This window comes from Cavia porcellus, unplaced genomic scaffold (assembly GCF_034190915.1).
Source record: "Cavia porcellus strain 051 isolate PalLab524CR breed Dunkin Hartley unplaced genomic scaffold, mCavPor4.1 scaffold_17, whole genome shotgun sequence".
In the NCBI taxonomy this organism is placed as follows: domain Eukaryota; kingdom Metazoa; phylum Chordata; class Mammalia; order Rodentia; family Caviidae; genus Cavia; species Cavia porcellus.
In genome coordinates, this window is record NW_026947500.1 from 15977473 (window position 1) to 16048394 (window position 70922).

Sequence of the window (70922 nt, forward strand, 5' to 3'; positions counted from 1 at the left end):
TTCTTCCTACTCACCCTAGCCTTGACCTTCCTACCACAGGATAGGAAGTCCCCAGTGAACTTGCCTGAGCCAAACCTGTCTAGCAATGTATAACCAAACAATATGTAACCAACCATAGAAAATCTTGTTTTCAGCCTTCTTAGTACTTCCTGCTAGGTTTTGTTTTTTGTATTTTCTGTTAACAACATATATAAGTTTTATTATTGCCAAGACAGGGCTGAGGATTTGGAACTGAGATTCCCATCAGTTTGCCACCGTAATAAAGCTGTTTGCCTTGCAGTCCCTTGGTACTAAGTGTCTTCCACTTGGCCCAGTCCACTTTTCCACAACAGCACCACACATGCTCAATCCAGCCAGCTCAAAGGACCCGCTTGGGAGACCATGAGTCTCTGAGGGGGAAGACTTCTAGATACAAGTCCTAACGTGGGTATTCTTTCTCATTCTTAGGAGAGGTGCAGGTCTGTGAGCACGGACCTATGGCATGCATGCTGCAGTGGGCTTGCAGAGAATTCTCTGCTGTCATGTAAGCCATGTTACCACGCTGTTTTTGCTGAACTAAAACCTCAGCATTCAGGTTTAATTGCAGGGTTGGCACTTTGCAATAAATAAGTGGGTTTTGGGTTGTAGTTTGTGCACTCTGTGTCTGAAAGGTTTGCCATCACTAAGCTGGATCAAAAACCTAGATTTAAATTTTTAATATACCATTTCATGTTCAGAATAGCAGTGCACCAAAGTTCTGTTACTCTTTTCATCAACACTTCAATGGGCTGGTGTTTTTAATTTTGGACATTCTATCAGGTGTATGGTGGTATCTCAGTGTGATTATCACTTTCATTTCCTCGAGGTTAATGATTCCAAGCATCCTTTCATGATCTTGTTTATCATCCTTCTTTGGTGAATAGTGGTTAACGTTTTTCTTGCCTGTGATTCATTTGAGTGTTCACTTTCTTTTTATTGACTTTATTAACTTTCTTGGTGGTTAATTATGAATTTATGCATGTTAATTCAGATAAATCTACTATATTCCTTATGCAGTTTCTCTTAATGGCAAAAATCTTGCATGACTACAATATAACTGGGAAATTAATGTAAATATAATAAAGCAATCATATTCATTTTATGCTTACTCAAGTCAATAAATTTTATCCTAAGTATAGATTTATATGACCATAGGTGCCTTTATGATGCAGAACAGGTCCCTAATGAGGGTCTCTCTTGATACTTTTCATATGCATAGCTACCCCTTATATCCCTCCCTAATCTACCACAGTCCATGGTGGGCAGAAGGAAGCCAGGGGGCTGTGTCTGCAGGTAAGATTTTGGTCCCAACACTTCTTCCTTGAAATCTCTTTAGCATATGTTTTCCTTCCTTCCTCTTTTTTTTTTTTTTTTTAGCACCAGGCATTGAACTCATAACCTCACCCTCGCCAGGCAGCTGCTTATGCTGCTCTGCTGTATCCCCAGTCCCATGTGTTTCCATTTCTGACATGGAATTTTGCTGTGTAGACCACATGCAACTCTCAAGCCTTCTGTTGCAAGCAGGTTTTGGTTGCTTTTGCTCTTCCCTGGCTCTCAGGGAAGTGACTGGAGATCTTGGAGAGGAGGGAGATGAATCAGAAGCTTAGCCCTCTCTGGTGACAGCATCAGTCTCTCTGATGTTTCAGAGGGAATAAATGCAGCGGGGAGAAAATCTTTTTCTGCATATACAGAGGTAGAAAAGATCTAACAAAGAGAAGTAGCCTAGGCCCGTCAAAAGATGAACAGATAACAAAGAAAATGTGGACCATACACAATGGAGTCCCACTCAACCATAACAAAGGATAACTCTGAGTCATTTATAGGAAAATAGATGTACCTTGGGAACATAATGCTAAGTGGAAAAAAAAAACAGACAACAAAGGTTAAATATTGCCTGGTTTCTCTTATACAAGAAATGCAAAATATATTTTGAAGAGCAAAATAAAGATTGATAATAGGAAAGAGGGAAGTAAAGTTTGTGGAGATGGGAAGGGGAAGGAAATAGATTCAGGCATGATGTGATGTGACGTGGGGTACTGGTCTCCAAGATGAGTGTAATGCTCAGGTACTGCAAACACACTAGGAAGCAAAGCTCTAAAGGGGGGCTCTAAGAGGGAGGTGTGTGACTCGGGGGAAACAGGTGCTGCAATCTCAGCCTGCTGACAGACAGACACGGCTCTGGGAGGCAGACGTGGATGCTGGAGACCAGGATGACAGTGTGACTTGGAGGGAGGGACACTGATGCCTGGGGGTAGCAGGGGTGGCACAGCACAAGGTCAGCTGGGTAGGGAGGTGTGGAAATAGGAGGACAGACATAGGGTGATGTTCGGGTGGCACTGGGTCCGGGAGGAGGAGGAGGCCACCAAACCCAAAGGGAAGGCAGATGATGACAGGACACAGGGAGGCGTGTGGCATGGTCCAGAAGGAAGCAGGTTCTGCATCGGGGAGGGAAAGATGTGGCTGAGAAACCATCATGCATGAGGAAGAAGCTGATTGCTGCTGGAGTTCTTCAGGGAATCCAGGACCTGGAGGGCTGGCCACTTCTGATCAGAGCACGAGTTCGGTGCACACTTCCTGTGAGAAGCTTTGATTTAGGGGGTTTCTACGAATAAGGGAATCATTGCTGAGGACACCACCATGCAGGCTGCGAGTGGGGGCAGTGGATGGCAGCCGCATGGATGCATGCTACAGGCACAGTTTGCTCATGTTTTGAGTGGACCCTGAGAAGTAGGTCAACCTTATATAAGGCAGTGATGAGAAACTCTGAGATTACAGGGAACAGATGTCAGCTTTGGCATCTGGGCAGCTTGGTCTGCTGAAAAGATTAAGAACAGAGAGTTAGCACGGTACCTCCTCCTCCACGGGGTATACCTGCTTTCAAAGAAAGAGAAGAGGAAGAGTGCTCCAACCTCCTTGGCCCTAAAAATTTCCATGCACTGGACAGATGCCAAGGGAATGATGAAAGTACAGGAGAAGGAGGATTAAAATCACTGGGGTAGCACAGACCACTGGTTTTCTGCAAGCCAACCTGCCCCTGAGGCTTCTATTTGCAGGACATTGCTGTGGGCCTCTGCAGATCATCCCCACTGCTGGTGAGGACTTGGGGTACACTGCACACCCATGGCTCAGGATCCAGGACCACTGCCTGTAGCAGAGTCTCTCAGCTGGCCTGGCAGGAGGGCACTGCTGAGGGCACAGGCAGGAAAGCCCCCGTGCAGAAAGCAGTGCAGGGTGCCTCCTCGTGGGCTGCCTCTGAAGGGCCAACCCAAAGTCACAAACTCATAGGTGACCTCAAAGGAAATTCCATTCTCCCTTCCCATTCAAGGGGCAGCCTTTCTGGACTCGGGCTTGGGCTTCCTTTTGCCCAGGTCTACAGGGCTTTGGTTGCTTGGGGCAGAGCTCTCAGCTGGCAAGGCCTGCCTGCTCTGGGACTAGGCAGAGCCCTCACGGGGCACAAACTTGGACACTGGAGCTGGAGACCAAGGGAGGCCTGGGCCAGCCTCAAGGGACCTCTGCACAGCTGACAAGGTGGGGGGAAGGGGGTGTCCTGTGGGGAGCAGAGTCCTGTGGTGGAACCTGATGAGGGATGGCAGCAGGGGTGGGGGACCCAGGACAGTGCTATCCTGGGAATCTGTGAGTCCTCACTACCAGAAGTACTGCTAGGCCTGGGTGCAGCCTCTTTCATGAGATACCTGTCAACGACCTATAGGGGCAACGTCCTCATGGCATTTGTCAAAAATAAAATTTAAAACTACGAATTGTAGTGCAGTGAGTTTCAGACCACACTCTGCCTCACACTTGCCCTGGCTGTTGGCCCAGATGCAGCTTGCTGGACTCCACCTTCAGGGCATCTTAGTCAGCAGTTCCAGCTCAGAGCTGCAACAATGTCTCTGATGACTTCTCCCAGGAGCCAGGCTTTGGCCCCAACCACTGCTGTAGAGAAGACAGGATGAAAGGAAAAGGAGGCCCTTGAAGAACACTGGGCAAAGGTGCATCGTTTCCTCACTGCTTATCTGCTAATTCAGGCCTCTCTGGATCTGGCTGTGGCTCTTGCTTGGTGATGACAGGTGTTCTGCAGATGCAAGCCGGATACTGAGGTGCTGATCCTCACAGGGAGGGAGGGAAGCAGGCTGCGTACTGTGCAGGTTGCAAAGTGCACGAAGGTGACTGTAGTGGCCACTGACTTTCCTTTATTGCCTTTATTTCTTGGAAGAAATGCATGGGGACTCCCTGGCGCACAGGGAGGAATGCATGGGGACTCCCTGGCGTGCCCCTGCCCTGTTGCATGCAGCAGGGTCTGCCCTTGCCTAAGTGGCCGCTGGACAAAGGGCCCCTGACCCTCACACCATGCCCTGTCTGGGTGTGGCGAGCGATTTTTGCCCACTTGGAATTTGGGCAAAGGCCAAGAGCAAGCCTGTGCAATCCGAACTGCAGAGACACAGTGAGCACCTGGTTGAAGGGGTCTTGTCCCATCTTCCCAGGTCTGGAGAAGTCCAGAAGAAGGGTTGGGCTTCCTCAGAGTGAAAGGCTGGGTTTGTAGCTGTTATGGTTGATGTACTGTGTCAACCTGAGAAGTTTAATTGAGAGACTCAGCAGGAAGCTAAGGTTCTTACTTTGTAAACATCCTCATCCTGTGCAAAAGGAGGGCTAGGAGATTTTGTGAGTGTGATACCTGCCCTAGAGGGTGGGTAAGGTCTGTGTACAATATAAGGAAGGTAAAGAGGCTTATTATTTCCCCTCTGGCTGCTGCCTTGAAAGGCTACCCCAGTGCCGTGCCACCCTGCCTTGGAGCCAGCTGAGTATGGACTGAAACCTCCACAAACTTGTGAGCTAAATAAACCTTTCCTTCCTTAACTTTGGGTGTTGGGTATTTTGTCCCAGCAGCAAAAGAAAAGTAACCAACACAGTGCCTGAGCCAGCTTTTTCTTTGCCTTAGAAAATGTGTATTTGCCTCAGCTGTGTTTCTTCCACCCAAGCACAGAGGGGCAGGCCATCACAGTTTGTTACAGTGCTTGTCCCACCTGAAACTGTAGGTCACAGATTGCCAGGGACTTCACCCCAGACCTACTGGATCAGAGAACAGGGGCATGGTCTGGCAGGCTGGGTTTTAACAAACTCTCACCATATAGAGGGTTCTGATAGGTGCAGCTTCTGAGTCTGTTTTTTTTTTTTTTTTTTTTTTTTGTTGTTGTTTTTTTAATTTGAAATGGTCTTGCTATGCAGTTCTGCTGGCCCCGAATTCACTGTGTAGCTCATAGTGATCATGGTGACTCTTGCTGATCCTCCTGCCTCAACCTCTGGAGGGAGTGCTGGGATTATAGGTGTATACCACCATGCCCAGTTTTCTGCCTGTTATTTTATCAAGTTGCTAGGTAACGTGGATGCTTCAGATCCACGGCCTACTATTGGAACCTTGTTGATCTTCCATCTTAGTCCAGGCTGCTATGAAAAAGATAGATCTTAGGCAAGCAGAAAGGGGGCCGAGTGAAGGAGGTAGAGGGGAGGGGACATAAGAAATGAGCTGGTCACACACATGTACCAGCCTTCCACCATAAAGGTATTGATGATGTACTGCAAACTTATAACAAAAATAAAAGAGAAGAGCTCCTTAGCCCGGGCAGCCAGCAGACACTGAGCACACAGTGCCAGGACCCTGGGGGACCCAAGAACCCTTAGGTGTGAACAGCAGTACCTGTTCAAGACCAAGTTGCCCCTAGTGCAGTGACTGCTGGAGAAGGGTTTCCAGGCCCATCTATGGTGCCTCTCACTGCATCCTCTCAGCCTGGTCCTTGACTCTTCCCTGGATTGTTGTCTCTCTCCTCTCTGAACCCCTCCCTTCTCAGCCCTTCTCAGAGCTGCACGGTGATGGGTAGGTTTCAATGTGTGAGCTCTGGAGAGAAACAGGTGCAGCCCGCAGAGACTCCATGGGCCATCCTATTAACCCATGGACCCTGGGGCTCGACCACCGAGGCCCTGGGCCACTGTGCTGGTTCTAGGCTTGGAGCTGAGACTTGCTAATCACTGGCTTGCTGCTCCTCTGATTGTTCAGGAAGAACAGAGCTCTGGAGCCTAGAGGGGGGGCAGGCTCTTGGAAGGACCTAAGTGAAGGGGATGCAGAAAGAGGGGCTGGAGAGCAATGGCCAGGATTGGGCTGCATCAGTGAACAAAATAAGTTTTAATTGTGAGGTAAAACACGTGTTGTGTGCTATCTAAAAACATTTCCTGGAACTGAATTTGAAGAAAACGATGCTGGTTGAAATTACATAGAAGTGAAGCTAAGTAATGTTCTATAATATTTACAGCAATGTGGAGTGCGAAAACACTAATGTGGCTCAATTTTAGCACAACTGCTCTTACAAAAGGGTGAGTGACACAATCAGCGGAAATCTCCTACACCCTTGCAGCTTAAATTTAATGTAGTTTCGAACATTTAAAAAAGGTTGACACTTACTAATCCTGCATCTGTTTTTTTGCTGATTCATCTATTTCAATGAATGCTTTCTTTGACAAAATTATTTACTGATGTCCGAAAATAAACGCGGCGATTTCCCTGCACCGCCTGGGGGCGCCCCTCGGCGAGCAGCGGTTCTGGCGGCCGGCGTCTCGCGTCCAGTCCCGCGGGCGGGCGGAGGAGATCCCTGGCCGGCTTCCCGAGCCTCCCGGGACCTCTGCAGTCGCCGCGGGGCTTCAGACAAAGAGACTGGCGCTGCCGCAGGGAAACCGTCCGTGTGCCGTTCGGAGCCTCCCCGCCTGCGCACGGGGAGAAAAGACAGCGGCCAGGGAGGCGGGACAGCGACCGAGGGGAGCGGGTGGGATTCCGGGTGTGGGGCGGGGATGTGGGCGGGACCTGAGTATGGGCGGAGGGGTTGGGGGCGGGCACAGGCTGCGGCAAGGGGCGGGAATAGGCGGGGCTCGGGGGCTGTGGGTGGGGTCATGGGTGGGGCAGGGCTCAGGCTGAGGCGAGTGGGCGGGACCTAGAATTGTGGGCGGGGTTATCGGCGAGACAAGGGCTCAGGCTGCGGCGCCGGCGGGGCTGGGGGCGGGCGCAAGCGGTGGGGCGGGGCGGGGCGGGGCGGTGCGGCGTCACGCCGGCAGGAGGAGCGCGCCCCAGTCAGGGAGCCGCGTCCCACGGCAGACGCGGTCCTGCGCGCGCGAGCCCAGCTGAGCTCAGACAAGCCGAGCGAGACGCGCGGTCTCTCCAGGTAACGATCGGTCTCCTGCGTGCGGGCCGGGGTGTCCGCGTCCGCATTCTCGCGGGTGGGCAGGTGGGCGCGGGCCAGCCTCGCGCGAAGGTGCGGGAGAAGACCTCGGCGCCTGGCTCGGGACTGGGCTCCCTTTCCCCCGGCAGCTGCGAGCAGCAAGCGGCGCGGCTCGGAGGGTCGGTGCCTCGGTGGACGTGGACATAGGTCTGCGGAGAGAGTCCGCAGTGCGCGGCGCCCCCCGCTCGCCCTCGGTCTCCAGGCGTCTCCGCCTCGCCGTGGGTTCGGGGCAGGGGCCGTGCCCGCTCTCCGCGCTCCTTACCCTTTCAGCTTGGATTCGCTTCTCGGGGCCCCAGCGGCTCCAGCTCGAAGCTAGACCGGCTGTGCGTCCCCGCGTGGAGGGCGCAGTGTGGCGCACCGCGGCGGGATCGGTCCGGCGCCGTGACACAGCCTGCGGCCCCGAGGAATTTCACACCGCGGCCCTGGATGTCTTTCCCGGCTGCTGCGAGGACCCAGCCTAGCACATTGGAACTTTTCTGGGTCAGCTTTAAACATCACTTTGATAACGTTATTATTGCTTAGGGATATTTTTTTAGGTAAGGATAAAAGCGTTCACACCCGAATCAGTCCCCATGCGCTTTTTTTCCTGCAGGGTTTGGGTTTGAAGAGGTGGAGTGGGAGGGAGAGACAAGAGGAAGATAAAATTAGAATCAAACAGATTTGTAAGGAAGTTATACTGGTTTTTTTGTTTTTGACTGAAATTGCAAATTCTGCACAATTCTAGCCACCCTGCTCCTTCTGGAGGTGGAGGGGTGCTTTGAGCCGGGCACAGGAAGACCTCGGCTCATCTCTGGGAAATGGAGGTGGGACCGCAGGAGATCTTTACGTCCCGTTTGTTTGGTAGATGGCATTGGCTGGGTTCTGGGGCCGCGTCCCCGCGGACGCAGGGTAGGGGTGGGAGCAGTGGGGCGATCGCTGCTCTCCACAGCGCAGAAGGCGCCCACTTGGCCCTGCACGCAGGAATTTTGTGCGGAGGATTCAAGCAGAAGCCTGCAGAATCCGTTCTTATTCCTGCTTTAATAGAGATGTTCCTAAAAAGAGACTCAGAAAACGCACAGGTGCGGCAGAGCCATTCCAGCCAGAGAAGGCGAGGGCAGCTCTCTTTCCCTCTGTGTGGTCTGATCCTGCCCTGCACGCCATGCAGACGCCTCTCTCCACTAGAAATGCATTAGTTCAGCGGTGCACGGCGCACATCTTACTCAACAGCAAAAATGTTGGAAAAATAATGGGGGTGTTTTGTCAGGAAGAAACTGTACCGCAATAATAAAAATACATTATTCATTCTCATTTTGGTGCTGTGGTTGAGATATTGAAAATTAGCCTACTGATTTTGAGGCAGAATCATCATTTCACAAAAATGAGTGCCGTGCATTTCTGCACCTAAGAATTTCTTTGTGGCAAAGAGGAGCAGTTAGTTGCCTGGGGGGAGGGATTGCCTGGTGGTTGTAGGGGAAAACAGTGGCCTGTGAGTTCCAGCTTAGCCAGGGTTTCCCACTGTCAGGAGGGAACTGGCTGTGTCCACCCATCATCCCTCTCTCTGATCGCAGTGTTGACTGTGGACAGATGTCTCTTTCAGGGTTGAACTGATTTCTGTGATATTAATTGGTTTTGACGATGATTTCTCCAGGAAAACAGCTGTTCTTAAAAGAGAAAATGATGGTTTTTGTGTTGTTAAATTGCTGATGTTCTCTCAGAAGTTAAATTTGATGAATGCATGCATATTTAAGCATGAGGTTACAATTATTTAATTGCTTTCAAATAACGTTTTTGTTTTAATCGTGAGACACACTAGCCTCTTCTCACTGACAAGGTATGAAATTTTTAAAGTGCTGGGGATAAATGCTCCCTTACTTGCCGTTCTGTCGCTGTTGTACATTCCGAAAAGAGCATCCTTGTGGCTCTGTCTTTAGTGCAAAGGAATACTCTCCTGTAGAGCAGCACTGTCCAGTGGAAGGAAAATGTGAGCCACATAAGAAAACTAAAAGGAAACAGGTGAGTTAAGTTTAAAGAATGTATAAACCCAATAAATGACCACAGAAGAGCACAAAGGTGGAGAGAAGCCAATAGGCATTGAAAGATGTAATCAGTACAAGCAGCAGTGGGCCACTTCCTGCTTTTTCCTGTGCCCTCTCATACTACCCATGGCTTTGCCCTGCCTCAAGTGCCCAGCAGCCCTTGTAGCTATTGGCTGTCATATTGGCCAACACAGTTAGAGATTGTCAGTCCACTGACAGTCAAAAAGCTAAAATGTTAGGCGCCACTGCCAACTAAGTATTGCCCAAAATAAATACACAGATAGTGTCAAGTTGATACGAGACATGCTCTCGCCTTCTTTGCCATTAACTAAATGCATAAACTTGAATGTGGTGTTTACCTTTTTATCAGCCAGCCAAAGGACGGAACCAAGTCCTTTCTGTGGCTACATGAAGAGTAAACTTGGAGCCAGTTTGCTTGCAGGCTGGAGCACTGTGATGGCAGGCATCAGGGACAGTGTGTCCTGGGCATCACCGTCCTACCCCTTACCAGTGCCTGGCGGTTGAGGTTAGCAGCAGAGCCCAACTCTCTCTGGACGTTTTCCTGAGAGGGAGCAGCAAACATACTGTAGACAGGCAAGCAGCTAGCGGGTCATGATTTGCCATGTGGTTGGATGTAGACCACAGGTCTTCAGTGATACCCTTTACGCTGCAGGTCTTTCAGTTTGTGTCTGTTTATGGTGATGCCACTATATAAAAGTTGGGCGAGGTGCCACGCTTGATCATCGCCCACGCAGGCTGCAGTGGTGAAACCCAGACCTTAATGAGTTTAATGAAAAGACGGCGGGAGAGAAGCGTGGAGCGGAGGGAACTGCTTCCATGGGGCAGTCTCAGGATGGACAGGGTGGGGGAGAATGGAAGGGATGGTGTTTTCACTGAAGAAATTTCAGACAGTATTTTTCTAAAGCTAATGACTGTCTGGAAAATAGTTACTTCTCTGAGGAAATGAGAGAATGCAAGGACTTCCCATTAGGACTTTCCACAATAAACACACACACTAACACACATACCATGCCAACACACTAGTACACGCACATACCCTGTATGCACCTCACGGCTGCCACACGCATCCTGCTTCAGGTGCCCCACACTGGCTCAAATGCCTGTTAGATCTCCAAGGGGGCCTTGGAGGTAGAGGAGGGGAGGTTTTACTTTCTTTGTCATCCTTAGGTTCTTTTTATTTTTTTAATGGGAGCAATCTGGTGACTTTTGAGTTCAGAGATTAAATTAGGTTGCTGGACAAAACTGAAACAAGAATTGAAAATGTAAATATGGGAGAATTTTTAATGATCTCAGAGAATACGCACATACCACTCACTTCTAACACAGGGTCACCCAGATTAAGTAAATGCAGTTAAATCAGTAATGAGAAATAGAGGCTCAACTGGAAAGGATCAAAGAGTTTGATTATACCCTGCATGAGGCAAGATAAGAGGAAGTAACACTCATACCTCAGGGGTAGGTGGTGGAGAACCTGCTGGAGGTTTTGGAAATCAGTGGTCAAGCCATACAGAATTAAAGATGGATATGCCCTTTGATCCAGCAGTTCCAGTTATAGGAGCCTTTTTTCTACTTTAAAATGTGATGAAATAGTTCGCATAGGGCTGTGGGCAGAGCAAGATGTCACTCTGTGGAGTCCAGGCACCTGATAAGACGGTTGTACGGTTCTAAACACCCCAATGTAGACAGAGCTGTGTGGAAAAGAACTCTGCTGTGCTCCTGCGTCTCCATCTCTCTGACTCGATAGCTGTCCGTTGGTGCTTCGTCTGACCACCTACCATTGTCAGTGCCAGATCACCATGGTCGTTACCTGTGTCCACGTGTCTCATCTCTCACAGATTTGCTGTTTCATTACCAGCTTGTCTTTTTCAATGTGATCTGTGCTCTTGGCAAAGAATTCTTCATAGCAGTGGAGACGGTAATCATGCTGAGTAAGTTGCCATTTTGAATTAAAGTGAAATCCGGTGCCCATTATGTTACTGCATTGGAAAAATATTCAGCTTTGTTTTTTTAAATTTTTTTTTGTATTCTAAACCATGAAGTATTATTATTATTATTTTTTGGAACCGGGGATCGAACTCAGGATCTTGGGCTTGCAGTAATATTGTTTTTGCCTTGCTAACAGTTTTGTGATTTTCATTAACAGTGACATTTGGAGAATTTCTCCAGGAGATTTTCGTATCTGTCTGTTGTAGTTACTTTTCTTGTTGCTGAGACAAAATGTACAACATCCAGAATTAAGGGAGGAAAGGTTTATTTAGATCACAGTCAGTAGAGGTTTTAGTCCATAGTCAGCTGGCTCCAAGGCAGAGTGGCACGGCAGAGGGCATTGCAGAGGAGAATCAGTTCATGGTGGGCAGAAGGTAGCGAAGCAAACAAGGGGTGACCACAGCAAGGGGTGACCTCATTTCTTATCCAGGCTATTTGCACCCTTCATCCTAGTGCCCTTGATCCTAGCAGTGCACCATGAATCCGTTCCAGTATCACACAGTCTGCCTCTGAAAAAGCCCTGCCTACGCCTGCGTGAGGCTTTGGGAGGCATTGAGACACAGCCATAACACTGTCCTTTAGGGCAGTCCCAGGTCCCATTGGCGCTGTTACCTTGTGGAAACATGAACTGTGTTTGGAGCACAGGTGTCTTGCACCACCAGCCTGAGTGAGCCAATAAGATCCAAGCATCTTCATTGTGAGACTCGTACTAATTAGGTGCTGTACTTACCAGGAACTCTCTCTTCTTATTTTTATACCGTACATACATCCCACCCATGCTCCACACAGAGGTGGATGCTGCTCCACACGCACAAACACAAACCTCCCTATGGGACCTTTTCAGAGCTGAGGTCAAGGAAGCCCTTGGAGGGTAAAGCTCTGCTTCCTCCGCCTTCTTCCTGTTAGGAAGACAGAGCACCACATTACCACCTTGCTGCTTTCTCCTGAGACCTTCAAAGGCCGATACAACGGAGTTCTGGGTCTGACCTTCATCTCTACCCCTCCAGAGGCACTGAGGGCAGCAGGAGGTGGAAACTGCACCTTGGACTTCGTGGCCCTTGAGGCATTGTTCTCCCCTTTCCTGTTTATGAGAGTAAACCTCAGGTTCCCTCCTGCACTGAGCAAATTCTTCATGCACACTTCCAATGGGCAGGCAGTGCTCAGGCTTCAAGGAGACAGTGATGCGTGCAGAGGGTAAAAAGCGTGTCTGGAGCTTTCATATAGTGGGAGGAAATAAGAGACCACCATGCTGGAGATTGAGGTCTTAACTTGAGATAGGTAGCCGAGCACGTGGTCGTTAAGAAAGTGGGTGAGCTGGACCTGTGGGAGGCTGGGCCAAGCCCTGGGGATGTGTATTTGTGGAGTGAACCAGGTAGAGGAACAGCTGGTGCAAAGGTACTGAGGCACAGGCATGGTGGGCATGTCCAGCACCTGGAAGTGCCACTTGTGGCTGGCATGAAGTGACAGAGGCCAGCATGGTGAGAGGTGGTGGTGTGGGCACAGGCCTTTACTTTAGTGCTTGCTCGCAGGTTGACAGAGGCCAGCATGGTGAGAGGTGGTGGTGTGGGCACAGGCCTTTACTTTAGTGCTTGCTCGCAGGTACAGTTCTGAAGCCCAGGGGTGAAGACGTCAAAGTGGCCGCGGGTGCTGCTGCAGGAGCCCAGGTGATGAAGGCGTCACTCTAAGGCCACCAGTGATAAGCATTGCACCCAGAAGATGTGAGATGGGCGGGCCACGGGCCCTGAGGTCTCCAGGGCTCTGGTCCTGGGAAGATGGAGCAGGGAGTGTGGGGACATGGTACATGGCTGTCTCCAAGGCATTGCTTTGGAGAGGGAAGAGGCTCAGCTTGGCTGCAATTGGGGTTGGAGCTGTGGGTGACGCTGATGGTGGAGGTGCTGGTGTCACCCTGGCTAGTGGAGGGTGTGGAGAGGGCAGAGCCAGGGTGGAGGAGAATCTTGTCCCTCAGGGCAGGCGGTGCTCCGCCCCTACCAGCGCAGGCACATGGTTCTTAGCGTGACCCTGGCCTCCTGCCCTTCCACTCCCAGTGGTCCCTCTTGTGAAGGGCCCAGCCTGTTGCCATCCTGCTCAGAACCCTCCAGTGACCTTTGGTCCTTCTCAGAGGTAAAGCTGAAGTTTTACTGGTGATTAAGGCTTTCCGGAAGCCATGTGGCCCTACCCGGCACTGCGCAGCTCTTTGGAGAGTGCCTTCCCACCTCCCTGTCCCCAAGCTACAGACATGTGTCATGACATTCTTGACACATTCATGTGTCTGGACCCTGGTCCTTTGAAGCCTTGCATTTGAAAAACGTTGATAATGATTTAGACGTGTGACTTTCAGTTATGCAGATTGGAAAAGGTGTTTCCTTCCTTGTTGGATTTGCACTCTGGGGAAAGGCAGGTGCTGCTGCCCCTTGGTATCCGAGGGTTGCTGGCTCCAGGGTTCCCAGGATACCCAAATCTCCAGGTTCCCAAACCCTTGTGCAAAATGGAGAACTGTATTTGTGCATAAACTATACACATCCATGCCTACACTTTATTTTTACCGTAATAGCTGTCCATACCATCAGATATAATAAAACCAAACAGAATAAGCCAATCAAAATAGCATGAAAGCATATTTTAAAGAGAACAAAATCAAACAAAAATAAAACAGAATAAAGCCAATCAAAACAAAACAGCAAAAGTGATACAGGATTTCAAAACAAGATAGTAGGAAATCCACAGTGGCTACTAAATCTTCAGAATTGCTGCTCATATCAGGCATAATAAAATCAAACAAAACAACAGAATAAAGCCAATCAAAATAGATTATTGAATAAAATGCAACAAAGAAAAACAGTGAGAACAATACTGGGTTTCAAACACAAGACAGAAGGAAATTCTCCATATTTGCTATATTGTAATCCTGTTAATAGATGCTCAGACTCCCAGCCTCAGGCCTGCAAAGTCAATCAGACAATACAAGCATTAAGTTGTTTTGGTGCGTCAATTGCTGTCAACTCAGCTTGTCCTCCGAATTAGCTGGTTGCTTGGGGCAGGTGGGTGTTCTTGTCTCCAGCCCACACACCAGTTGGGTCATAGGAAGGACCAGTCGGCTTCTTGTTTTTCCTTCAAGATGAGTATGGCGTCTTCTGACTCACAGGAAGGGCAAGTTGGTTTCTTGTTCCACTCCTGTACCTAAATGACTTCTGTATTTTCTATACCTAATAAAGGCAAACTTTGTGGGAATAGTTTATGGGACAATAACATGGAAGTGAAAATCTCAACATGTTCAAAATAAAGTGTTTTTCCCATAGAAAGTTCATCAAGGTTGGCCGAATCCATGGACTCTGATTTGCGGGGCCATTGAGGTGCAGGGCCAAGGCAGTGACATAATCAGCTTTAAGTATCTCTTCACAAAATGCTTTCTCCCTGGCTTGATTGGTTTTCCAAAGTAGGTAGTGTGTCTGTCGTGCTTAGAAATGTTACCTTGGTGTTACCAGGATGAAGGAATCCTATTCAGTTGTGGAAAATTACCTACCATCTGGCACGCTACCCAAAACCTCTTGTCAAATGGACTGTGCTGGCCCATGTGAGCAATGGTTCTTCCATAAAAGGGAGAAATGTGCGACTTGATTTAGTTCTTCAGCTCTTATTTCTGTGCTGCAAGATAACTGGGGAACCACCCTATGGTAGCATTTGCCTCACAGTTACTCCCATTTTTGTATTAAGCATTAGACAGATTATACTGTATCTTAAAGTTCTCCCTGTTATGTGTTAAAAATGAAACATCTCGGTGCATAATGCCCAGTAGCTCCTGCCTGCTCTTGGCTTCAGCTTCGCCACACTGCCCTGATAAGTGACAGTGACAGCTCATGTCTCACATTTGGTTCCTGTCTGTGAAGTTTTTTGTTGCCATTCTGCGAGTGGTTCCTTTTATGTAGCTATTTTTTTTTTTTTTTGTCTTTTTCCTTTTTATCGGTACCAGGGATTGAACTCACGACTGCCTGCTTACAAGGTAGGCACTTATGCCGCTGAGTTAAATCCCCAGCCCCGTAGCTATTTTTTTTTTTAAATGACTTTGTTTTCATATAGCTTCTTTACAGAATTCATTTGTTTTCCTCAGTATCACTTTCCACTGTTGGCTGACACACAAAAACACGTACTTCTGCAGCACACAATCCACGTGTGACGAGGGCTCTTGGGTTCCAGAGTGGACAGGAGGTGGGGCTGTGTGTGCAGAGACAAGGCTAGTGGTCCCTGCTTCCGGCATGGGTGCCTGAGTAAGGCAGAGTGAGACAGTGAATTAGTATGCGGATGGGTCCTGAGAGGAGGATACGTGTCCTAAGAAAATATTTCTTATAAATAAGAAATTTCTTTTTTTTTTCTTTTGGAACTGGGGATCAAACTCACAAACTTCAGGATTGCCAGGCAGGCACCAGCGCTGCTGAGATAAATCCCTGGCTTCAGAAATTTCATAAATAAGAAAATATTTTCTTATTTATTTCTGTCCTATAAGTCCTCCTATAGAACCTTAAGAAAGGAATATATTTTAGTCTGACTCCATGCATCCTACTATATTACTTATTATGTTTCACCACAGGAGGAAAATAAGTGTGTTTTCAGCGGTTTGTAGCCTTTTCCCTATCGATAAAAAACCTCAAGCGAGGATTCCAAGCATTTCCAGTCAGGCGCATGTAGTTAATTTTGTAGCACTTTGGATTAAGTGTTATGCTACTGAACTTTGTGGAAAAGCGCATACAGCTTTGCTTGGTGTTGAACAGTGTGGACAGGCGGTCCTACATGAGGAGAAAGCCCTTTTGTATTTTCTACTGAGTATGTTTAAACAAGTAAAAAGTCACAGATGAAATCAATTTAAACTGTGCACTTTAACCTGGATACAGTGCGCTATCATTGCAGCTTATAACCAGCATCAGAATCACAGGCGAGACGTGAAACGTTCTTTTGCAACGCGTGTTTTCATTGATTTGCTGCACTGAGGCCGGCGGCTGGTGGCTGCCAACAGCGATGGTTTCACAGGACCAGCAGGACAAGGGGTAGAGGTGCGCATCTTACGTGGGCTTGAAGCTTTAGGGTGTGGGGCCCGCAGAGATCAGAGTGGCTGTTTGCCGAGTTTGTGGCTGCAAAGGAGAAGGTCCAGCTGTGCAGACTGTGTACACACAGTGAGTCTTTGCTTTCCGCGAGGCGTCGTTGTTAGTGCTGGGAGTGTCTGCCCTGGAGGCAGCGGGTTTATCATGGGTGGTAAAATGTGCACAGCATTCACATCTTCCAGGGCAGAGTTCCCGGGCACCCAGCACTCTGAGGACAGCAGCCACCAGCACCCGACGTCTCTGCACCTCATCTGGAGAAGCGAAACTCCACACCCCTCATGAAACCACTCCCAGCACCCCCAGCCAGTCCTGGTCACCCACTCTGCCTCGTGTGTCTGTGGACTTGGTCACCACACTTGGTGCCTCGTGAAAGCGAAACAGGACAGTATTTGTCCTTTGATGGCTGACTACGTCACTTACCATACTGTTCTCAGGGTTGGGCCACACTGTCTGTCGCGTGTGTCACAGTGTTCTTTTAAGGCTTTGATACTCCTTCCTGTGTATGCACTGCGGTTTATTAATCTGCTTCTCTTTATGTGGACATCTGGGTCTCTTCTGCCTCTCTGCTGTCCCGCACCGTGCCACTGGGAACACTGGTGGACAGGTGTTAGGGTCTCTTCCTTCTTGGTTTGGGGTGTGCACCCAGAAGCGGAATTGCGGGAGCATAGGGTGGTTACGTTTTGCAGTGTTACCACAGAGGCTGCACCATTCTTGAGTCCCACTACATGCAGAAAGGATTCAGTTTCCGCACATCGTTGTCAGCATTTGCTGTTTCCTTTTTGTAAGTACTTACTCTCATACACGTGTTCACCATTTATGTATCTTCTTTGCAGAAATGTCAAAGTTCTTCATTCAGGTTTTAGTTGGTTTGTTTGTTCCTTTGTTGTTCAGTTGCATGAGTTCTTTCTGTGTTCTGTATGCTAGGTCCTATTAATGTATGTGTTTCCTTTTCTGTAGATTCTTGAAGAGTTTTCTCAATAGTATCCCTTTTATACAAATAGCTACTTACTTTGATGAAGTCTAGTTTATGTAGAATTATCATAGGCCATGAATAGCCAGACCAGTCTCTTAAAAATTTTTTTTTGAGAACTCATACTTCCTAATGTCAAAACCTACTACGAAGCCACATGGTACTGGCATGTACACAGACATGCAGATCCATGGAGTGGGATTAAGGATACAGAAATCCTTGGGTTACAGTTGATTGGTTTTTGGCAAAAGTCCCACTCCCCTCAGTTGGGAAAGACTTGCCTTCCTGGTGAACAGATGAGATGGGACGGCTGGATATTCTCCTGGGAAAGAATGCAGTGGACCCCTCCCTCACACTGCACATAAGAATTAACTCCATGTAAGAAATAAAATCGTACAGCTCTTAGAAGGCACAAAGGTAAATCTTCATGATCTTGGATTTGGTAATGGATTTTTAGATATGACACCCAAAACTGAGCAATAAAATAATCCCTTCCTAGTCAAAATTTTTTTCCTAGTCACTTGCCACTTCTGTACTGGTTTACTTGGCTGACACTGGAAACGGCCCCTGAAATGCACGTCTGGAGCCCTGTGTTCCATCAGCTCATGGTGGAGGAGGCCCTGGGCTGCACACGGCAGGTCAGCGAGCCCTCATAACCCGTGTGACGCTTCTCCCACGTGTGCAAAGCCCTGGCCTCTGTCTGTCTTTGTCTTCTGCGGTTCACTTCCCTGCAGGGACTAGCATGCCACACTGGGTATTGACCAGGGTGATGGAGTTGTTTATTGTCAACATAATTTTTCTTTTTATTTCCTTTACTGACCTGGAAAGAAAAGGAATAGAACAGAAATGGACTAAAATAAAGTCAAAATCTTGGCAGCTTTACAAGGGTCACTAACAGCCTTTTCTTTGCTCCCTGGCCTTCTTCTTTTTCCCATGTGAACCTGTTTCAGATAAATTCAGCAAACCTGTAGACTTATTTGTCACTTAAAGATGAAACTCCTAAACACACACCTGAGCCTTCCTGGCTGTGATTCTGCTGCTGCCTCTGTCCTGACCCTGCAGGGAGGGTGGCCCTACTGTGCTGTGAAGCAGAGTCCCTGAAGGAGGGAGCCATAGATGTTCCTTTCAAAGGCAGACATGCATTTCCACTATCCAAGGAATCTCTCAGATTGTCTGTTTCAATAAGAAGGTGCTGAAAGAAGCCTTTATTTGAACCAAGAGTCTGAAAATATATAAAAATACATGCAAATATATAAATATAGATGATATATATATCATCTATACTTACATCTATCTATATATATACACCTTACAAGTGTATCATTCTGGAGGATTTATGCTTAGTTGAAAGCTGTTTATGGATTTCTTTTTAAAGTATACTTAGGCATGTTGTAATATCAGAAATAGTTCCTAATTTTACTTACCTCATTCGGCTTGCATGATTAGTATGTTTAAATGGCCTGTCAAGCATGAACTTCAAATATAGAATTTATGCACAATGAAGAGAGGTTCAGTGTCACCATGAGGAGAGGACACTGTGGGAGCGAGGTGGCCAGGATCTGTCTACAACTTTCTCCTGTACAGTCCTGTGCGTGATGCTCAGTGGTAGGGCTTCTGGACACCTGCAGACAGAGCACAGAATATCAATGTTTATTTGAGACAGTGTCTTACATAGTAATATAGGCTGGCCTTGAACTCACAGTGATCTTCCTGCCTCAGCCTCTCAAGTGCTGGGATTATAGGTGTGCACTATCACCCCCAGCAGAATACTGATTTTAAACTTTAGAAGAAGTTGTAAATGTTATTATCTCAAGAACACAAATTTGGTGTATATTTTAAAATACAGTGTCATGGACAGAAGTCAGGAGTGGACTGCCCAGTACTCCCATGGGAAGCGCGCCAGGGTCCTGTGTTGGTGGCAGTGTGGGCACCCAGGGGCAGGAGGGGCGTTTAGCAGGGGGCCCCTGTGAATTCTGCTGTGGGAGCCCTGGTGTCCCAGCGCCAGCCGGGGCCTTGCCAGCCTCACCCTACACCCTGTTTCAGCCTCCAGAGCCCGAGCTGAGGAAAATGCATTCCCCATGGGTTCCCAGCTTGTGGATTTCACCCAAGTAACAGGCAGAGGCAGAGGCAGACCTGAGAGCTGAGTGATGTTCATGCCATGACCAGGTGTGGGCCTGGGTGCCAGGTCAGGACCTCAGTCCGTCACTCAGGCCTGAGTGCCTGAATCTGATGGGTAAGGGTAAGTGGCCGAGAGTGAGCTCGGACTTCTCTGTTTAACAGCAGTCACCTCTGCGAGGAGAGACGGGTAGCTGGTGGTGGGAAGGGGCTTCGAAGAGAGATGGGCAGCTGGTGGTGGGAAGGGCTGGCTGGGCTGGAGGAGCACTTGTACTCTGCCCACACTTTCTTAAACCAAGGGTGGGCTATGTCGTTTCATATTTGCTCTAAAATTTAATTTTGTTAATACTTATTCAAAGTAGTCGGTCAGGCCTTTCTGCTACTCTCAGTAAACCCAGTGGTTTGGGTGGGACTGGTCAGTTTGAAGCTGATCATTTGGAGCTGGTGAGTGTTCCTTTCCCGCCCCCTTTCTCTTCCTCCTGCATCCTTCTAGATGGTCCCCAATGATCTTTACCCCAACCTCTCCCACCCCGCCCTGACCCTATGCCAGCTGTCCTTTCCCGTTCCTCAGTCTCTAATCACTTTAAGGTGCATTAATGAATCTTTCTAGTTTCTCAGCATCTCTCCGATTTCCATCCCCTTCAGTCCCTTTGATAGATTTTCTTCTTCCTGCCCATCCCCCAGTTTGTCATTTCATTAAAAGTTGGCTCTGTCCAACTCCTGCTCTCCAGATCAAAGCCTTGTTTTCCATTTCTTTCATAATTAATTTCCCAGCAGCACTGTTCTTACTGCGGTAGTCTGAGGGCAAATCCTGTTGGGTTTCACTTTTTAAAAATTTTTATTTTAGTTCATTAGTACTTGCTTGTGGTAGGTAAGCTTACATTTCTCACGTGGAGTTGGTGCATGCATGGAGCGTGTTTTAATTTGTTTTTCCATTCCATTCCCATCACAGAAGGGACATTCAAGCTCCCAATCCTTCTCCCTTTTTTGTACGTTTTTGTGTTGAGTGATTTTTAAAATTTAGGGTTTCCTTCTGTGATAATTTTAAAGGATAAAGTCACCCAGAGTAATCCAGGTAACCACCTGCCTGACAGCAGAGGTCAGCCTCCTGTGAGCTTTCCCTCCAGGTCCCCACGCCCCTGCTCAGTGTTTCTCTGTTGGGTAGTAGTGGCTTTGGGGTGGGTTGCTGCGCTGCTCCTGGTCCTCCTGTTGCTCCTGGTCTGAAGGTATTCCCTTAGTGCATTGTTTCCCTGATGATGAGCAACACGGAGCTCATTCCCACTGTGGATATTAGGGTGTTCCCATAGTTTGGCACATCTTCACTGTCATGAAGGATTCCCATCCCCACTGTCAGTCATCACCTGTTCCCCTCCAGGGGCTCACCCCCCACAACCTAGAGCCCCAGAAATGCTTCCTGCATCTACTTGGTCAGTTGGCTCTCTGTTACCATGGCAAACGCCCAAGGCAATGTGCTCAGGGAGGGTAGGGCAGCCCACAGCTTTGGGGGCTTCCTGTGATGGTGTCCCCTCTGTAATGGGTGATCATCCACCTGTGATGGGTATCCCCTCTGTGATGGGTGTCCTCACTGTAGTGGGTGTCCCCTCTGTGATGAATGACCCCCTCTGTGATGGGTGTCCCCTCTGTGATGGGTGTCCCGTCTGTGATGGTGTCCCCTCTGTAATGGGTGATCATCCCTCTGTGATGGGTATCCCCTCTGTGATGGGTGTCCGCATTGTAGTGGGTGTCCCTCTGTGATGGGTGTCCTCTCTGTGATAGGTGTCCCCACTGTGATGGGTGTCCCCTCTATGATGGGTGACCCCCTCTGTGATGGGTGTCCCCACTATGATGGGTGACCCCTCTGTTCTGGGTGTCCCCACTGTGACGGGTGTCCTCTCCGTGATGGGTGACTCCACTGTGATGGGTGTCCCCTCCGTGATGAATGACCCCCTCTGTGATGGGTATCCCCACTGTGACGGGTGACCCCTTTGTTCTGGGTGTCCCCTCTGTGATGGGTGACCCCTCTGTTCTGGGTATCCCCACTGTGATGGGTAACCCCTCTGTGATGGGTGTCCCCTCTGTGATGGGTGACCCCTCTGTGAGGGGCCTGGATGGGCATCACTGTGGGAGTAGACTTGTTCCCCTCATAGCCAGCACTCCCAGCCCTGCCTTCTCTTGGAGACTGCAGCCCAGTGACTGAAAGAGTTCCTAGCGGTCCTACAGCACCCCAGTAGTGCTAGGTGCTGTACCATGTGGGCCTTAAAATGAGAACCACGGCAGTCTGTGTGTTTGTAGTCCTATGTGTTTCGTGTAAGTGGAATCATAGCAATGCTGTGGTCTTCTGTCCCTGACTGCTTCTACTTCACATGTGTTGAGGGTTCATCCATGCCCTGCCATCAGCCCTTCATTTCTTTCTTACTCCTGAGTGGTATCACATTATAAGCTGCACTGCCCTGCGCTTACCAGTAGCTGCTGAACATTTGCATTGTTTCATCTTGTTGGCCATTGTAGAGGTTGGGTCATGGTGTCACCTTGAGAAGCTTACAAGCTTAGCTGACTCAGCAGCTCTACACCCTAGGTCCCAGAAGACCCGCCCTAGGGCCGGCAGCCTGCTTACATGTAAGGGAGGAAAAGGGCTCGGCCCTCCCCTTTGGTCTTGTTGCTTCTGCCGCTCCAGCTGCCCTGAGCTGTTGCCCCTCTGCAATGCCGCCCTGCTCTGGAGCCGGCTGATTATGGACAGAAACCTCCACAAACAGAGCTAAATAAGCCTTTCCCGCTTTAATTTTGGGTGTTGAGTGTTTTGCCTCAGCAACGCGAGAAAGGTAACTAGGACTGCCGTGTGTGTGTGTGTGTGTGTGTGTGTGTGTGTGTGTGTGTGTGTGACAGTGTGTGTGTGACAGTTCACGTGCTGATCCTGTGGCTGCTTTCCTGTCTCAGGACATGCCTGTGTACAGGCATGGTGTCACGGGCTGATAATGGAAAGGCTGTGTTTCACTGTTTAAGGAACCAAGAATGCAGGAGCACAAGTCCATTTTATATTTTTGACCAACAGGGTACACTCTTGCACCCCTTTACTGACATTTGCTGTTTGCTGTTTCTTCCGATTTGTTATTGTTGGCAGCCTGGTAGTATGAGGCAGTAGTTTGCATTTCTTAGTAACTGACTGCCTTGAGTGTGTTTCCATGTACCATTTCGATATTGTCTTGGGAGGAATGTCTGCTAAAGACTTTTAACCGTTTTTCAATGGATTGTTTTATTGTAAAATTTTATAAGTTCCTTATATATTCTGTAATTAATCCCTTATCAAATATATAATTTTAAAAATTTCCTACCATCCTTTTTTTTTTGATAGTGTCTGTTAATTTTGATGAAATGCAGTTCATCTAGTTTCAGTCTTGTTGCTTATACCTGTGATATTACATCTAAAAACCATTGTTTACTGTAAGGCCATGAAAGGTTATACTTTTCTTCTGAGAGTTTTATAGGTTAGCTCTTACATCCAGGTCTTTAATTCATTTTTCTAATTCTGTTTTTTTTTTTTTTTTTTTTTTTTTGGTACTGGGAATCAAACTTAGGACCTCGCACTTGCCAGGCAGCTGCTGTGCAGCTGAGCTATATCTCCAGCCCTTTTTGTTGTTGTTTTGTGGTTTTTTTTTTTTTTTGTCTTTTTCCTTTTTATCGGTACCAGGGATCGAACTCACCACTGCCTGCTTACAAGGCAGGTGCTTATGCCGCTGAGCTAAATCCTCAGCCCCTTGTGTTGGTTTTGAGACAGGGTCTCACTATGTAGTTCAGGGTGGCCTTGGACACACAATGTAGCTCAAGCTGGCCTTGAATTTACAGCAATCCTCCTGCTCCAGCCTCCCAAGTACTAGGATTAGCGGAATGTGCCACCAGGCCCTGATCATTTGAATAATTCTTATATTGTGAGAAGGAGAGGGTCTAACTCGAGTCCTTTGCTTATGAGTATCCATTTGATCCAACGTTATTTGTTGAAAAGACTGTTCTTCCTTCACTGAGTTTTCTTGGGATATTTGTCAAAGTTAATTGACCATGAATGAGAAAGTTTATTTCTGGACTCTGGCTATATTCTATGTTCTGTGTATCTCTATATCTGTCCTGTGCTAGCACCACGCTGTTGATTATTTGAGCCTACAGTGAGTTCAAAGCATAAATCCTCTAGCTTGTATATACTCTCTAGCTTGTGTATATCCACTAGCTTGTATACATCCTATAGCTTTTTTGCCTTTTCTTTTTTCCTCCCACATTGTTTTGCTGTTTTGGGTTTCTTGAATTTTTATATAAATATGGGCATTATATTACCAGTTTCCACAAGAGCCATTGGGGGCATATTTGGAACTTACACTGACTCTGTGGATGACTCAGGGAATGTCATTGTCTTTACAATTTTACATCTTTTAGTGGATAAACATACACTGTCTTCCCATTTTTTAAGTTCAATTTCTTTCAACAATGTTTTGTAATTGGTGGAGTATAAGTTTTGGATTTTTTGTTAAATTTTCCCCCGAGTGTTCTTTTTGCAGTAATGGTAATGGAGGTGTTTTCTTAGTTTTGTCTTCAGGGTATTGCAGGGGAATTTTAAAATTGTGATTGTTGCTTTGTGACAGCTTGCTGAGGTGTTTCACTGGTCCTGCAGTGTTTTAGTGGGTTCCTTTGCAGGTTCATGGCATATGTGGGTTGAGGTGGTTTTCTTCTTTACTTTCCACTGTTCTTGGCTTTCCCATTTTCCTGCTTAATTCTTCTTGCTAATGTTCACTAGACACTGCCAGAGCAAAAGCCTTTATCTCCCTGCTGATCTTAGGGAGAACACATCCTGCCTTCCACCATCAAGTGGTAGGCCAGTGGGTTTTTTAGGTGTGCCTAGGTCTAAAATGCTCGCCCCACAAGGCTCCTATTCAAAGCTGGGGCTTGGGTGCGTGCTTGGGGGCACTATGTTCATGGATGGATCAGTCTGTTCCAGGCTGAATGTGCTGCCGGGAGGTGTAGCCCCCGTCACAGGAGGTGTCGCTTGCGGGTGTGCCCTTGAGGGTCCAGCTCTGGCTCTTGCCTGTTTTGCTCCTTGGCACTGTGGTCGAGCAGCCCTTCTCTGGCATGCCCTTCTGCCCCAGCGTTTCTGCCTTGGAGCCAGCCAGCTGTGACTGTACCCTCAGAAGCTGTGAGCCAAATTAACTTTCTTCCTGTAAGTTATGGGTTGTCCAGAGTATTGTTCCAGTGATGGGGAAGTGACTGATACGCAGGAGAGATTCCCTTTTATTCTTGGATATGTGTGTGGGGGTCACAAGAGGCTGCTGGATTTTTATAACTTTTTTATGTTTTTGCAAATGCAGAGATTGTCTTGTTTTTATTCTATTGATGTGGTACACCATGTTATTTAATTTTTCAATGTGAAAGCAACTTTGCATTCATGGTATAACTCCTACTTTGTTATGTTGTATAATCCTTTTTTATGTATTCATAGGTTCAGTTTTTTAGTATTTTGTTGAGGATTTTTGTATCTATATTCCTCAGAGACATTGTTCTATAATTTTCTTGTGATATCTTTGCTTGGCTTTAGTACCAGAATAAAACCCGATTACAGAATGATAATGTTTTTTTCTCTTCAGTTTTTTTTTGGGGCCAAGCTTGTGACTAACTGGTATCTTTTTGCTTTAAAGATTGGCTATAATTCACCAGGGAAGCCATCTAGACCTGGAAATCGTGAGTGGCTTTTTTTCTAGATTGCCATTAATCTATTTACCTGTTACAGTTCTAGTCATATTTTTTATTTCTCCTTGTGTCAGCTTTGGAAATTTGTGTCTATCCCATCTAACTTATATAAGTTGTTGTGGTTTGGCATATGGTGGTCATAAGAGTCCCTTACGTCCCGTGTAACCCTTTCATTTCTGTAAGCAGTGATGTTTTGTAGTACTAGTAGACAGCAATAGTGCCTTTTTTAGTCATTTGTCTTCTCACTTTTTAAAATGAATCTAGCTAAAATTTCATCACTTTTATTTATATTTTCAAAGAACCAACTTTTAGTTTTATTTATTTTCTCTCCTGTTTCTCTGTTCTTTATTAATTTCTACTATACTCCAAATTTTCCTGGATTTTGGGGGGGGCTTAGTTTGCTCTTTCCTCCAATTACTTTAAAGGTGGAATATTAGGTTATTAATTTGAGAACTTAATTATAAATTAACTGTAGTTTTGCCTTAAACCCTGCCTCAGCGTCCTCTGCCCCAGGCTACTGACTCTTCTTTTCCCTGGGCGTTCTGTTGCCTGCTTACTGTGCTCGGCTTGCGCATTATGAGACCTCTCCCCTGGGTTCCTCCTAGAGGCCGCCGGAAACTGTTCCGGGAGTTGTGTGAGTGGGTGATTGGATTGTCCCACGCACCATCCATGGCAGAGGAGGGTTGCTGTCACCTCAGTTTATAGCTGGGGCCAGAGCCACTCACCATGTTCTCTGAGTAGTGGTGAGTCAGATCTGAGGTTTAGTTGTCTCCTGGACTCTGCCCTGGGATTTTTGTACATTATAGAACCATTTGTCTGAGCTCGATATCCAGATATTTATCATTAACCTAGGCCTCTGTGCTGAGCTGCTAAACCGAGACCCAGTCACCCACTGTTTCTTGCTCTGTTTTACGAACCTGAATACGCACAGCTCCCCATCCTGCAGTCCTCCTCTGTCCTCTGCCTTTTATCTGGATGGTGCCACTACATACCTGCTCTGCAAAGTGACCACAGGGGCCGGATACACCTGCTTCCTGCTGTGCCAGGAATATCAATCAACCCTGCTTTCTGCCTGTCTTCTGCTCTGCCAGGTATCCCAGACCCAGTGAGATGTTTCTGGGACTGCAGGTGGAACGGGGTGTCCATTAGTCCTCCTCCTACTATACGGGATATACTGCACCGGTCCTGCACTGTTCTGCCCTCTGCTGCTGGGATCTCTTACTGGTTGAGGGTGGCCTGGTACCTAGAAGGTGTGGTAGAAATGCTGGTGAAATACAGGAATGCTTCTCAGCTGAAGACTGTCTTCTGGCTTGGGTGAGACGGGCAGGAAAACCTAGGGCAAGCGTGGAGCTCCTGCCCTGTCCCTCGTTCGTGGATGCGCTGGGAGCCTCACACTCCACCCGCCTCACTCCTGTGCCTCCAGCCGTTCCTCAGTCCTTCCTTACCTTGCAGCTGGCCTGGGTTCCTTCAGACCTCTGTCTTTCAGGACTTGCTGTGATATATTTTATTAAATATTTCTAAAGTTACCTTTTTTATTTCTGCCTGTCTCGCTTGAGGCCAGGCCCCCCGAGAAGAGAGATCCGGTCTTCTGCCTCTGCACAGTGGTTTCCTGGCCCCTTGCCCAGAGCCTGGCCTTTAGCCAAAGCTCAGTACATACTTCTGTCTTTGGACAAATGAGTAACAGAAGCCACTGATATTTTTTTGTTTGCTTGATATTTGCTTTCTATGTTTTGGTTGCCAGCTTAATTATAGAGGCATTGAAACACACGTGACCACATATTGAACAAACTTGTAAGGAGCATAAGCCATGGACCCAGAGCTCTTTTGGTGACAGTAGTATGTAGAGCTCCTTGAGGTATGTTCTCTTCCAGAGCGACCCTCACACTTGTCTGGAGCTAAATAACAATAATAGAAGGCGAGGTGGAGTGAAGAAGCTGCTTCCAAGCAGAGGGAGCTGGAGACAGAAATGTCAGATCAGGTTCCATTTACCTGTGATTTAAAAAAATAATCTAAATCGTGGGACAGTTTGTTCCAATGTTGCACTCCTGGATTGATCTTTATTATCTCAGAGCGTTTAATCAGGCTCCTAAACCAGGTGCTCCTGCGGACTTTTACTGTTGATGAGCTGTCAGACGTCTTTGTATCTTCTGTCCTTGTGTTCATGCTTCTTCAGTTAGGATTCCAAAGTGCACACAAGAATACCTGCATGTGCAGCGGCGCTGATGTGCAGGAAAATGTGCCTCACACAATCACAGATGGACAGATGGCAACTGCAGTCTGGGGCTGTAAGCTGATGTTCCCTCTGCCGGGCGATGTATTCATTATGCAGATGGGTATACTTCCTCTTGCTGTTGGTCATGTTTAATAATTTTTACTGGACTCTAAAAATGATTTTGCTCTGCAGTGCTTACTATCATAGTACAGCTTCTTTTGAGAATAGGAAAATGAAAATTTAGGACATTTCTGTTTGCTATAATGTACAAAAATCCCCAGGGCAGAGTCCAGGAGACAACTAAATTTTCTGTTTACCTGCAGAAAAGAGTAAATTCCATTTTTCACTTTAACGTATTACTTGTTTAGTTAAAGAATTGAATGGTGCCTGGTTCTCTGCTTTTTAATGTGATGTGATCTTACCTAACCCCCCAAAAATGGGTAGGAGGAAAGGTATTTGATAGTTTGTAAATGATTAAAACACATTTATACATCTCTTGGATGAAAAGTGATGTTTGTGATGAGATAAACGCATTCTATTCATTTTAGTTGCCACTAATAGTCTACAGAGTCACAGTGTGGTACTCAAGTCCATGTAAGTCTTGAAAATGAAGCACAGACAATCATTTGACCGTTTGGCGTAGAAATTAGCTATCCGCATCCATCTGGCTCAGGTAACATGTGAGGCACTGACCAGTCCTTCCTGCAGGTGACCTACAGGGTGCCCATGGTGTCCATGGTGCATGTGGTTTGTACTCCAGCCTTCCTGGATGTGTGACACCAGGGATGTTACATTCCCTGACCCTTCCGTTCCAGTTTCATCTCTGGAAACACCACCTGATCAGGTGGTGGTGAGATTTCGCGCACTAATATGAACATTCTTCAAATATGAAGAGTTTCTGTCTTCCTTGTCCCCTGCCTTGCCCTGCAGGATCCAAGAAGGAAAAAATTATACATAAAAAAGTCACAAATAACATACGCAGTACTTCAGGTAGAGCAGTGAAGGTATTCTATGACTGTGTGTGTGTGAGAGAGAAGAGAGAGAGAGGGCACAAGAGCAGGCGTGTAAGCTTGACAGGCGTGGTGACTTCCTGTCCTGGATTCTGTCAGGCTTTGCAGCCTTCCCTCATTGCAGGATCTGCATTTGAGCCAGCGAGCTCAGGTCCAGGTCAACAAAGACAAACAGCTGCTTCATGGGAAACTGAGGATTGACCAGACTTACTTGCTTTAGGATTCTAGAAATTTGCTGGGGGTTTAGCTCAGTGGAGTAAAGTGCCTGCTTCGCAAACTTGAGGTTCTGAGTTCAAACTCTGGTACCAAAAAAAAGAGAGAAAGAGAAAGGATTCTAGAAATTTGTAATTGAAATCCACTGAATTGCTCTTATGCCGGGAGAGCAAAAGTGAACTCGACCACCTTGTTTTTAAAAAAAAGCTGTCAAAGGAAGGTTGAGGATGTTTTTGAAGTTTTTAAAAAAATTATTAAATTTCTCAACATCTGCTTCCTTCGCCAGGCATCTCCCTGTGGATCCCTGAGCCCTCACCATGCCTGAGCAGAGCAACGACTACAGGGTGGCCGTGTTCGGCGCAGGGGGCGTGGGCAAGAGCTCCCTGGTCCTGAGGTTCGTGAAGGGCACCTTCCGGGAGAGCTACATCCCCACGGTGGAGGACACCTACCGGCAGGTGATCAGCTGCGACAAGAGCATCTGCACGCTGCAGATCACCGACACCACGGGCAGCCACCAGTTCCCAGCCATGCAGCGGCTGTCCATCTCCAAGGGCCACGCCTTCATCCTCGTCTACTCCATCACCAGCCGGCAGTCGCTGGAGGAGCTCAAGCCCATCTACGAGCAGATCTGTGAGATCAAAGGGGACGTGGACAGCATCCCCATCATGCTGGTGGGCAACAAGTGTGATGAGAGCCCCAGCCGCGAGGTGCAGAGCAGCGAGGCCGAGGCGCTGGCGCGCTCCTGGAAGTGTGCCTTCATGGAGACCTCGGCCAAGCTCAATCACAATGTGAAGGAGCTCTTCCAGGAGCTGCTCAACCTGGAGAAGCGCAGGACCGTGAGCCTCCAGATAGATGGCAAGAAGAGCAAGCAGCAGAAGAGGAAGGAGAAGCTGAAAGGCAAGTGTGTGGTCATGTGAGGGCCCGGCCAGGCCCAGCCCCGGGGCGGCTTCCTCTAGCCGCACCCCTCTCCTGCACCCTCCCCTCCCCTTCCGGGCAGCATGTCTGAGGCCCACATGTGACACACTGCATCTGCCCACATACCCTCATGTCCCTCCCTGCCAGTGTGGTCTATGCTGCTCCACCATCGGCCGCCCCCCTCGGAGCCACGGACCTGCCCGGTGGCAGAAAGGAAATCCTGCAGCCGCACAGGCCAGCTGAGGTGCCAGCCACTGTGCTCGTAGGCAGCTTGGCCCTTAGGAGGCAGGAGGACCGGATCCTGAGGAAGAAGGATAAGTGGAGAGGACACATATCATCTACATGTGTGTTGAAGTGTGTTAACCCTGAGCTACGGGTGCCAACCTGACACCAGGCGTCTATCCTTGCCCAGAAGCCGGTTTCACCTCAGGGCATGGGTGGCAAGAAGACCACTGTCCCGCTCGGACACAGTGGTTCCTTTCCACAGGTTTTTAAGTGGCCCCCAAGGATGCCTGCACCCTGTCCAGTCCCCTGCCCTGCCCTCAGGGCGTGGCTCACCTGCTGTGGCTCTAGTTAGCACCACCTTGTTAGCTGAGGAGAGCACTTCCTTCCCGTGCCATGGGGAGTACCCTGGTGTCAGCAGTCCTTCCGTGTTTGGGCAAGGGTGTCGTGACAGTCTCACAACTCGCAATAACGTTCCTGTGTTACACTGAGGGGTTAGAAATGCGACGTTCCTTTCCTTTGGTCTGGGAGGGCGACATCTGCCAGCCCTCAGATTTTTAAATAAAAGCCAATAAAATAGCTATTTTTAAACTTTCTTCCCCTTCTCAGACAGACTTCTTCTCTTAAATAACTTGGTCAGTACCCCGCTGGGCAGCAGAGGCACCCCATAACCAGAAGCACATCCATTTTTCTAAATGACAACACGCATCCGTGCCACACTCTGCACCTCACGGAAACACTTTGAAACTGTGGCGTTGGCTGTGGTTTTGATGATCTGGGTCCATGGAAATTCTCTCCTGGAGTGCACCGAGTTACCCAGCAGTCAGTTCTCTCGCAGACTCTTGGCTGAGAGCTGTTCGGTGTGGTGTTCACCTGAGAACCATTTTCCTTCTAATGATTGGGCACACGTGCTTAGCTCTTCAGACCGAGCCCCAGCCCCTGCTGGCTCCCACGCACGGTATGGCTGATGGCGGTGACTGCACCGGCCCTGGCACTGTCCCGGTGGAGCCCCTCCCTCGACATTCTGCTCAGCTCCCCTCTTGCACCACCTCTCCGCCCCTGATGTGTGCTGTGTGGGCACCCAGCATCTCTCAGCTCCCCTTCGGCCCTGTAGGACAGCCACTTCCCAGCTGTGCAGGAAAGGGATATTGGCAGGGGGGAAGGATGGGCAGGCATGGAGCCTGTGGGCACTCTCTCCAGATTCCCCAGGACCGTTCAGTGGGATCCAGCAGTCGGCTTCTCTCTCCTTATTCGTCGTGTTGTTTCCACTTCTGTCTCAGAGGCGATCCGTCTATCATTTCGGTGTGAACAGAACCTCATGGCCAACATGGGGTGCAGAGATTCTGGAGGGTTCTCTGCTGACCACAAGCTCCAGTCTGCCCCTCTGCCTGTGAGGCTTGCACATGAGCGCTTGCTACTGAGCACCCCTCCCCGCTGATCGTGGCTCAGGAGCCAAGGTCTCCTCAGCCTTTTGAAGGCAGTTACCCATATGTAACCATTCAGGGCTTTGTCAGTAGGAGAGGGTAATACTGAGAGTCAGGGCTTGTTCAGGACGAATTTTGTTCCTTCACATTTCATGCGTGAATTTAGAGGATAGCAAAGCTGGCGAGACCTCCACTCCGGGGCTTCACTTGGAGCTCACTCCTTGTGACCTGGATGGAGGACCTCAGTGGCTCTCACCTCATTTTCTAGGGCCCCCAGCTGAGTTGGGGCTGAAGGGGTTGGAGTGTAGAGCTGGGTCAGATGACTTTCAGCATCAGTTCGGTTCTGGCCCAAGTACATAGCGTGAGTTCTTGAAGACATAGTCTGCACTGCACACAAGTGCAGAGGTTTTGGACCCAGGCAGAGTAAGTTGATTTGAGGGTGGTGCTGTGGGATTAAGCACGGGCTCTGGCAGGTCGCTCTGTTCCCACTGTCCTTTCCACCCTGCGACAAGCCATGGGCCTGCAGTCAATGCAGCAAGACCCACATAAGAGCAATATCGAATTGTTCATTATATCTAAAATTATATATATTATATAATTTATCTTCCTGCATTTTTGAAGTATAAAGTAGCAAATTGTACATATCTGTAAGCTAGCATATTTGTCTCACTGTTTGTAATATTTAAGAACTGCTCACTTTGTAGAACAAAAAAAATGTATTAAATATTTTTAAAAACTGCTCTGTGATACTTTTCCTCCCAGATTTGTAGAGTGTTACTCCTGTGTGAGCTCTCTGGAAATCCCCCCCTCCCTTGTTGGTCACATGTAAATCCTTGAAGATATATTCTGGAGTTGAGTGGCCTGGAAGCCTGTGTGTAGACAAAGTATTTGCAGAGCATGACTTTTGTATATGTGGGATATCAACATGTATATATTTAAGGTATATCTATTGTTACAATTCCATTCTCTATTATATTTTATTTACTTTCCTGTTACAAAAAGCATCCTTGCGTGTGAGTTACCAGTTGCAGTGATGTCTGAAAATGATGGCCCATGTTACAATAAAGCTCAGTTGTGGAGCCCTGCTGCCCGTCCTGCTGTGTCCTGAGGGTGTAGCTGGTCTCTGTGGCTTTGCTCCACTCGCAGCCGTGACCGACACCTGCTAAGTGCCGGCCTGTGAGGAACCCGGGGTCCATGCCCGTCTTGGGTGGGAAAGGGCATCTTGCCTCATGGTTCCCTGTGACACCTTCCTTACTGGGCCTTGTTTCTGTGTGTCAGGCTTCAAGCCAATGGCAGAGGCTAGGAGAGTCTTCTGGAAATAGAATTCTCTCTTCTGCTGTTTCCAAGTGGGCGGCCTCGTGGCCTCTTGAGCCCCGGAGTTGTCCAGTTGATTAGTGGTCACCTATCAAAAGTGGCTCCCCAGACTTAGCACTTGGGCTCTTTAGCCCAGTTCTTTCATGAATAGGGTTGAAAGGGAACTGGCATTTTAGGAGAAAAATTGGGTTATTGCGCATTTTAAGTCCCTCAGAACTTGGGAGCTTAGCCAGGAAGGGGCAGCATCCCACACTGAGAAAGCTCTTCTAGGTCTGGAGTCCCAGGTCACTCTCCATCATCATTCGGTCCCCGTCACCGTGACCGATCACCCAGCTCTGTCCAAGGCCCAGCCCCTCCCTGAAGCCTCAGTCTGAAGCCAGCTGGGTGCTGTTTTCTAGCTTCAGGTCAGAATGGAGCAGAGATTTCAACAGGAACAAGAGAGGGAAGAAACGGGGGAGAGGCCTACCTGGTTAGATGAGCAGGGAAGACTGTTCTGTGCCCCTGCCCGCTGCAGGCCACTGCATGAAGTGGTGGTAGGAAGCCCCTGGCATTGATCCTGGCAGTTTCCACTTGGTGTTTATTCCTCCTGCACACTGTGAAATAAAGTTTCATTTTTGAGATACAGAAAACAGTCCAGAAACTACAAACAGAATCTACTCAGTGGCTCCTAACCTTCTACAAATGCTTCTGCAAATGGGGTGCCCTGTGGGTCACAGACAGCCTGCTTATAGGGCATGGCGCTATCTCGTCACACACGGAACTTTCAAGGCAACAAATAGAAACTGGTGTCTGGGGAGGATCCCATGCAGAAGGTGCTGCAGGGCAAAGAGCAACCTGCAAATACCAAAGCTACGGGCAGCTGTCCTCTCCCTGAGTCCCTTTGCAGCTCTTTGGTCGCATTGTGTGCAGGCCACTTTCCCTTCGGGGGCCTGCCCCCTCTCCATGCCCATCCGTCTTTCCCTATAGTTATTGCCATAGTATTCAGGGATCCCCAGTTCTGGAGATAATTAAAATCAGCAAGTGCCATCAGTTCCCCAGAGCAGGCACGCAGGTCCTCATCAGACTTTAAATGCGGCTGACACAGCACATCAGGGCCTTGGGATCCACGTGTCTGCGGCAGCTGGCCTGGGTGGGGCTGGGGTGCCAGTAGTTCCTGGTGGTGCAGGGCCCAGAGACCACCGAGGAGCAAAGCTGAAAGTCTGTGTGTTCTCCAGTGTTGGTGTGCACTGGAATCACCTAGAAGAGCTTCAGGTAGTAGCAGTCTCCCCAGGAATGAAAGGCCCCAGGGTACCCTTGAAAATACCCCTTTCCCAGCCGAGTTCCACTGGGCACGTCTGCCAACTCCCCCAGTGCCCTGAGCGGGGTGGGTTGCTTGTTCAGTCACATTCCCCTCCAGTGCATATTTGCTGGGAACCAATTTGGTGGCCGTGGTGTCAGAGTCTTGGCCTCGGACTGCATCCTCCTCCTCCATCATGGCGCCTGCAAAAGTTGATCTTGAAGGGAACTGAACACAGCCCAGCTCGCACCATCTGCACCACCAGGGAGTCACATCAGTGCAGGGTTTGAGGTGACTTCAGTGGTCTTGGGTATGAACCCCAATGCCTATTGAGAGTGCCCCCACTTCCCCTGTCTAGTCCCTGTCTGGCCCGTGCTCTGGCTATGGTATGGGTTCTGTTCCTGGTAACAACTCCCCTTCCTCCTATGGTCTTGGGCCAGTCTGGCCTGTCTCTGCTGACAGCTGTTGGTATTCATACCAGAACTGTGGTCCACAGAAGACCCCCTCAAGCCCACACCTGGGGGCCTGGGGTATTCGCTGGGTTCCTCTGACCCCAGGGCTGTGCTGCTGGTGCTGCGCGGCTCACTTTTCTGGGTGGTTCTCGTTCCCCTTCCCTTTCCTTCTCTATTGACCTTTTCTTAACTAACAGAGGTCTTTGCCTGCTTGTCCTGTTCTGGGGCTCGCCGAGACTGTCCTCTGCCTCCAGCTTCTCCTGCTGTGGGGTATGAAGCAGTGCATAACGGAATATGGTATGAAACCATAGAGGTCAGGTAAAAAATCATCGTCACCATGGTCACCATAGTTGTTATTATCATTGGGATTGGTTTCCTTTTGTGATCCTCACAATCGTCTCTTTGCCTTGCAGCACGGACATGGTTAGCTGAGCTGGAGAAATAGAAACATTGTCCAGCTGGCCTCTTGTAGGGAGGATATAGTTCCCTACTTAATAAATTAAGTAAAAGTTATAAAGATTTCTTTGTTAGTGACAGCAAAGTGATACACAGTAGAAGTAAAGTGTCTGCCCAGTTGTTGCCCAGAGTTTACATGGTATTTCTGGCATCTGCTTAATAACACATACACACAGGCTTTCAAGAAGTGTGCGCCGAGTGCTCAGCTCTCTCCGTGTGCTCTGTGTGTGCCAATGTGTTCAGCCACTGTCCTGCAGCCACCCCAATGCAGGGTCACACACATTACTCCCAGTGCTCCCACGGCAGCCTCGGGGTGTCTGGGGACTAGGGCTGGAGATGGGCTTGAAGACATCGGTGTCACTAATGCTGGCAGCGCAGAGCTGTCACACGGGTGTGTCCGGCTGCCTACCCTGGCTGCACTGGTTTGGAAACCCTTCCTGTCTCCGTGGCCCTCCCTACCCATTCCAGGCTCTCCCCATCCTCAGGCTGTCCTGGAGTGATGCCCTCGATGAAGCCACATCTTGTCATGTAAGTCACAAGGCCTCTTCCACTTCAGAATTCTTGCTTGCTGGACCTTGGCTTTGATGCCGGGCTTTATTCAGCAGAAATTGCTCCTGCATAGATGCTGATGGGCTCCATACTGTGTAACTGACTTCATCCCTGAACCCTTCCATCAAGCCAAACTCTGCTCTGGACCAGTGAGTGTTCTCAGAGGAAAGGTCTGTAGGACCCCAGGCCCCAATGGGCGTCTGTGCAGCCCTCTGGATGCCCCTGTTTGTCTGTGAACTTCCAGTGGAGTAGGGCCCCCATTGCTGGAGCTCTGGGGGACAGAGGGATCCTGCTGTTTTTGTCCCAGGAGGAAGAGCCGAGGGTGTTTTCAGGCTAGAGCAGTCTTAGCCAGCAGGAGACCCTGGGAGCACCCCTTTCTCCCCAGGAATATTGCGGGGTGGTACTCTCTTGCCTGGTTCTCCCCAGTCTGCAGGAGGTGGCCCTGCTAAAGCAGAGCTCCTGCAAATCCAGGCCTAATGGATGTGCAGCCCGAGGGAGCAGAAGATGGGGCAAAGCTCAGCCTGACCTGACCAAGGCATCCGTGTGGTGTACACTCTCACAGGTGAGCTTTCCCTGCCCGCCAGCCTCCCCTTTAAAGTTCAACTGAGGAATGAATACATAAAATGTGTGTGACATAAATGATACTGTTATGAAAGTTGAGGTTCTTAAGAACTGCTTGTTCTTTGTCCTCTTTGACAGATGATTTAAAACAATTTCTAAATTTAATCCAATTTTTTTGAAGTGGGGGTACTTGGGGACCAAATCTGGGAAATCCAGGGGCATTGCACATGCTATGCAAAACACCCCTACCCTTGACTACTGTTAGCCAAAAATAAATAAGACTGTAGAAATTATGCAACACTTGTACAACAGTTAGATAACTGGATAGAGTATGCAGGCATGCGGCAGTGGCTTGTCTTTACTCTGAGTCAGTATGGTACATGATGTTGGCCAGTTCACTGATTTGTGAGGTATTTCATCGTCTTCAGGGAAAAGGCAATGAAAAGATATTTCCCCTACAGATTTTGCAAACTCATTGACTTTCACAGAATCTCATTGCATTCCTAATAGTTCTCCATAGCTATTCGGGGGAGGGGCTCTGGCCATGTAAGATGATCTCTTCATGTTGGGCATTTCATTTTGGCTGGTGCATTTTCTTGTGTGTTGCATGAATCTTCTTAGATTTGTTCAATTGCATCTCTGTCCTTCCTATGTCTAATTCAGGCTTCACTGCAGCACAGAGGAAGAGAAGCAGCAGTGGCGGAATGGTTACAATGTCACCAAACACTGCCCTTCCCATGCACAGCACTGATCCGTCTATGAATGTGATGCTTTTCTAAGTCAAGACTGTCACCTCTCAAACCTCACCTCTACAAATAAAAGTAGGGGATAAGATAGAATATCTACAGATTTGATAATTTGGCTCTGATATTTCAGAACAATGCATCTTTCTTTTGAATATCTATCAGTTGTCAAACTTGCTCTCATGGATAAGCCCATCAAGATCTTTTTTATTTTAGCAGAACAGATACAAAGTACTGCTTTCAAGTGTGAAATTAATAAACTGCACAAGGAAGAGAAGAAACCAAAACACTGTATTTCTTTGTAGCAGAAAGAGAACCAAGTCATATTATGCAGAGGTGTCTAGAAAACCAGTTTGCTACAGGAGTCTCAGAGGGAAAGAACAACTCGCATTTGGTTGAAGAGGCTTTGCTGTTGGACATCACTGATGGGGCACGATGTCAGAGGGCAGAGAGACACGTGCCAGAGTCTTAGCTGACTGCCCTGTGGGCTGAGGCCTCGTTGGTGCCTGGCCTCAGTGGGTGATTTGGACTGCAAACATGAGCCGGTGACCACCTGGAGAGGGATGGGCTGTGCCCAGATGCCACCTTACCCGCTGCTCTACCCCACGGAGCAGGTGGAGGCTGACAGTACACCTTCTATGCTTGACTCGGGCTCGAGGAAGCAGTGGACAGTCTGAGTGCAAGCTCATTACGGGTGCAGTGTCTGGTCCGCATGCTGTGCTGAGAGCAGGGCAGCTCCTAACCCTCAGGGGAAGGCAGGTGCTGTGTTTTGGGGATTAAAGTTGAGTTGTTTTCTTTTTGCTATTGATCACATCAGTAACAGTATGATCAGGTGATATATTTTGGGGACACACTGACAGACTTACAGCATAATTTTAAGTGAAAATATTGTTTTTTATGAGCTATAGTGCATCATCTGTGATTGTTTGGCTGAATATAACAAGAAATTCTTAAATAATAGTTACTTAGAAAAAATAGATTTGTCACATTAAAAAAAAAAAAAAAACCTCCATTGCCTCATGAATCTGTGAGCTATCCATGTGAGTTAGATGGTTTAGTACCTTCAGCCTAGATGAGTCTGGGATGTGCATGTCTAGCACACAGCCTGAGAGCCCAGGATGGCTGCTGTTACTCCAGCCATCATGTCCTCTGCAGGAGTAGGGACTTCAAGGAAAGCACTCAGACCCTGCAGCACTGACTGAGCAGACCCTGTTTGGGTGGACACTGCTGGTGGCCAGGGACACTCTGAAAATGCTCAGGCTTTTCATTTGGGAGGCAATCTACTCACCAAGAGGCTGGGGATTTGATACTAGGAAGGGAAAATGGTGGCTTTGTTAAGGCGTAAGTTTCATTATCATCACCCAGTGTGGTGAAGCCCACAGTTCAGGAGACGCCTGGCTCTCAAGTGTGCCCCCGTGCTAGAGCAGAACACGTGGTACTGCCACGCAGATCCACGCAGCCCACGCAAGAGCCCGGATGTGGCGGGAAACTGTTGCTAGGGCAGGGCAAGGCCGGCTGAGTGGGCAGAAGGCACTGAGCTGGGGTGGCCTGCGCAGAGCACTGCAGAGGCACCAGGGCCCTGGAATGGGGAGGTGTTGTCTGTCTAGGAGCTGGCCAGTCCGGGGAAGAGCCATCCCTCCAGCGTCTGGGCACAAAAATACCAAACAATCTGTGCAATAGAGAGGCACAGCACGTGCCTCAACCTCAGTCCCAGCTGCGGGAGGATGGGCGTGGCAAGGCCAGTGGGCGTGGCCTGCCAATCACGGAGACCCGGGACCCTGCAAGCCCCACCCCTGGGACCAATCTGGAAGGACCATCTGCTTTCTTCTGGCGGGAGATAAGCAGGTTTCTGATTGGGCCGTGAAGATCTGACATCAGCCTGGCGAGCGCAGGTATAAAAGCCTGTGGCCTCTGAGTGCGTGGCCAATGTGAACCCCACAGCCTGTTCGCTCGGCGCAGTGGGCTTCTTTCCTACCTGTAGGCAGTGTGGGTGCTCACTGCTGTTTTCGCTTGTTTGGTCCAATTTTTGTTAAGGCCACGCTCCTGAAAAGACCCCAGACCACGGGGCCTGGGTCAGGTGAGAAGCCCGAGGCTCGTGGCCGCTCCCAGCACCTCACTGTCTAATCTCAGCGCTGTCATAGAACAGTCTCCAAACCCTGAGAGACACAGCATAAAGAAACGTTTCCTCCAGCAGGATGCAGCGAGTGCTGGCTTCAGGACACCCCACCTGTCACTAGTGAGCATCTCAAGCTCCTTGGCTAACGGCAGAGAAAAACTCTAAAGTTGGGGTCCTCCAAGGGTCCTTTCCCTTTCCAGCCCTTTTCAATCCTAGTACCCAGAATGACTGCCGGCTGCCTCCCAGGAAGCGCTGTTAGCCCTTTGAGCTAGTGCTTTCTGTTTCAGCAGAAAGCCATGAGCCGTTAAAGGCTGTCACCTCGGGGTGACATCTGGTTACGTGTGCTGTGGGATCCCAGAGGGGGAGCTTGGCCTTCAGCCCCATGGGGTTCGGCTCTGGGGTGTTCATCACCGGGTATCTAGGCCGCTGGCTCTCTGCGGAGAGACCTGCAAGTGTCTTGATGGCTGGGTCCAGTGAGGGGGGCAGGGGCCCATGCATAGCCAGGACACTCACCCCCTTGTCACCACCTTATCCTTGCAGTCAGAGGTGTGCTGTGCCAGCTCCTCCTATGTCACAAGAGCCGAAGGTGCCCATTTTTCCCAGCTCTACAGTTGACAGCTTGCAAAGGGATGGTCAGTCCTCAGACTCCAAGAGTGGACCCCTGCTGCTAATCCCCATCGGCAATTCTCAAAAACAACGAGACAGAAAAAATAGAAAAAGAGAAGCGCTTTATTTTAGCTGGTACCCAGCGGTGTCAGTCCCACAGTTGCTAGACTGAGCACCCCGAGTGAAGGAGTCTGAAACTTTTGAAGGCAAAATCCGCAAAGTGAGGGAGGGTGTTTGTGCTGGTGTGTGTCCTTTGGAAAGCTCTCAAGCATAGTTTTGGGTACAGCTTCACCTGGGGACTTTTCACGCACGTAAGTACAAGGTTGTGGTTTTTGTGGTGGGTCATTTCTTGGAACAGATGTCTCTATCAGGACAAACAATTTTATCATCTCTTATGGAGCAGTTGGAGGGGGGGAATGGTCGGTGCTTTACAGAACAGCAAGGTAGCGAAAGGAACTGGTTAACAGGTTACAACACAGACCACCAGGGTTTTCTTCTCTTCTCTCTCACCACGGACAGTGTGTTGCTTCTTCTCCCAGAGCTGCCTCTCTGCTTCCTTCTTCTCCGGGTTCCCGGCTTCCCCTTCCAGCACCCTCCCTCCTGCAGCCTTCTCTGCTCACCAGTCACCAGTCTGCTGCCAGTCCCATCAACTGGCATGTCACTCTCAGAGATTACAAGGGTACAGAGTCCTGAGTCACACTATGTTCTAGTCAGCAGCGCCTGCACATGTGCCAGTGGTCTCGTAGGGTTCTAACAGAACTGAAAAACTCCTCTTGTGCTATAACACGATTGCTATCATCACGCTGCGGGGCAGCACCTTCTCACGTGTGTGTGGCAGTGCTGGTGCAAAGTAAACAAAGCTACCGTGCAGGGCAAGGGTACAGCACACCGCTGAGAACATTTATTATCCTTGATGATGAGCGGCCATGTTGCTGGTTTAAGAATTATGGTAGTATTATTATTTTAGAGCTCATGCCTACTTACAAAGAAAGAGTGGCTGCAATACAGTATCTGCTATGGTTTCGACCTACAGTGTCCCCTATGTGTGAAGGGTGGTTGGACCCTGGAGGTGCTCTCCTGAGGGGTGGATTTATCTCCTGACCAATGAAACAGTGGCTCCTGCCATGAGGAGGCGGGACCTAGGTGGCAATGGGTCCCCAAAGCTGGACCCAGAAGCCTGTTGTGTGCTCCAGGAATCTACATTGCTTTGTTCCTCAGAATCCTGGTAGCAGTGGGCTGCAGGCTGTGGCAGCTGCATGCTGCGACCTTCCCAGGACAGTGCCCAAGTCGCTGGGTGGGGTCTCCCCTAAGGGACAAGGCCAGAACTGACGTGATGGAAGCTCATGGAGCCCTTTGGTAATGTTCTTGGAAGCATCAGAATCGGGTATTTCATAACCCAGTTGGCCCAATATTTCACTTTAGGCACATATGAGACGAACATGTAACATAAAATAAACAGTCATATCCTTAGAGATGCCCTCTGTGGCCTTACTTAGGAGAAAGCTGGGAAAGATGTAAAATCTGACAGCACAGAGCAGGGTGTGTTACAGGGTGGTGAGAAGTGGTTTCCGGAGGCAGTGACTTAATTATCAAAGAAAATTTAAATTGGGCTCACAAAGCCAAACAAGTGTGCTTTATCTATTTCGGGACAATGCGTTTTAATGGAAAAGTTTTTCTGGTTACTGCTTAATTAAGCCATAAGTTAAATTACCCAGAACACTCGATTAATTGAAGATTTCTCCTAATGAGGATTTTGTCAGTCAAGTCGGGAACCCGAGCTCCATTGGGCTGCGGCGTGGTGCTGCCTGGCCTGGCTGTGGGCAGTGGAGCTTCCCTGTGGACAGCGGATCACAGCCGCAGAGCCATCAGGCTGTGATGGGATGCTGATCTGCCACGTCCTGCGGGTGGCTGGGAGTCATGGTGCTGTCTTTCAGGGTTAAATGAGACCCGGAGTGAGCGGCTGACTGGAAACGCAGCTCTGTTCACCCAGAGGTAACCACTCCCGGGCGACCCAGGTGCTGCTGCCCCTGCCTGAGCTAAAACTTCGGGCTTGCTTTCTTTTCCGGCTATGCTTTCTCTACTCAGTGAGACTTAAGCTGGAATAGTGCCCTGGACCTGTCTGCTATCCCTTTCCTTTTTTCGGTTACCTCTTCACTGCTTCTTTCCACACTCCACGTCACTTTCATTCACACACAGCTCGAAATAGCTGCTGGCAGGAAGCACTAAATATAGGCCCATTAGAAATAGCCACTCTCACCCTTCCCGGAGCTCCCGGCCTTCTGAGCTCTTTGCAGAGTGTGTGCAGGGGCTGCTGTTCCCTGCTTTGAAGCATACCTCTGGCTGGCACTCCCAATGTGGGGGTCCCTGTTCCCCTCCAGCCTGACTGGGACCATGGCCACCTTGTGAGCAAAGCCTGGGGCTGTGACGGGCAGGGGCACTGTGCCCAGAAGGCCCTGGCTCAGCTGCAGGTGACTGAAATCCTATCATGAGGACTTCCTTGGGTCTCACACTTGACTTGAAGGGAGTCCTCGGGAGGGTCCAGGGGTCCTCAGGGTTTCTATAGGCCTTTCCATCTTGGTTGTTGGCCAGGTGGTCACTGTGGCATAGGCAAGGTCTTCTGGGGGAAGAAAGGTGGTGTTGTCCTGTTACATAACTGTAACTGACTCCCTGCCCCCCAGCAGTGAGTTCTACATTGTTGGATCAAAAATGTTTGAAAGACTTGTGTCTGTACCCAAGCTGTGCAGACGTCTTCCTTGTCATTGCTCCCCGCACCATAAAGTGTGATGCTTGTTTATATAACACTTAGATCGTATTAGGCATTGTTAGTAATCTAGAGATGGTGGAAATGATGCGTGGGAGGACAGCACAGGTTAAAGCAGCTATGACAGGTTTCAGAGCGGCAGCTTGTGAATACATCTGTCGTGGTATCTGGGGTTCCTGGGGCAGTCCTCATGATGTCAAGGGTACATGTCTTCTGGTTTCCTAGCACACATGACTGGTGGCCCAGCGAGCCTGAGGTCCTGTCCTCACCAGCCTGGTGCTGTGCGGTCCCTGTCCCAGTGTCCCCACACTGCTCAGGAAGCCCGGTCCACCCATGGTGGGGACCTGGCCCCCGAACTCCACCGCTTCCGCTGGTGCCCTCGGCAGTTATCCGAGTCTCAGGGACCCTCTGCCCCCGACAGCATTTCTCTACCCAAGTGAGGATGGAACAGAATTTCATGATTCAAATTCCCTGAGAACCTGAGCCCCACACACCACCCCCATGTCCCCAGTGGGTTGAGATCTCTCCAAAAAGCAATGGGGGGAAGGAGGGGAAGTCTGGGGGCGCTGGCTCCGGGCCCGTGTGCATGTTGCCGTCGACTGCACACTCCACACCGACTCTGACAGGATGTCCTCTGCCCTCCCTGGTGGAGGGCACTGCAGCTTCAAGCGCCTCTGGCCCTGGGTGCCTGCAGCTCACCTCCTGTGCCTGTGGGCAGAACTGATCTTCTCTGGATGGTACTCGGATACATGTTCTCTTCCAACTTCTCGTCTGCTCGTTATCTAAACCAATTCTTTGCCTCAGGCCAGCAAACAACTTTAGAAATAATCCATAAAGTAGTTCTTAAGAGTGAACTTCTTGTCTGCATCTGGCAATAACAAGCATCCCCCGAATCTCAGTGCCTTCTAACAACAGAGGCTTATCTCCTGTCCTGCTCCTCGCGCTGTGTGCCCTCTCTGGGGTGCTTCTCCCAGCAGGAACTGGGATCCAGTGCTTCGGCCCCACTGGAGGCAGGGTCGTAGGATTGCCATCTTTCTCACACTATCCAGATCTTGTCTGAACCAATTCTTTAGGTGTCCCTCAAGCTAGTCAGGAGGACCCCCCCTCAATAACTATCGTAACCGGAACTCGGAATTAACCCCTCCGTGGTTATCATGACAGCTAATCCTACCTGCCAACCGGATTGGCCTGACAGTGGCCAGGGAGGTCTCTGAAGCACCCTCAGGGCACACCTGCTCCTGCTCTCTGCATTGCCTCCCGGCAACCCCAGCTGTGGAGCTGGCTGCAGGTAGGCTGAAGGTCCTCAGCAGCGAGCCCAGTGGCACCTGTGCTGTGTTAAGGTTTGGGTGTTGGGTGTTGTATCCCCACCACAGGAAAGCTGGCTCATACAGTATCTTCTTGGAACTCATCATCTTTACGGAGAATATGCACTTATAAGGAAGGATGCAAAAACCTCTCTACTGAGAGTGAAAACTGAGCTCAGGGCATTATGAGAAATGGTGTAGCCCAGCCAGTTCCTCCTGCTGCTCCAGCACGTGGACCGACTGTTTGGTTCAGGTTGTTTCGGTTTTGTGCAGTGCGCATCTGGCTGGGAATCTAGGCGGGACTGTGGGGTCAAAGTCTTGTCAGAGAAACTTGAGGAAGGGGGGTTCTGTTGAGCAGGGTCTCGCAGGAATCAGCACCCCTAGGAGGGAGACAGAGAAAAGAGATCCTAACCCTGTCTGCAAAGCACCATCTAGCCTGGAAAGGAGAGGCGGTGGTTTTAAGAGTGGCAGCCAGTGCCGAAGCAGCATCCCAGGATGGAGGGTGAATTCTGCATCTTGAAAATGGTTGCCATGGCAATTAGTTGGAAGAAGGTGGGACCACTTTAATAAGAGGAACTCTAGATCACCTGAAGGAAAAGAAACACATTTAGTCCCCATGTTATCTAATTCTACATGAAGATGTAATTATGGGATTTTAAACAATTTTTACATACTGTCTGCTTTATTATGCAGTGTGAAGAGGAAAACCTGCGAATGCCATGGGTAGCCACCGCTACCTGTCACACCCGGCCGTGCCTGGGGGCTGCTCCTTTCTCCCACTGAAAAGGGGAGCTAAAATGGAGGCTAGAAACCAATCAGATATAAAATTCAGAGAGGAGAATAGCGATGGAGCACAATGCTTGTCTACCGCCTCTACGCCCCAGAGCCCCGAGCACCATGGAAACAGCTCAAGCTTCTTCCCACAGCTACCCAGAGCATCGGGGGTGCCTGCCCAGCCAGGAGGCCACCAGAGCAACTCGACTCATCCACACAGCCGCCCTGTGACTCCCTCCAACTCTCTGTGCAATGCCAGCACCACTAAGGGAGAGAAGCACAGGGCTCTTGAGAGTGACTCCATGACCACAAGGGCCATGCAAGCCAAGGCTCCATGGCCAGATGCTGCCACAGCATGGGGAACGCACTCTGCAGTTTTAAGGAAAGGGAGTCCTATTTTTACGTCACTGACGAGTACCCATACTTTCTAAGTCATCAGTAAATAAACAGTAGTTATGGCACAAAGCAGGCCATCAACAAATCATGCCTGTTTTTTTTCACCGTTAGAAACCTTCTGAGTTTGTGACTGGCATTGTGTTACATGAGGAAGAGCAACAGATCCCTAGCGTCAGTAGAGATAATCACAAGACAGTCAAGCCAAGCCTCGGTCATCTTTAGACCACCACCACACTTTGGTCGCTTCAGCAAGTGTCCCAGCTCCTGTGTGCATGCATCGTGCACACACCCACACCCCACATCCATGTGCACTTGCAAACGCTGTCACCACCAGTGACTTCCTGTGAAGAAGCTGCTATAAACATGAATTCCTTACCTGAGCCTCCTGCCAAGGAGGGCATCAGCTGAACCCGAGGAGCATCCTGGGCTCACATCTTCACTGCTCCTGTGGCTGAAAACGGACTTCAGCAAGTGAGCTCAGCTGCTGGGGGGGAGCTGGCTCGTATATGGATGGAGAGGGCTGTGTGCCTGCTGTCACCACCAGTGACTTCCTATGAAGAAGCTGCTATAAGCATGAATTCCTTACCTGAGCCTCCTGCCAAGGAGGGCATCAGCTGAACCCGAGGAGCATCCTGGGCTCACATCTTCACTGCTCCTGTGGCTGAAAACGGACTTCAGCAAGTGAGCTCAGCTGCTGGGGGGAGCTGGCTCATATATGGATGGAGAGGGCTGTGTGCCTGCTGTGGCACACATGCCATAGGTTTGCCACCCTTGGCCTAGGCGTGAGAGTGACGGACTTGAAGATTGCTTGAGCACGACTGTGTATAAACCGCATGTGTATGATGTCACATCTTGGTGGGGCTCTACCTCGGGTTCACAACTCCCTAATATCAGCAGTCGGTTCCCCAGCAGAGACCACATCTGTGGTTTTTGTGGCTCAGTTGCAGCTGGTTTTATCAGGTATGTGGCGGTGTCCGAGAGCACCAGAGGGCTGAAGCAGGAAGGAAGCAGAGAGGCCTGCGGGGCTCAGGAGCTGAGCCGGGTGATTCAGAGACCGTTTCTGGAAAAAGCGGGCTGGAACTAGGGGGCTCTGGCTGCCACAGTGGCTGGCATGCACACTGTGGTAAAGGAAGTCCAGGTGGTAGAAGATGTGGGTCTTGATTATAAAAATTTAAAACTACTTCTCCATTTTACTTTCAAGTAAGGTTCCAGGGAAGTGAAACGACCTTTTGGATGCTGGAAGCTTGATTCCTAGTGGTTGGAATCATTTGCAGGCCTCCTCTGTCTTCCCGAAAGTCTTCCTCCCCACTGCGGCTGTCCTAGGTCTGCAAAGAAGGACGTTTTGTGTGCTCACCACAGCAGCACTGTCGAACACTAGCCAGCTGGTTCCTGCAGGATGAGGCATCTGCAGGCTCCGGGAAGGTTTCAGGGGCCGTGTGTCTCAGCGTCGCCCCGGGGAGTCCTTGGTCTCAGACTTGGGGGCAGCGTGAGGCTCCTCTAGGATGGCACATACCCTGGCTCCTCCAGAAATCAGGCAGAGCTGCATGGTGCTCAGGGTGGGAAAGCAGCCGTGGTCTGTGCCACCAGTGACCAGTGTAAAATGTTCTCTGCTCCTGTACTGCGCTGGTTTCGATGCTGGGGAGCGGGTTTTATTTTCTTGTTTTAAGCAGCAAGTCCCTGCTGTGAGGTGATTTCACCTCCAGATTTCGCACAGCCACAAAAACAGCCCCACAAACCAACAAAGCAGGGGCACAGATGGGGAGGGACGAAGGGGGCCATGGAGAGCAGCGGCCCCGTGCGGCCCAGCACCCTCCCACTCCTGACAGAAGGATACATGTCACCACAGTGAGGCCACAGCATGCGACAGTCCCCCGGCTCTCAGATCTCAGGTCCTGCAGAGGCCATGGCTGCCCAGGCTGTTCCCTGAGTGGCTGCTTCCCACTGTCAGAATCAACAACTTTCTTGTTCTGGATCCTTTTTGATTTTAGGTCAAATGTACTGAAAATGACAAGAAAGGAAAAGTTGATTTTGTCAAATTCGATTGTCTGACGGTGACCTGGTCAGTAGGGAGGACGCTGGTGTGAAGGAATTTCAGAGGCACTGGCTTGGTGCGGGTTTATTCTGCAGTTTATTAATGGCAGTGCGTAGTGGGTCCCGACCTAGGGGGCTCCCTCTCGGGATGGAGTTCTGCCCTGCTCTGCCCTTCTGCCTCCATGTGATCACAGGAACCGCCAGCCTCCAGAGCTGTGAGCTGATACTTCCTGTTCCTTACAGATCACTGACCCCTAGGTATTCAGTTACAGCAGCCTATGGGGTATTTACAAAACTGGTATTAGTGCTCTCTAGGGGAACTGAATCAGTGGAGAATATATGTATAATTTTGCAAGGGGTTCACCAGGCTTCCAGGCCCGGCGTGGAAGAATCTACCTGGCTGTCTAAGGGATCTGAGGGGGAAGACTCCACACGGCTGGCTCTGTGCTGGAGGGTGCTCAGCCCTGGAACACGAAGCTGCAGAACCAGAGGGATGGAGGCCAGAAGCTGCCTTGGATGGTTGAGAAAGCTGGAGCCTGCAGTCTCCAGGCCGAGGTGCACCTTCCAAGTGGACCCCGCTCTGCGTTCCCTCTGCCCTGCCAGGCCACAGCTTGTTGGTTGGTGCTCCTGTAGGGAAGGAAACTCCCAACCTGCTGGACATCTGGTAGGAGTTCATGTTCTCTAAATCCGAAGAGTAAATTTAGGAACAACGGAGGTTAAGAGCAGACTGGGTTTATTGAGAGAAAGAAAGCTTCTGTCCAAGGGACGAGAGGTCCTGAGTGGGGTGCCCAGGATCCTGCCTTCTCTGGGATATTACAGAGCAAATCCATGATGTGAGGTGGGTAGTGGGTAATGTGTTTTTTATCCACGCCTGTGTCTCTGCCCCAGTGGGCCAATCAGTTTCCTCTGTTTACATAGGTGTCTGCCTCTCATCCACAGGTACCTACTTGGCTATTTACAGATTCTGAATTACAGTTTACCTTTTAAGTGTTAACATCAATGCTATTATTTATTTATATTTCATATCTATTGATAGTATTTTATAATTCAATACCTCTGTCATGTGTCACAGTAGACACATCCATGTGGCTGATGGTACTAAGTGGGGCTTATTTTGGGAGTAGGATAGATAGATAGATAGATAGATATTTCAAAGAGGAAAAAACCAAGAAAAATAAAACAATGAAACCAATCAAAATAAACCAGTATAAGTGATACAGGACTTCAAAACCTTACAAAACCAACAATAGTTACCATAATCCTTTTTGTTGTCTTCAAAATAGCTGCAGATACCTTCAGACACAGTAAAAATGGATCAGTGCAAAATAGAATAGAAACAATAAAAACAAAACAATGAATGCAATAAAAGAGTTCAAAACAAGCCACTAGTAAGTCCAATATGGTACCATAATGTGTTTTGCTATCTTTCAAAGAGCTGCTCCTGCCATCAGATTTAACATAATCAGACAAAACAAAAGAGAATAAAGCCCAACCCAGCAGAACAGTGGAGATGACATGGCTTCCAGGCGGGACGCCTCCTGGTGAGGGCTGGTTCTCTGCCCCCTGTAGTCTGCAAAAGGTGCTGACTCAGAGAGGTATGGGTCTGGCTGTCCCCACTCCAGCAGTGGAATTCCCACAACACTGGTTTCCAGGCTGGGATCACCTGGTGAGGAGGCCGGTTCTCTTCTCTCTCCCCACAGTCCTGAAATCTGTAGGGCTGATATTATGAGCACTCTGAAATTATTTTCTGAGTAAGTCTTATTTTTGGAGAAATATGGTAATCGGCTGAATGTTCTTCATCCATTCAAGTTGACAGTGAGTGAGGCCCCAGCCCGAAGCAGGTGTGAGCCCGGGATGTCTGACCCAGCAACCCGTGAGGAGGGAGTGTGGAAACCGAGCCAGACGTGACCACAGCCCAGCTGACCTGTGACAGCAGCTGTCAGCGGAGCCCGGGGCCGATTTGAAGAAACCAAGATGATTCGTACTGTTTTACTGCGCTTAGTTTTGTGTTTGGTTTTGCAGTCGCGGAGAGGGAACACTGTCTAGCTGCTGACTGACCACGCACTCTGCAGCGTGTGGGTCTCTTTTCAGCTTGCACTGTTTTCTCCTGCCCTTCCAGCTGCCTCCCTGGTTTCAAAGGCTGGACTTCATATCTTTTGTGTGGAAGCTTCATATGAACGCAGTTCCACAACCTCATCAGAGAGACTGATCTGCGAGGGAGGACAGGTCTGCAGCTCACCTGTGTGACCCTGGGACGTTCGTCCTGTGGTGTCCGGGACCTGGTGAGAAGCCATGGGGTATATTCTCTGGGGTGGCTGGAAGGCTCCTACTTGCTAAGACAGAAGTCCCCAGCACTGGTAACTTGGATTACTCCAAACCCCATGATTAACAGTGGAAAAATCCTGAGTCTGGCCTTGGCAGAGAGACTCCTGAGATCTCTGTCTACACTGTTAGCAAAGCTTTAGAAGTGAGTGCTGAGCTGCAGCCCCAAACCTACTTTCTTATCACAGGCCAACACTGCAGTGAAGGCTGAACATGGAGGCTTAGAAGAAGCAACTGCCATGCACTGCCGGGCAGCTGGGAGCCACTTGGCGCGAGCGTGGACAGAGCAGGCTCTGTGAGCAGGTGCCAGCACACGTGCCAGGGGTTTGCCACCGTGGCTCTGTGTTCTAGAAAAGGAGCTGTAAGAAGGGAAGGAGAGCTGAGAAAAGGCAGTGGACCCCTAGGAAAATGGATTCCTCCTCAAAGCCATCTGGGGTATGGGTTGGCATTGTGCCTCTGGACATGGTGGCCTCGGGCTTTGAGCTGGCTCTCACACCTGTGGACTTGTGCGAAATTTCTCAAACAGCCTGGTGCAGCTGAACAAGCCTTTCCCATGAGCATCTGACTGCTACTCACACCCCAAACCCAGTTAGGAACACAAGGGGACGCAGGGTGTGAGTGCTCAGAGATACAGATTAAACGAGTTATTCACTTTGCTAAATGAATCCTTCTCAGGATAATAACTACCTCACTGGGCAGTGTGCTCTGGCCCCGGGGGGCTCACGGTGGAGGGAGGAAACCTCAGGATCCTGGCTCTGCTCACGGAGGGATGCCACTGACCACGGCTTAGCTACAACCTCATTACCCAGGGCTCCATTTGCTTCCTGTTGGGTGGGATGTTCCTTCAGGGAATGCAAAAAACTGCATCCCAATTGAAGTGCAACTCTCCATCACAGACAGAAAAGCCGAGGCTGTATCACCACTGCACGCCCTTTCCAGCCGGACCCGGGAGGAATGTTTTGTATACACACCTACACCCGCCACTGCACAATTGTTATGTCATTGTGAACAAAATATAAGACGGCCAAACGCTTTTATTTCAAGGTAAAGTAACCGAAAGAATGCAGCCACTGGACTAGGGCGAGGTTTGTGGTGTCTGTAGGTTTTCACGTTTTTTCACTGACGTGCATTTTTTTCACGTTTAACATGCTGCTTAAGTATTTGCAGTCCTAAAGTCAGCGCAATGCAGTCATTCAAACCTGGAGTTTGTTCCTGACCTACACTCTAGCTATTGCCTTTTGGGCTCCCAGTATTCAAACTAGCTGTGCTGCTCTGGGCCTCTCAGACTCTGGACCATGTCTGACCTTACTTATTTCTCTTTCAGGCATGGGCTGGTTTCTCTGGGGTTTTCTTTCTTTTGGTTTTGCTTCTGTGTTTTCACTTGGTGTTCGGTATGTCATAAACAGGTGGGTTGAGGTTCACATACAGAGGATTTTTGGCATCAAGAATGTGATATGAGAATGGCTATCATCAAGAAATCGACCAATTAACAAGTGCTGGAGGGGCTGTGGGGAAAAAGGAACCCTCTACACTGCTGCAGGGTGCAGACTGGTGCAACCACCGTGGAAATCAGTGCAGAGAGTCCTCAAAGAACTAGGTCTCATTCAACTGAGCTATTCTCCTTCTGGATATTTTCCCAGAAGAACTGAAAACATCATACCAGAGGGATATATGTGCATTCATGTTTACAGCAGCACAGTTTGTAATAGCCAGTCTTGGAAACAACCTAAATGCCCATCAACTGAAGAATGGATAAAAAAGTTGTGGTATTTTTATACAATGGAGTACTACTCAGCTGTAAAGAAAAATAAACTTGAGACTTTTATAGGTAAGTGGGTGCAACTTGAGACCATACTCATAAGTGAAATAAATCAGACTTCCACGTGTAAACATCAAATTATCTCCTTAGTGTAAGAAGCTGAAAGAGTAAATAAGATCCAAAATGTAGACTAGATACTGTGAAATGGGAAGAATCTGTTCAAAAGGAAAGAACAACTGGGATGGGGAAAGGAGAAAAGAAGGTAAGGAAAAGAATATACATATATAATATTATATATATATATATATATATATAATAGTTAAGATAGCTATACCACTAATGTCTATTAGTTCATTGGAAAGAAAGGTCTGTGCTTATACTGATTGACTGGTTTTCATGCCCATATCTTGTGATAGGAGCAACTACTTTGAAGATAACAATATGCAATTGTTACTCCATTGTTACTCTCCTTCTGTCTTGTTTTGAAATTTGTACCATTGCTTTTCCCCTTTAAACTAGGAAGGAAATTTAAGAAAGTGATGCGACATGCGGGCAGTGGTGTCTACCTTGAAGCCCGTGCTGGGGAGGCAGGAGGACGGTGAGTCCAAGGCCAGCCTGGACTGCACAGGGGCAGTGGCACTGGAGCTCCTCTCCCTCTGCCCCACTTCCTCCCTTTCTCCGTGGGTTTGCACGCAGCTTGCTCTGCTGTATGCCTGTGTAGACACCAGGGCCTTCATTTTGAAAAGAGTAACAGTGCATTTTATAGGAAACATTTACAAATCACTTTTCTAGAAATAGAGTTTTAAAAGTGTTAAAATTTTCTGGTGCAATAGAAAAGCAGAGTTTAAGAAAAAGTGAAAGTGGCCTTTTCGTTTAAAGGATGTGGAGAGGAGCCCACAATGAGCAAGGGTCTGGCTTTCTCCTCTGGCTGGATTTGGGCGTGTGGGGTTTGTGACCTTTGACTGGATGTGGTGCTTGGGGCGGGCACTGATGGTGTGCGAGGAGCTGACTGGAATTACCTTTGCGTGCACAGGAAAAGGAAGGAGGAAGTTGTAGTGGGGAAGAAGGAGGAAGTGGCTGTCAGGGTGAGCATCCTGATCTGGCCTGCCTGCAGGGTCCCCATGTTAGACCACCGCCATAATGTCCTGTAATGTATTCTAGGGTGAAACTCTTTCAAAAAGCACTGAATAAATGGGCCTTTGCCTCGGGAGAGCTCCTCCCCTTCATCACCCGATAAAAGAAAATAAGGTGTGACAGAAAGCAGGCACCAGTCCAAGAGCTGGACAGGCCAGGACAGAGGAACTCAGCTGCCAGAGAAAGGGGCGGCAGGGGTGCGGGGAACTTACCTTCCCGGTCTCAGGGCTCGGGGGAGCCCGAGGTTCTTGCTGCTTCTGGTGTCTGAGGAGTCAGGGCAAGGTGCATTTCACTGCCTGGAGCTGTAAAAGCTTTGGGGGAGGCTCCCAAAGTCAGGTGTCAGCTGACCTCAGTTGCCTTGTGAGACAACTCTGACTGCTACAGTGGCAGTGACCTGGATTCCAAGCCTCTGGGCACTGGTTTCCCAGGGCCACGGCACAGAACCACAGGTCTGGTGGCTTCACTGCAGGGCTGATTCCTGCAGGGCCCTCATCAGAGCCGAGCCAGCCTGCCAGGTGCATCATGGGCCGGACTCTGGCTTCTGGAGGCTGCCGTGCCCCGCGGCCTGGGTTCTGTCCTCCGTCCTGGGAAGTCTGGACCACTCCCCGCCACATGCGCTTTGATCTTGGTCACATCTGCGGCTCTGGCGGCTTCTTCCTTCATCCTCCTCTGTGCAGTGTGGAGAATCGGGATCCACTGTGTGTGAGGTCGCTGGATGGTGGGGGTCAGATGAAGCTGAGCAGGGGATGAGCAGTGGCACTGGATAAACACGCTGTGCTGTGTCTCCGTATGTGATACAGAGCTACTAGGAGAACAAATGTGTCAGAACAGGTGCACAAACCCAGACATCATGGCTCACAGAGAAGCAACCTATGCACACACACACACATGCATGCATACACACGTGCACACATGCACGCGCACACACACATAATAATACTGAAACAGACAGGAGAGGGAGGGCTGGGGAAGCCCAGCTCTCAGGTGAGTATAACTCACTCACACCAGTGTCACAATGAGGCCCAGACCGTGGCCCAGCTGAGGGCTGCCGTGCGATTCAGTAATAGTCCTAGTGTTCTCTTCGAAGTGGGTTCCACCAGTTGGGCCTGGTGGTGGAAGCCTGTAATCTCAGCCTTCTGGGAGGCTGAAGCAGGAGGATCGAAAGTTTGAGGCTGTTTCGGAAACTTAGTGACTCAGCAGACCTGGTCTCAAACAAAGACTAAGGAAGTAAGCTGGGGTTGTAGCTCGTAGGGAGCACCCCGCATTCATTTCCCAGCATGGAAAAGGTGAGCGTGGGTGTTTCTTTCACCTTGTTTTTAAGGCCCCTTATCTAAAAACAGTATTTTCCCTGGCTAAGTTTTATGCTTTCCTTAGAAGCAGCTCATTCTTCTGTCTTCTGCATGGATTTTTGGGGTACAGGGCAGGGTTGAGGGGACTGGAGGTGGCTCTGCTCCTTTCTGCCTCATAAGCAGGGCAACAGTCCTGAGCAGCTACCAAGGAAGCAAGGGGTTTGGGGTGAGGAAAACACTCTGGCTGCATGTGCCAAATTATGCTGTTTTGGAGACAAAGTCCTGCTGCATCGTAGCTCAGTGGATCAAGCTGGGCTCATACCTGGGATCCTCCTGTCCCAGCCTCCACAGCGCTGGGGTCCCAGCAGCGGGCCCCACTATGCAGAAGAGATTTTGACTTCTTTCTCTGTGAAAGAACAACTGACTATGAAGCAGTTTATTATTCCTGAGCCTGACACGACTTGTAAGAGAAAAAGAGCTCTCACCCTTTCTTGGACACAGACACCCAACCTGGATTTGATGCTTCGCCTTCCCGTGGCAGCCTCAGAATGGCCCACAGTGAGCCCTGCTGCCCGCTGCTGTCCGCATCCTGTGCAGTGCTCCCCTGGAGTTCGGGCTGGCCTCATCTGTCTTGTTCGGATGGCATCCCCCTGTCTTGGTCACCTCTCGGGAGGCCAGCTGCCGTGTCATAGTCAGCTGATAGGGAGGCCTTGGCAATTCAGGACCCAGTCTGCCGGGACCACCGAGTGGGCCAGGTGCTGGTCACAGTCTCCTGGCCCACAGGAAGGGAGGGACAGTTCTGGAGCAGTGGGCTGTCATCGTGCTACACCGACAGGGCGTAGGGCACATGGCCCGTCCACAAAATGTCAGCTCGCGTCTGGCAGTCAGGTCTCGCCCGGGTGGCGCCACTGTGCTGGCCTCCAGTGAGGGCCTCGCATCCTGGAGAGTGTGTTGAGTGCATGCTTGGACCTCAGGCCAGAAAGCAGAGAGAGAAGCTGGCTTGGGGTCCTGCAGGCTCTCAGGGTACACACCAGGGTGGGAGGGCTCCCCCAGGACCCACCCCTGAGACTACATCCTCTCCCAGGAAGACCGTCTCGGAGACCAAGCATTCAGCATGTGGGGTCCTGGGGGACAGTCCCAGCCAGTGCTGTCATGCCTGGCACTAAGGACCTGGTGTGGTGGGGTGGAAAGAGAGGTAAGAGTATGGGAGGGGCACATCCTCTGGCAATACTAAGAAAAATAAATGGTAAGTGGGGCAATGGTAGAAGTTTCTGATGGATAACAACTACCCTGTGCCTGGTAGTTGGACAGAAGCAAAATTACCTTAGAGGCTTCTGTGAAACCTAAGAGGCCATTGATGTTTCTCAAAGCTTGTTAAAAGGAGAACTGGGAACTGGGAGCATGTGCAAAGGCCCTGTGGTAGTTGTATCACATGGAAGAGACTGGCATTTAAAGTGCCACAGAGAGGAAATGAGTCCTTGCATGGACTGAGACTGAGAATTGTAGGAGGGCGCTCGTGTTGCTCTCGGAACTCACTGTGTGGGTTGGGGGTTCATTGCAGGAGCTGTCAAATCCTTTGTAGAGTTAGGTGAGGAAAGTGAGCTGGCCAGAGCTGCATTTCAGAAACTATTCTGGGAGCCACGGGGGAGAATGACCTTGCGAGGGGAAATGGAGGCACAGCAGGTGAACTCGCTGAGTCTTCAGCTGCAGAAGCAGCCGCAGCCTTCTCCCTCCAGTGCGTCTTGTGGCTCAGGGTTCAGGTGGAGCAGACTGGTTCTGCCTGTCTCTGCTGGGAGGTGTCTGGTGCAGCCCTGGAGTGGTGAGCAGTGAGCCAGGTGTTTGCAGTCGTGCCCAGGACGCTTCCTCCTGTGCGCCTGTGCTGAGAAGTGTGGCCCTTGCTGTGGTGGAGCTCGGCCAGCATGTGGCAGCTTGGAACATCTCAGGGCAGGAGACATGCGCCCGTGAAAAGGCCAAACTTCAGGGCTTGGACCGGACTTGGAAGCAGTTTAGTATCCTTGTTGCTGTGTAGGGAAAACAGTCGCAAGCCACCAAGACTCCGGGGAGCAGGACACATGTTTGCCTCCCAGTGGTACGTGTGTCAGGGTTTGCAGAGGGGTCAGCTAGCCAGGGTGGAGGTCAGGATCACTCAGACATGGAGCCGTGGTGACTGGGGACAGGGATGGCCCTGGGAGGAGTAGAGAGTGGTGGGTAGAATTGTCAGGGCAGGGGATGGCTGGTCGTGGGGCAGTCAAGGCGATGCAGGGCTCGTGGGTTTGCGTGGTCGGCCTGAGGCAGCACCACCAAGCGTACGCACTGGGGAGGGGGGCTGGCAGGTGCGGGGCGGTGTGGGGCACACTCAGGCTCTCTAGTCAGCAGAGCCTGTGAGCTCTGGACATGCACGGGGTGGGACAGAATATGGAGCAGGCCACAAAGGGGCTCTGAGCTGAAGTCACCACATGTTACTGCGGCTGGAGAGGGAAAGTGCTCACAGAGCCCAGGAGCAGGACCGGGGCTCTGGGGACCGGGAAAGCCTAAGGGACAGCGGGGTCCTTGCGGGAGGAGCCGTGGCTGTGCTGCTGCAGGTCTCTGAGAAAAGATGCTTGGCCTTCTGGGTGGTCAGGTGTGGTACAGGGGTGGCCAGAGAGAGCGTTGGAGAGGGCACAACTTGGCGGGAGTTAGGCTGTGAAGGGGAGGGCGGGCCGGGCGGCAGAGAAGTGAGAACCAGGATGGTTTCCTAAAGGTCAGAAAGGAATTCTGGAGAAGAGAGAGAAATCTAGCTTAGAAAGCAGGAGGGAGGGAGCAGGGCAGGATGGGGCGCACAGAAGGCGGGGCCAGTGCAGAGAGGGGCGCTTGCTGCAGGGCCAGACCTCGGCCTGAGGCTGTGGGCTCCACGTGGGCCTGGAGCTGACCTCTGGGTGCCACAGGTGAGAGGACAATCACTTCCAGAGAGGAGCCTTGGGGCCTGCTGAGGTGCTGGGCTCTTTTTTATTAATTGTGTTTATTAGACATTTGGGGGTACACGATGACCGCACCACGGGAAATCTGCGTCTGTGCATGACATGGATTCTTCTTTTTCCCCTCAACCCCTCCAGCATTTGTTATTGGTTGACTTTCTGGAATGAGATGGAATCCTAGCAGTTTTAATTGCATCTCTTGAATGACTAGTAATGTTGAACATTTTCAAAAATATATTTGCACATGTCTTTATTTGCTGTTTCTATTTCATCTGAGAAGTATCTATTTTAGAGGCAGATTTTTGAATTAGGTAAATCTGGGGGAGTCTGATTTTTTTTTTACTTGTGCATGTATAGTTATTTTATTGTCAAGGTCTCCCAGCTATGCAGACGTCAGTTGTGTGTGATTGTGGCCTAATCTTTGGAGATATTTGCTGGACAGAGAATGACTCACAGGGCAATCCAATCTGAGCGAGAGTCAGTTTTGATTAGTGATACTCTAGGTAGGCATGACGAAGCCTGAGAGGAGACCTGCAGGTAGCTGGAGGAGGTGCTGGCAGGAGCCTGGGATGCCAGGGCCACGTGCATAAGGGGGATTCTGAGGGATATTCCCGGGAGGTAATGCCTGCAGGATCCTTTCGCCAGCATCATGGACCTGAAGCCTGAAGACAGTGTATGACATGGATGAGGGATGTATGCCATGATGAGAAGTCAGAAAGCCCTGACATCAGGAAATGGGAATTACAGCAGATGCCATCCATTAAATGCTGCTCAGTGTCCCTGGAAGCTGGCTGCGGTCGCTCTGAGGGTAAAGATGTCTAGGAATCAATGCTCGGTCTCTTGCATGACGTGGTTCAGCGCTCGCATGCCACCTACGCAGACATGCTTCATACTCCGTGAAGCATAGTGCTTAACAGGACGAGCTGCTGTGTGAACAGCATGCCACATGCACACTGTGTGTGCACTTCGTGGGGTGCAGGCCCTAGTCATGTGGCCCTGTTGCTTTTGGACCTGGGTGGCATAGTACATCATGGTGGGGGTGGGAGGCAGAGGGCACCTGCTCGGCTCACAGCAGCTGGGAAGCACAGGGAGAGACGGACAGGGACTGGGCCCAGGATTCCCCTCAAAGGCACGGCTCCAGGGACAGGACTTCCATTCCCCAGGCTTTACTGTCGAGAGGTTCTGACCCTGCGGAACAGTGCCAGAAACTGGAGACTGAGCTTTAGCACATGGGCTTGGGGGGGGCCACTCCGATGCCAACTCCAGCTCTCACCTCAGCCCCTTCTGCTGCATCCATGAAGCCCTACACCATGTGGGATCCCATCCCAGAGTCCAGGGCTTGGGCGTGGACATCTCTGTGGGGCAGCCTTTTGGTTACTGCAAGGCGATGCTGGGATTCAGTTCCATGAGCCATGACCTCGATGCCAGCTTCCTTGCTTGTTACTGTGTAACCTTGGCTGTGCTTAACTCTGCTTGGCTTTGATTTCTGGTCTGCAGAACAGAGGTGACATTTTCTACTTACTGTGCCTCTTCTGACAGGTTGAAACGATGAACTGCTTGTAAAACCTGTGTACACAGTGTAGCAAGCAGGGGAATAAATCTATAAAACTGGCTGCAGTGCTGGGTGGGTTAATAGAGGAGCCGTGGCTGTGAGTAGCAACTGTCAAGAAGTGAGTCTGGCTGTCCGATGAGACTGACCACATGAGATATGAGATGGGGGCTTTTTTTGTTTTATTTGGTACTGGAAATTGAACTTAGGACTAGTGCTTGCCAGGCAAGTGCTTATGCCGCTGAGCTACATCCCCAGCCCCTTGAGATGGATTCTTGAAGCCTGCACTTGGCATCAAATTGAGGAATACAAAGAACTGAATGCACAGTCTGAGGCTCTGGCACTGATAACCTGGTTTCTGGCACTGATAACCTAGGGTCCGGGGCAGCCCCAGGAGGGAGGATGCACGTTGCTCCTGCTGAGGCAGAGCCCCAGGCAAAGCCTTGAGTGTGGTTTTCTATTTCCAACTGCATACATCACCTTGCCCTCAATAAAAAGAAAGTCAGACACTCAGAAGGGGCAGCTGCCTGCCCACAGAGGAGGCAGCAGTGTGCCCTTTGCAGGGGGCACCTTCAGGACAAAGGCAGCCCTTCCTGCTTGTCTCGGGCGACGCTGGATTCCTCTCTGCCAGCCCTTTTGATTCTGTAAGGAGGGGGAGCCATTGTAGGGGAGATTTGTGATACGGCTCCTTTGATATTCTTACTGAAACCACCCTACTACAGCTTTAAGTCTTCCTCATTGGGAAAGACAAGAGGTCAGATGATGGCCTCCAAAGATGTCCTCTTCCTCATTTCTACAACCTGGAAATGTTATTTTGCATAGTAAGGAGACTCTGCGATGTGACTCAGTGCTGGAGATTCAGTGTTGCTCCTCACTGAGGTTGAAGCAAGGATGAAGCCCTGACCCCAGGGAGTGGCAGCTCTGACATCAGGGCACGGGGAGAGTGCAATGCCTCCCTCCAGAGCTCCTATGGGCACACTCACCTAGGCACACTCACCTGGGAACACACATCTGAGCACATGCACCTGGGCATATGCACCTCGGCACACACACCCGGGGGATTTTCAAGGTCTTCTTTTCCAGCTGGCTTGAAATATGTGATCACCGGCTATAGTCACCGATTGTGTCAGGCAACACCGAAACTTATTGACCCCATTGATGTAACTTCATACCTGCTGACTAACCTTTTCAGCTCTCTGCACCCTGTATTCCTGACTCTGGACCCGAGATTCTCCTCTTGCTTCTATGAGATCACTTTTATTTAGATTTCACATATGAGTGAGATTATGCAGTATTTGTTCGTCTATGACTGATTTATCTGACTTAGTAGAAATCTTTCCAGAGTCATCCGTGTTGCTCTAGATGACAAGATTTCATTTTTTAATAGTCTATCAATATTCCATTGTGTGTACGCCTCTGTTCCTTTATCTATTTGCCTGGTGTGTGTACATTACCTCTTCCTTGCCTGTTCAGCCATGGACAGATACTCCACTGCTTCTGCCTCTTTGATTGACATGGGAGGCACTGTCTCTCTGCATACGATTCCGTCTCTTTCTCGGCAGTGAGGACTCTGTGCAGCTCTGTCAGACTCTAGCCCACTGCTCTCTTATTTTGCTAAATGCTTTCCGGGTTAAGTGTGCTTTCACCCTCCTGCTCCATCGCCTAGGTTCTGCCTGGCCTATGTTCTCACTGTGAGACATGCTTGACACTCTGGGGCCAGGACAAGGCGTTCGTGGGTGGAGAGACCCGTGGGTGGGCAGCGCTGTGGGGTGGATGTGGCGGCACCTGCCCTGGGTGGACAGCACCCTGCCCTGCATAGGGGAGTGGAGAACAGCCACTTAGCTGAGTCCACAGGCCCAGGAGTCCTGCAACTGGGCCTTGATGTTCAGTGAGGCCACATTTCCAGCCCAGCTGGCCGCTCGGACAGAGCAGCTCTCTGCACCGTGCTGAGGCTTCTCTCCCAAGGGCCCAGCTGTAGAGCCGATGCTCCAAGCACCAGCTCCCAGAGCCACGCTTGCCCACCGCAGCCACTACCACGAGTCCTGTGGGTTTCCCTGCCGCCTCCTCTGCTTGGCTCCCGGGGCGGGACTCTCACGACTCCTGGGCCTGGACGTCTGAGACTGGAACACGGTGTCGCGTGCCCCAGTTCAGATCATCTCTTCTGATGCCCCTGAAAGCCATCAGCATAATGGGGAAGCCATGGCTTCATGTCTGCTGCCCTGTGCCACCTCCTCTGTCATTGATCTGGGCCATTCCTGAGGCTGAGGGATCTTGAGGAAAAGCCTGAGACACTGAGGGTCAGGAAGGAAGACATGGACTCACTCGGTCAGCTTATGCCCCTTTAAATCCCTCTTTCAAGACGCTGAAATGACTGTCACACTTCAATGAAATAAAACCGAGACTCTCACAGGAAAGCCTTGGTAATGAAACACATATCCGTGTGATATTACTCATACTAAGTAATAAGATTTATCTTTTTTATAAAATAGAATATTCACTATAAGGTACAATAAAATTTTCTAGAGCCAAATAGATGCTTATGTTCTCTCCAGGGTGTGCTCTGAGCCAAGGAAAGTGAGAATTTATTACTGTTCCATCTAGTTTTATTGCCACAGAATGTATTGGAGATGCAGTAATTTTATATAAGCCTTTATAGTTTTAGTATCATAAATAAAACGCAAAAGGACACTCAGCATCATCGACAAAGACACGTGGCTTCTAATAGTTGGGTCTAATACCTAGAAAAGCAATTATTTAATACCTAGATAAGCACTTGTTATTCCAGGTCATGAATTTATTTGTGTCATGGGAGACTGAAGAAATAAAAAAGATGAAATCTTTGTAGAAACCAGGTGTTTGCAAACTGCACTGGAATTTATATTGGCACTTAGCTCTAAATCCCTGTTAAGAGAAAGAGGTAAAATCAACTCACTTTGTTATGGACAGGATGATACAAAGACCAGGCAGGCAGTGGGAGAGAACTTGTGTTGTGAGCAAAAGCTGAAAAATATGATCAGAATAATTTTAGAGAACTCAGCACCCCCCCCCCCCCGTGAATTCAGGAAGACATTAGAGGTAGCTGGGAGGAGAGTAGCATAGATACTGAAAAGGTTTAGGGAGATTAAATTGACAAGATCCTTACCATAAGAAAATCTCTCTGATAGTCCTTTTTACTCTGTGCAGACTGTGTATTCAGTGCTAGCTTGCTGTGTTTTATTTGTAGTTCTGCAGTGACTAACGAGTTGTATATATTTTCGTTATCTTTCTTTTAACATCTGGCTTACTTTTCAGTTGCAATAGGATAAAATCAACATCTTGGAGTACAGTTTGATGTATCCTAATATGTGCATCAATTTGTATGGCTACTCCCATGATACGGGCACAAGGATGTCCCCACACACTAAAACACCCAATGCTGAAAATAACTCCTAGGCACCCCCTCCCTCCTAGCACCTGGCAACTGGTCAATTTCCTGCAGAAATAGTTTTGTCTTTAACATCACGTCCTTTGTTTACCTATAGGCCATACACTGGTTTTTCTATCTGAATCCAAGACATTTCTGTTGGATTGCAATTTCTAGCAGGACACAGCATATCTGAAATGGAAATGTTTGAAGTGGAAATCTTCCAAATTTTCCTGGCTTCTAAGTTCAAGTGAGCATATGAGTTTTGACCACCCACGCACAATGATTCGCCTCTTTCCCTGTTTTATCTGGATCAGAGGTATTTTCCCCACTCTAGTCCTTAAGTGTCTCTCCTCTTGCTTCCCAGCCTAGAGAGAGAGGGCTTGTCACGGAGCTATCTTTCCACATTCGGGGCACACGGAAGGGCTTCAGTCTGCTGTTGAGTTCTGTCCAGTTTTGTCCACATGATATTATAAAAGATGAAAATAATAAACGTATTCCTGTTTGGTGGAAATTTAAAACTTCCTCCCTTTCTTCAGCATTTTCAGACACCCATTGTGTGCATTTTTGTCTAGGATCTATTGTTAAATTCAACATTAGAAACAGGAGGCAATGTGATGATTCTGTCTTTTTTGGAATCAGCACCAGCATTCATTTTTTGTGAAATATCAGCTTAAATATTTTGCATAGGTTTTCCATTGGTTAACAATTCTCATTCAACTTCTGTCTCTTTTTTTCATCTAATAAAAATATCTCCTTAATTAGATGCTTCCTGTTAACTTTTAATGATTGCTTTGAATCACATATTTTTCAGTCAGATTAACATTAAAGAGTTTCTCTCTTGGAACATTGGAATCCTTTCCATGTTAAGGAATCATTTTCAATGTAACCTATTTTTAATTAGCTACCCTTTAATAATTAAGTAAAAGCATGAGGATCCTATTAGGAGGAACTTGAGATAACAGTACCGAGAAATGGGCATTGGCTTACTAGCTAACCCTTGCATCTAGGCTCCTGGGTCTCTGACTGCCTGGGAGGACACTGGAAATTTCTGGGGTGACATTTCTACAGTTGCATCAAGCAGTTTGGCACCAAAAACACTGCAAAACTTAGGTTTCTTTATCCTCACAAACTTTCACTATCTTAAGCAAATTTGTAGGTAGATGCAAGGCCCTGTGTTTTCAACATGTCTGGAAATTATTTAAAATAGCTCTGAGCTTCAATTGGAAGAGGATGACATAAATTACAGTGCCTGTTCATTTTTTGATAAATACAATGGGTCAATATTCACCTCTGATATGTAACTATGAGTTTGCAAGTTATCCCCAGCGAATGTTAGACACAGCAATGTGAGCCTTGCCCTTGTGCAGTAGCTTCTTCCAGAGGGGCTTTTCCATGTTGCTGTTCCAGGGTACAGAAAACTGCTATGCTTTCTGTTAGAGTTTTTCAGTGCAATAAAGGAGCAGAATATAAAAGTAAAGTGGCCTTTATTCCAAGGATGTGGAGAGGAGCCCATAACTGGGAGCAGTCTGGGTTTTCCTCTGCCTGGATATAGGGTATGGGGTATATGTAACCTCTGACCGGGGTGGTACTTAGGGTGGGCATTGATGCCGCGCAAGGAGCTGATTGGAATTTTCTTCTTGAGTACTGGGAAAAGAAAGAGGAAGCTGTAATAGGGGAAGGAGGAAGTGACCTCAGGGTAAACATCCCCAGTTTGGCCTTCCACAGCTATAATGTCCTGTAATTTATTCTAGGGAAAAACTCTTTCATTCTCATCTTTTTATTGTTAGAAAAAGGGCAAAGTCTCTCTCTTATTACATTCTGCTGAAAGGGGGCACTGTATTAGGGCTCAGGAAGGTTGATGGAATGACGTTGATGCCCATATAAAAGCTGGTGCCTGGTGTTTCAGGCAGGACAAGGAATTAATCATTGGTGAATGCTCACATCCTAGACTGGAGAAACAGAGACAAGGTGCTATAAGGAGGCAGGCTACTATCATGTTTAAGGACCTAGGAGAGACAGAAGGAAAGGTGTCTTTGATCTAAATATGCTGTTCCATCAGGACCATGGTGAGGTAGAATCTAGCCTGAAAATTGTGGCTGTGGGTCCTTGGTCAGGTGGAGACAGGAGATAGGGCATGAGATGACCACTCAGGATGTTTACATTCAGGGCTAGGAGGGCACTGCTTAGCTAGAGAGATGTGGAACCAGAATAACAGTCCAGCAACCTTGACCACCATTGAAGTTCCAAGGAAGACCAGGTAGGGGTCAATCCATTTTACTTTTAGTCGTGTTGAGGAATCTGAGGAATAAAGGCTGGACCATAATCTGACTGAATACTCTGAGGTAAAGCAAATCTTGGAATTATTTTTTGTAATGGAATTTTAGTAACTATATCAGGAGTCTCTCTGGTTGTGGGAAAGGCTTTTACCTGTCCTGAAAAAGTACAAAAAAAGGCGAGAAGATATTTGAGATATTTGTGGTGGGGGCATGTGTGTAAAGTCTACCTGTCATACAGAGATGACAGGTGTAAGTTGTTGAGACCTGAGAGTGTCTGGGTCAGTCTGCATAAACACAAAGGAACCCTGACAATCAGGGTGTGTGTGTGTGTGGTAAAAAGGGGTGTCTTTAAGGTCAAGGACTATGAAGTGAGTGGTGGAGAGAGGGATATGAGAGAACACAGTACATGGGTTTGGCACCAGTGGATGAACTGGGGTAACAGCATCATTGGTTATCCAAAGGTCTTGTGTCAGATGATAGGACCCATTAGGCTTGAGTACTGGGAGAATGGGAGTATTATAGGGTGAATGAGTAGGTTTAAGAAAAGTATTGTCTGAAAGACACTTGATAATAGGTTTAGGTCCCCATAAATGTTTGGGAGCTATAGGATATTGGAAAATACAAGGAAAAATTGAAGGATCCCTGAGATGAATTATAATAGGCATGGCATGGGTAGCACGGGTGAGATTGGAGGTGTCCCAAACTATGGATTGACCAGAGAAGAAGAGAGGGGAGGAGATGGCTCTGCAGTGCACTGTGAGGGTGTCTGGAGGACTAGAGCTGTGGAGAGGGAGAAGGTAAAGAAGAAGTCAAGCTTTTGAAGGAGATCTCTACCTAAAAAGGGTGTGGGTCATGTTGGAATTACTAGGAAGCTATGGGTAAAGAAGAGAGTCTGGGACCTGCATAGAATAGGCCCTGTCTGCAGGGGCTGCATAGGTCAACACCCACTACAGAGACTGAGGACTTAATACAATTGCCTGAAAACTCAGGAAGAACACTACACATGCCCTCTATGTCCACAAGTACAGATAATGTCTTACCTGAGACCTCCAGTGGGACTTGGGGCTCTGAGAAGGACACCTTAATGGGGCTGTGGACCCAGAACCCCATCAGTCTTCAGCGGCAGATCCAAGCAGATCAGCCAGAGATGAATGCAGTGGTGACAAGATCTCCTGTGAGGGCAAGGATTTAGAGGATGGCTTACCAGCTCTGTGGTGGCTAGGATAGTCACTCTTCCAATGGCCCTCGAGATTGCAGAGGGGGCATTCTCTTGCCCAATATCCTTCTTTGTTGCACTTGAAGCATGGTCCGGGAGAGGCTCAGGCAGCTCCATCTTGTCTCAGTTTACCTGTCTCAGAGCTCCAAGTGTCACGGCTAACAGAACAGATTGCTATTTTTTCTTTTTGATTTTTATCTCTGTTGTTTAAAACACAAAAAAAGCCACATTAAGAAGATCTCCCTGTGGGGTTTGAGGGCCAAGTTGAGCTTTTTGTTTTGGTATCTGACCCACAGCAGGAGATATCTGTCTCCTCAACAGTCACAAGACATCTGGTTCTCTTTGCTGGCTACTTTGAGGTCCTAGTCCTGTCTGACTGCCTATAATATTTTTAACTGACTTAGCTGCCTGTAGCATTTTTCTCTGAAGAAGTAACCCAAACTTCCATGAGGGACAATGGCAGTGACTGATCTAGCTTCTCCAGGCTGAAGGGGGTTGAAGTGTTGAACGGCAGTCAGGGATACTCTGCAGAGCTTTTAACTAGTGGCCCTCAGTAGATAGCAGGCATTTTCATCTTCAGTAGGCGTACAGCTTTAAGTCTAAAGGAGACAAATGCAAAGAATCAAGCATGCAGGAGCTAAATAATAGAATCAAGAGGATATTAATGAGTATAATTTTAGTAATGGCTTCCCATAAGGAGGACAAAGATAAGGCCCAGGGAATTTTAGAAACTGACATGTCATTCATTTGTTATACCACAGTTAGATTTTACAGTTGCATACGTACTTTCTGTGCTGTTAGAATGTCTACTGTTATCTGATTTTGGAGGATGGCCTGTTTTATTAATTTTACCTTTTTTTAGAAGAGAATTGAGCTGCAGTGTCACTTAAGGCCAGTTGAGTATAGTTAATGATGGCCCCAATATGTATCATATAACCTTTTTTGGAAAAGATCTGGTGAATCCCAGCAAGAAAGGAATCTAAAAGGAATTTATAATTATCTCTTAATTTTAGTTGTAGAACATCCAGAAGATTGATAACAGTACAGAGTAGGAGATGCAGTAAATTTAACATAGAACATTAAATGGAACTGTTATTTTCTATTAATCATGGGTGTTTTAACATTTGGGCACTGAAGAAACTTGTGAATTGTTTGGACTGCTCATTATTTAAGCATCTCTAAGTATAACATATACATTACATAAATTTTTGTTTAAAAATTATTATTTGACTGGTGACCTCATGTTGCTTTGACTTTGATCTACTGGCTGGAGCACAAGAAAAAGGCAGATGTCTTGATCTGCAAGAAAACACTTGTCATCATAAACAATCCTAGTTTTATATTTGAAGGCATGAATATACCATCAGATCAGCAACAATGAATTGTCCTAGTCATACAAATGTTAGTTGAGGTGTCTCCCATAGGTTATGGAGATTATTGGGGCCTCCAATTAATGAATAAGATCTGATTAAAGTTACTTGGTGATCACTTTCTTTTTCATCAGTTGAAGTCTTTTCCAATCTCTCCTCACCTCAAGGGATTTTGTTTAACCAGTTTTTGCATCATTTTGACCAGCTGGCAACCTAGGTGGAAGCATGCTTTTTAAATCTATAACCAAAATAAACTTTGATTAAATGATCTGAAAATGTAAAAGAAGAAGAAAAAGAATTGTTGAGCTTAAATAAAAAGGAGCAGCTGTTTACAGAGCAGACAAATGAACAAACATGGGCAGACAATTTGTAGAGTATAAACAGACTGGACAAACAGACAACAGATATATAGACTGACAGACATCTTACAAAATCAGAGTGCACTCAAATATATTTGTCCAATTTGAACTATAATAAATAGACTAGTGTGGACCTTTTTATAGGTTAATTAATAGAGATCTCTTGTAATAAGGATAGCAGAGAAGGAAACTAATTTATGGTTACTCTGAGATAGGTTGGTGAGAGGATAAAAGAACATGAATATGAACTAATCCCTCAGGACCAGCCTGTTTCTGAAGCGGGAATAGGGACTGAGGCTGAGAAGGCTGTGGAATGGGAGATGTAGATGGCCACTGAGCGGCCAACTGCTCAGCAGGTGTCTGTGGGTAATTACCGGGTGATCAGCCACCATGAGACAGGGAAGCACAGATGGCAACTGATTACCATGAGACCCGCAACTAGATGGCTGCTGAAGGCCATGTGGTATGGGATCACAAGATGGCAGAAAAATACTATGTGTCCTGTTAGGAGGCTGAAACGCATGAGACCAAGTATGGTGAGCTGGCTGAGAAAATGGTGACACAGGAGTAGGGGACAAAGAAGAGCCAGCTGATGGAATAGATTGCTCAGGTGGAGGGAATTGAGAAATTGGAGACTGGGGAGAGAAACTAAGGGAAGGATTAGAGACCACCAGGGGTAAGTAAGGGGGAGAGGATGGCGCAGAGGGCACAGAAACCTCTGGATCAGAAGGCTGCAGGATTTGGTCCTAGAGATGCAGGGGAGGAGCCATAAAGACAAGAGCCGCATCATGTAACGAGTCCAGTGGGGAAGAGGGGAGAGTTCTTGGTGGAGCAGAGCGAGCCAGAAGCATTTGGACCATCACAGAAGACAGAGTGAGAGAAGGACACGTCCTCCAAGTGAAAAAGGCCTAAAGATGAAGGGTTTCTGCCAACTTGCTGCCATCATGACAAAAGTTAAGTAAAAGATCAGCTTTTTGGTTTTATAGCCTTCTAGAGGCCAAGAGCCCAAGGTTATGAACCAGGCACCCAGAGGTGTGTTTTTCAGGGGACAGGAAGTGGTCACCATGACTGAATTATAAGTGAGCTGAGAGAACAACTTCCCCTCGGGACCTAAGAGCTTTAGCTCCCCCCAAGGAATGTGGCAGCTGTCCTGGGTCAGACCTATCAAAAGAGGTCGTCACCTGTTTTGAAAGTGTGACATTCTGAAGGTCCCAACACCCATCTCATCCCGGCTGTCACCGATGAGTGTGGGATGGGGTCCCAGAGAACAAGAGGGTAACAGTTTTGCCTCGGGCTGGCCTGTCTAAGGAACGTGAAAACTGCCATCTCTTTCCAGGGACGGCAATGGAGTTTTCTACTGCAAGCTTGTGAGTTTTAGGAACGGAAACAGAAAACACCGTGCAGCAACTCACTTGTGATGAGTGAGGAAGGTCACTGTTGCATGTGGTCAGCAGCCGCAGGTGAACAGTCCCGGAGGAAAAAAAGGTGGTTCATAGGCAAGGAGCTCAAACTGGGCGGGATTTCCAGGAGCTAGCGCACTCTGCCATCCGGGTTCTGGCACCATTATGTTAGAGGTTTCTGGTGCAATACAGGAGCAGAATTTATTCCAAGGATATGGTAAGGCGCCCATAACCCAGAGTGGTCTGGGTTTTCCTCTACCCTGGAGATGGGGGTAGGGAGGATATGTGACCTTTGACCAGGGTGGTGCTTAGGGCAGGCATTGATGACACAGGAGGAACTCATTGGAATTTTCTTTGAGTGCCCTGGGAAAGGAAAAAGGAAGTTGTAATAGGGGAAGGAGGAAGTGACCTCGGGGTAAACATCCCCAGTTATAATGTCCTGTAATTTATTCTAGGGCAAAACTCTTCCACTTTTCTCTTAACTGGGCAGATGTTAGCACCTTAAAAACATGATCTTTAAATGTGTGCAACATGCTTGAGAAAACACCCTTTTACCTGGCATTATAGCATGTGCAACCTAGCTCATTAGCTATGCTAATGTAGCAAATGACTGAATACATGTCACAACGGACAGCTGTAATATTTAGTACGTTTATGCTTAAATGCACATTTTTAATGGTGATAAATATCATCTGATTACAGTGTGTCACTGTGATGATGTCAACACTATGTGGCTTAAGAGTATTTTTATTCAGGACAAAATTGCTGGCATTTTCGATCCTAATCTGCATCAAGTGGACCCAGCAATTGTGATGCACAGGCTAACTCTCCACCTGGCAGGGAGGTTGCCATGGCGACGACCAGGCAGGCCATGAGAGTGACTCACTGTGTGACTCCATCCATTGGCTCCAGAGGGGAAGACTGAGCATCTGGCCCAGCTCTGCCTTTCAGGCCTCTTTGTTATCTGCTGAGCTGCCTGGGAAGAAGTAGCTGGGGCCGCATGGCGGTGTCTGATTAAAAAAGCACATGAGCATGGGATCTGACTGCATACGATCCACAGCAAAACATTTTACACGATAGAGACCACATGACTGCTGTGGTGCAGCCACTGAAGCGTGGTCAGTGCCCTGCTCTCCATGACAAAGCCAAGATTGCTGAGCACCGCTGCATTCCCACGATGTTCCCACGAGGACAGTGCACAGTGGAGGGGACCGTGCCCCCCACGTGCGTCAGGTCCCCGTGACTTCGTGGCAGTGAGGTTCATCTGCTTCACATCCCCGTGGGCTCTGAGAAGATCTGCGGATACACAGTTATGATGCCGTGTCTGGATCCCTCATCCACTGCTCTGAGAACCTGAGATTATTAATTTCTCTGTGGCTTGATTGTATTTTGTGAAAAGAGAAAAACTAATGGGTTGGAATGAGGACTATATGTCAAAATGTTAGTACACAATAGTTTTTTCCTTTGTGCCGGGACATATTCTAATATTCTACTCTGATATTTTGTGTTTTTCTCTTGCACATGCATACCAGTGATAAAGTTTAATTTATAAATTAGCCAAAGTAAGAGATAACCTATAATGCTTAAAAATGAAATAGGGCAATGTACTCTCAAGTTATTTAAAACTTATGAAATATTTATTTCTGGAAATTTCCATTTAATAATTTTGGGTTGCCCTGGCCAGGTGTGACTGACAGTATGCAAAGCAAAACCACAGACAAGGAGGGGGGGTCCTCTGTACTTGGAGTTGTTTGTGACATTAACAGAGGTTAGAGGAGTGTCTGTGTTTCATCATCAAACACCAGGGCTCTGGTCACTGGGGTCACTGGGGAGTAATCACCCCTAAACATTTGGGTCTCCTACCCAGTATCTTAACCCTTTTTTGCAACTGGGTCAAGGTATTAGAAGGAAAAACAGCTACTGCTCCAAGATTCTCTCTTCTCTGTGCTCTTGGTTGCAGTCCTGGCTAAGGGCTTTGTGCTCTCTAATGGGAGTGTGTCCTGCGTTGTCCTACTTTCCCTCGGGGCTATGGGCACAGCATTAGCAAGCTCACTGCTTGTGTGCTGGACCATCCTCCCAGCCCAGCGAATCTGCAGCCCAGGACCACTTGCCTTTCCCTCCACGAGGCTGCTCCTTCACTTCTGATGCGAGGCGGGGCTCAGGAAGAAAGGTCACATCCCAAACACCACCTTTGGTGTCCATAGCTCAACACTGAACTGACTTATCATGTTGTAGCCCTGAGCAAATGTATCAGAACACGCTATGGAATTCACAAGACCATAGAAAGTTTTTTTGGTGTGTGACAGCATTGCTTTATTTTATGGAGATATTTTAGATTTATAGGTGTTACATTTCACATTTCCACTTATAGTTCAAGGCGTCAGGGACGTTCTGAGTCATACCAGTGAATTTGCCATCATGTGGTAATAAAATAGCAGATAAGGCATTGGTTGGTCATTAGGTATGTGCATATCAAAGAAGAGAGGTAAAGGTCAGGTCCAGGGTGCGGAAGCTCCGTAGACCACCTAGGGACTGACGAGGTGAGTCTAATCCAAGCTCCCACAGAGTCCAGAAAAGGCTGACTCTGTCAGAGGTGGACCATCCTGAGTGGTGCTGTGCATTGAGGATTCCAAAGGGCTTTGTATTTTTTTGTGGTATGCATCTATCAATAATTACCACAGTAGAAAATTAAAATTGAGGTATTTAAAAGCTATATGACTCTATCTGAAATTATAAGCTGTTATACATTAATATATGTAATATATTTAGTGCATATTTTAAGGTTAACAAATATGCTCTGAAAAATTTAGTGAGAAGAACAGTATTATTTCTATTTTTTAAAATACAATGTTGGGCTTAAAAGACAGATTCTTCTATGTGTTCCTGCATTCAGTTGTATGTAATGTGTCACTGTCTTTGATGAACGTGAAGACATTTTGGACTCAGGTAATACTAGCCTTGTTCCCTGATTGTGGGTATTCTTTCTTTGTGTTCTAACAAAATTTAATTGCAATGTTGAATCTAAAACTTCATTGATCAACTTTTTATCTCATCTACACTAAACATTACTGGTCTATGTTACTGGCGCTTTGAGTAGATCATTTGCCCAAGTGTGATCATTGTAGCATTGCATATCAATCACTTAAAAATACTGATGAAAGCGGCACAATTTATAATAGCTAAGTCTTGAAAGCAGCTTTTATGTCCATCAGCAGATGGATGGACAAAGAAAATGTGTGTTTACACATAGTAGAGTACTACTCTGCCATAAGAAGGATACCTTTGATTCATTTACAGGAAAGTAGATGCACCTTAAAACCATCATATTGAGTCCATCCCTCCCAAGAGTAGCCAG

General features: G+C 48.5%; 1 protein-coding gene and 1 long non-coding RNA gene across 4 annotated transcripts; one reads left to right on the forward strand and one right to left on the reverse strand.

Moving 5' to 3' along the window:
- Nucleotides 1-7080: 7080 nt before the first annotated feature.
- Diras2 (DIRAS family GTPase 2) lies at nucleotides 7081-32273 on the forward strand. Of its 3 annotated transcripts, none has more exons than XM_004999867.4 (2): nucleotides 7081-7220; nucleotides 28920-32273. In XM_004999867.4, the coding sequence occupies exon 2, from the start codon at nucleotides 28951-28953 to the stop codon at nucleotides 29548-29550; it is 600 nt and encodes a 199-aa protein (XP_004999924.1). In that variant the 5' UTR covers nucleotides 7081-7220; nucleotides 28920-28950; the 3' UTR covers nucleotides 29551-32273. The 3 variants fall into 3 exon arrangements, with proteins under 3 accessions (XP_004999924.1, XP_063083326.1, XP_063083325.1); XM_063227256.1 differs by lacking the exon at nucleotides 7081-7220 and adding an exon at nucleotides 7254-7757; XM_063227255.1 differs by lacking the exon at nucleotides 7081-7220 and adding an exon at nucleotides 7255-7813.
- Nucleotides 32274-39369: 7096 nt separating this feature from the next.
- On the reverse strand, nucleotides 39370-52208 carry LOC111757974 (uncharacterized). Its single transcript, XR_002792227.2, has 3 exons — nucleotides 51961-52208; nucleotides 44879-46500; nucleotides 39370-43919 (listed from the first exon to the last, which is right to left on the reverse strand). It is a non-coding gene; the product is annotated as an uncharacterized LOC111757974 (long non-coding RNA).
- Between the last annotated feature and the right edge of the window lie 18714 nt (nucleotides 52209-70922).

Coding starts and splice junctions, on each gene's coding strand:
- Diras2 (XM_004999867.4), top strand. CDS start 28,951: ATGCCTGAGCAGAGCAACGACTACAGGGTGGCCGTGTTCGGCGCAGGG.